The following is a 63,434-nucleotide window of genomic DNA, read 5'->3' on the forward strand; positions in this document are numbered from 1 at the left end:
GTGGCAAGTGGGGGCTACTCTTCGTTGTGGTGCATGGGCTTCTCATTGCTGTGGATTCTCTGTTGTGGAGCATGGGGTCTAGGCACGCGGGCTCAGTAGTTGTGGCTTGCAGGCTCTAGAGCGCAGGCTCAATGGTTGTGGCGCATGGGCTTCGTTGCTCCGTGGCATGTGAGATCTCCCCGGACCAGGGATCAAACCTGGGTCCCCTGCATTGGCAGGCAGATTCCTAACCACTGTGCCACTGGGGAAGTCTCAAAATTGGCGTCTTTGTTCAGTTGATTTATTCATAAATGTCCTTGTTTATGTGCCAACCAGTCTGCATTTCAGGGGTGCTATGTTTATGAAAGGACTCTTGCGTCATGTACCTTAAAGCAAGGTTCAAAATCCATTCCTCCCTGGGCCTATTAGCAGTAATCGCTTTCTATAACTATCACTAATAGAGGGATGTGATAACATGTGGGTAATAAAACATGGTGGGGAATCAGTTGACTCATAGAAAGTTAAAACTGGAAAGGAGCTCACGAAATGGTGGTGTGGCTCAGCCTCTATTCTGATTTTACATATAAGGAAACTGAAGACCAGAGAGAGGAAGTTTTCCCAAGAGAGGGAAAATTTGGTTTATGGAAGGGTTGGGATAAGGGTCCAAAGTCTAGGAAGCCAGCTCATTGGATTTCCAGGACACATGTTGTCATCAAAAGCGTATGGGGGACGGTGAGGCCAGCAAGCCCAGCCATGGCGACTGACGTAGTGAAGGCCGAGTCAGCAGGGATCCTGTGACAGGGCTTGGCTGGAGAGCACGGACAGGGCTGTGGGGCAGATCTGGACAAGTGTGTGGATGACATAAAAACAGTGTGGTGTGGTGAGTCGAAAATGGCCTTTGAAACTTGGGATTCAATCCCTGGGCTGCCACACGTCCCCTTGTTACGTTACTTCCCTAAGATCCAAGTTTTCAGTCTGTAGAAACTTGCTCACAGAACTGACTTCTCAGAATTGAGTTAAAGGAGACAGTGGATGTGATTTCAACTCAGCACCAGGAAAGAGCTCTGGAAGATGGTGATTGCTGCCATCCTCGTGGAGGTCAACTCTTGGGGTCCTTCTAGGACGTTAAAAGTGAGCACCCATCCCCCCGTCCATCTTCAGAATGCTTCTGGACAGCTCCTACCTTGCTGAGGGAGGACCTGTCCCCATTGGTCTGACTGCGCTCGTAAGCATGGGCTGGCCAGCTACAGTCGGCTGCCTGTTTTGTAGGGCCCACAAGCTAAGAGTGATTTTTACATTTTTTAAAAATTTATTTATCTATTTTTGGCTGCGTTGGGTCTTTGTTGCTGTGCACAGGCTTTCTCTAGTTGTGGTGAGCGGGACTTCTCATTGCGGTGGTTTCTCTTGTTGCAGAGCACGGGCTCTAGAGTGCTTGGGCTACAGTAGTTGTGGCTTGCGGCCTCTAGAGCGCAGGCTCAGTAGTTGTGGCGCACGGGCTTAGTTGCTCTGTGGCATGTGGGTTCTTCCCAGACCAGGGATCAAACCCGTGTCCCCTGCATTGGCAGGCGGATTCTTAACCACTGTGCCATCAGGGAAGTACTACATTTTTTTTTAAACTGGAAAAAATCAAAAGAATCGTATTTTGTGAAATGTGATAATTATGTGGAATCCAAATTTCAGTGTCACAAAAGAAGTCTTATTGGGACACAGCTACACTCATTTGTTTGCATGTTGTCTACAACAGCTTTCATGCTACCATTGCAGGGTCGATCAGTCATAACAGATTATGGGTGACATGACATGACACTCTGATCACTTCACACTGCTGCTCAGCACACTACACACCACAGTGGAACAGTTTTAACCCAACAGTGTTTCAAATGCCATGCGTAGTAATACCATGACATTTTGTGACATATAGTTGATGTACAACATTATGTTAGTTTCAGGAGTACCTCATAACGGTTTGACATTTACATACGTTATAAAAGGACCACCACGATAAGTCCACAGATAAGCAATAATTTGTCCTCATACAAAGTTATTACAATATTCTTAACCATATTCCTTATGCTGTATGTTACATCCTTGTGTATTTATTACATAACTGGAGTTTTACAACACTTCATCCCCTTTACCTGTTTCCTTCACAGCCACCCCGTTCCCTTCTGGCAACCACCCATTTATTCTCAGTATCTATGAGTCTCCTTTCATTTTGTTTTATTCATGTGATTGCTTTGCTTTTTAGACTCCACATATAAGTGAGATGATGTAGTATTCGTCTTTCTCTGTCTGGCTTATTTCACTTAGCATAATAGCCTCTAGATCCATCCATGTTGTCACAAATGACAACCTTTCTTTTTCATGGCTGAGTAATACTCCACTCTGTATATATACCACATCTTCTTTATTCATATATCAATAGGACACTTAGGTTGCTTCCATATCTTGGCTACTGTAAATAATGCTGCAATGAATATTTCTTGTTCCTGCCAAGCTCAGCTAGACATTGTAAACATCACAGCATTTCCATACCCACTCTCCCCTGGGAACTGTTTAGGACTGAAAATGGGAGGACCTTCTGCTGTCCACCCGCAAGCTGGCCCTAGTACTTGTCCTACCTGTGCATCTCACCTGGCAATGTGCAGCCTCCACCTCAGGAGGGGATTTGCCAGTAGATAAAAATCTAAAAAATATTTTGAGACCCTTGGACTTAAAGAACTCCAGCAGTGCACAGTCATTTTCCAATTGTGTGAGAAGTAATGAAAGGTAAGGGGCACAATATATAGATTATATAGGGAAGAGTCCTCCTGTCTTGGATATTGATCAGCCAGGACAACTTTAAACCCCCAGAACTGGATGGTATCGACAGGAAGCCACCTGACGCAGCAAACATGAACTTCAGATAAGAAAGATACAAGGGAGAGGCCAGGGAAAAGAAATGCAGGTGGATTTTTATTGACCTCATAAAAAACTGACATCATCACCAGAAGGCCTGGGCTCTAACAGTTGGTACGAGACACTCCCTAACAGATTCCTGGCTCTTTTTCCCAGATCACGATGTGAGGCCTGAGTCCGCTCAGCTCTCTGAGCCTCAGTGTCCTGATCAGGGAAGTGGGGATAATAAGTGTTGCCTCCCAGAGTTGTTGTGAGGATGAAAAGGGAGAATTCATATGGAAACACTCTGTAAACTACAAAGAAACATAACACAGATGGGTTCTCTTCAATAGGGCCATCCTGTCACCAAAAGAAAGACAGACAAGTACAGGATTAATGAGTCATTTCACTAGTAACTGGTCCTGAAGACCTCGGACTTGCCATCCAAGCTTTCTTGTCATTTCCCCTTCCCTCCTTCTCCAACCTGCTCCCCATATCATGAAGGGATTAATGGGTTAAAAATCGTAAGCTCTGTCCAGGTAGGAACCAAGTCTGTCCTGCTCAACATGATATGCTCAGTACCTGGCACCTAGCAGGCATTCACTAAAACAAAGAATAGGTGAGTGGGTGGATAAATCGTCCAACAGAAAAAGTAAATTGAAGTTAAAGTTCCGGGAGATCTACCCCCTTCAGTAGCTGCAGGCTGATGACTTGCTGACGGCAGATAAATATGTAGCTATGACATGTAACTGAACAGGGACCTCTAGCAAAGATCTCTTGTATCAAAGTTCAAGCAAACATTTGTGTACCAAACAATTTAAAGACATACTATAAAGCCATTCACGTGATGAATTATGGAACAACTATATAATGAAATACCACTCAACAAATAAAAGGAACAAAAACAACAGATTTCTGTATATTAATTTTGTATCCTGCAACTTACTGAATTTATTTAATAGTTCTAATAGTTTTTTGATGGCGTCCTTAGGATTTTCTATATATATTATTATGTCATCTGCAAATAGTGACAGTTTTACTTCTTCCTTTCAAATTTGGATTCCTTTTATTTCTTTTTCTTGCCTGATTGCTGTGGCTAGAATTTCCAATATTGTGTTGAATAAGATAGCAACAGTGGGCATCTTTGTCTTCTTCCTGATTTTAGCGGAAAGGCTTTCAGCTTTTCACCATTGAGTATGATGTTGTATCTAGGTTTGTTGTAGACAGGCTTTATTATGTTGAGGTATGTTCCTTCTATACCCACTTGGTTGAGAGTTTTTATCATAAATGAGTGTTGAATTTTGTCAAAAGCTTTTTCTGCATCTATTGAGATGATCATATGATTATTATTCTTCAGTTTGTTAATGTGGTGTATCACATTGATTGATTTGCAGATATTGAACCATCCTTCCATCCCTGGGAAAATCCCACTTAATCATGGTGTATGATTCTTTTAATGTATTGTTGAATTCAATTTGCTAATATTCTGTTGAGGATTTTTGCCTCTACGTTCATCAGTGATATTGGGCCTGTAATGTTCTTTTTTGTGTGGAATCTTTGTCTGGTTTTGGTGTCAGGGTGATGCTGGCCTCATAGAATGCATTCAGAAGCATTCCTTCCACTTCCGGTTTTTGCAGTAGTCTGAGAAAGATGGGTGTCAAGTCTTCTCTAAATGTTTGGTAGCTACTGAGTCAGGCCAGACCCCAGCCCTACCTCCATGTGTACCCACAGAGCCTGCAGCTGCTATTGCTGGACCTGCCCCACCCACTGGAGCACCAGTAATATGCTCATATATCCCTCAGGCACTGAGTTCACAAACCCACCAGCAGAACATAAATCTACAGATTACATAGCCACTGGGACACAGCTCAGATTTCAGCCCTGCTTCCGAAGTCACGAGGCCCCTAGGGATTGGCTTGGATTTTAGCTCCACCTCCATGTGTGGACAACCCGCCAGCGCTTGCGTGCTCCCAGAGCTCGTGGAGGTGGAGCTGCGCCTGCTGTGAGAATGAGTTTGCTATGACGGGCCCCAACCCTCCCTTCGAGTGTGTGTGTTACCAATGAGACTTTAATGGCGGACCTGGGCTCCTTCCTGTGCCCACCTCCAGTTGGGGTTTGGACCACACTCCAGCCCCTTCAGGCTGTCTCCACACAGCCAACCCCAGTCCTCTCCCTGGTTCTGTCCTCTGAAGCCCAAGTTTTGGCACCCAGACCCTGCACACACCAGTAAATGCACATCTTGGGCTGAAGGGTGCAGGAATGTGGCAGGACCCTCTGCTAGTCTCTCTCTGTTCTGCCTGCTACAAGCTGGCTGCTGTGCTCTCCTCTGAGCCTCTGAAGCTCCCTTTCAGTTCCGACTGATCTCCCAACTGTTAAAAGGGGTTCCCAGGGTAAAGGAAACTTTCCTCTTTCACAACTCCCTCCCAGGGGTGCAGGTCCCATCCTGATTCCTTTTTCCTTTTCTTTCACCCTACCCAGTTATGTGGTGATATTTTTTGCAATTTTCGTTCTATGAGAACTTCTGCCAGCATTCAGCAGTTATTCTGTGAGAATTGTTCCACATGTAGATGTATTTTTGATGTATTTGTGGGAGGAGGTGAGTGAGTTCCACATCCTTCTATTCCTCCATCTTGATCCAGCCCCCTCAAGTCTTTCCTGTTCTGTTCCTTTGGGTGGAATGTTATATATATATCTATGAAATCCGTCTGGTATAACGTATCATTTAAGGCCACTGTTTCCTTATTGATTTTCTGTCTGGATGATCTGTCCGTTGATGTAAATGGGGTATTAAAGTCCCCTACTATTATCGTGCTACTGTTAATCTTTCCCTTTGGGTTTGTTAATATTTGCTTTATGTATTGAGGTGCTCCCAATCTTTTTGGATTGGCCCCTTTGTCATTATGTATTGTCCTTCTTCGTCTCTTGTTACAGTCTTTGTTTTAAAGTCTATTTTGACTGATATAAATATTGCAACCCTGGCTTTCTTTGGGTTTCTGTTTACATAGAATACCTTTTCAATCCCCTCACTTTGTCTGTGTGTGTCTTTAGATCTGAAGTAAGTCTCTTGTAGGCATATATGGTTCTTTTTTTTTTTTTCCATCTTACCAGCCACTCTATGTCTTGATTGGAGCATTTAGTCTATTTACATTAAAGTAATCATTGATAGGTTCATACTTATTGCCATTTTGTTCATTGTTTTCTTTTTGTTTTTGTAGTTCTTTTTTGTTCCTTTCTTCTTCTTTTGGTCTTTTCCCTTGTGATTTGATGACTATCTTTAGTGTTATGTTTGGATTCCTTTCTCTTTTGTGTATGTGTATCTATTATACACTTCTGGTTTGCAGTTACCATGAGATTCATATATAACAACATATCTTTTTTTTTTAAGTTGATGATCTCCTAGGTTCAAATGCATTCTAACAACCCTGCATGTTTACTCCTTCCTCACAACGTTTGATATTTTGGTGTCATATTTTACATCTTTTTGTTTTGTAGATCCCTTTACTACTTATTGGGATATAAATGATTGTATTACTTTTGTCTTTTAACCTTACTACTAGCTTTATAAGTGGTTGATCTATTACCTTTACTGTATGTTTGCTTTTACCAATGAGAATTTTTCACTTTGTAATTTTCATATTTCTGGTTGTGGCCTTTTCTACTTAGAGAAGTCCCTTTAACATTCCCGCAAAACCAACTTAGTGGTGCTGAACTCCTTTAGGTTTTGCTTGTCTGTAAAACTGTTTATCTCTCCTCCAACTTTGAATGACAGCCCTGCCAGGTAGAATGTTCTTGGTTATAGGTTTTTTTCCTTTCATCACTTTAGATATATTGTGCCACTTCCTTCTGGCCTGCAAAGATTATGCTGAAAAGTCAGCTTATAGTCTTATGGGAGTTCCTTTATACATAACTAGTTGCTTTTCTCTTGCTGCTTTTAAGATTCTCTCTTTAATTTTTGCCATTTTAATTACAGTATGTTTTGGTGTGGACCTCTTTGGGTTCCTCTTCTTTGGAACTGTCTGTGCTTCTTGGACCTGAATTTTTTTTCCTTTCCCAGGTTAGGGAAGTTTTCAGTTACTGTTTCTTAAAGTAAGTTCTCTACCACTTTCTCTCTCTCTTCTCCTTATGGGACCTCTACAGTGCAAATGTTAGTATGCTTTATGTTGTCCCAGAGAGCTCTTAAGTGTTCCTCATTTTTTTTAAATTCTTTTTGTGTGTGTGTGATATCCACTACTTTGTCTTCCACTGATCTGTTCCTCTGTACCATCTAATCTACCATTGATTCCTTCCAGTGTGTTTTTTATTTCAGTTATTATATTCTTCAGCTCTGTTTGTTTCTTCTTTGTATCTTCTAACTCTTTGTTGAAATCTCATTGTGTTCATCCATTCTTCTCCCGAGTTCATTGAGCATCTTTATGATCTGTAGCTTGAACTCTTTATCAGGTAGATTGCATATCTCCTCTTCACTTAGTTCTTTTACTGAGGTTTTGTCTTGTTTCTTCATTTGTAACATATTCCTCTGTCTCCCCATTTTGCCTAACTCTCTGTGTTTATTTGTATGTATTAGGTAGGTCACTTCTCCAAGATTGAGAAGTGACCTTATGTAGGAGACATCCTGTGGGGCCCAGCAGCACACTTCCCTCTGGTCACCAGAGTTATATGCTCTAGGGGTGCCCCATATGTAAACTGCCTGAGCCCTTTTGTTGTAGAGGGGTGAACTGCCATGGGCACATGGAAGGCAAGCCTGGCCCTCAGCCTGGTTCTGCCAGGCCTTGCCTCATGCAGTGGCTGCTGGTGAGTGGGACTGATTCCTGGAGCAACTGGCTGCAGGATCCAGGGAGCCCCAGGGCTGGTCCTGGCCCACTGATGGGCAGGGCCAGGTTCTGGGGCTGTTGTCAGTCCACTGGTGGGTAGGTAAACCTGTGGTGCTGATATGCTAGGGAGAGGACTCCAATATTGCACTTGCTAGCACCGGTGTCCTCATGGTAGAAGGAGTTCCCCAAAATGGCTTCTGCCAGCATCTATGTCCCCAGGGCATTTCCCCTTTGCTTCCTGCCTCTTGGGGAGGTGCTCTAAGATCAACAGGTTTGTCTGACCCAGGCTCATTTTAATTTATTGCCTCTGTGCTTAGACTTGGAGCATCTGAGATTTTGTGCGAGCTCTCTAAGAGTGGAGTTTCTGTTTCCTACAGCCCTCCAGCTCTCCCGAACATAAGCCCTGCTGGCCTTCAAAGGCAGACATTCTGAGGACTCGTCTTCCCATGCCAGACCCCTAGGCTGGGTAACCCAGTGTGGGGCTCAGACCCCTTGCTGCTTGGGAAGAACCTCTGCAATTGTGATTATCCTCCTGTTTGTGGGCTGTCTCTCTAGGGTGTGAGTCTTGAGTATATTGCCTCCCTGCCCCTCCTACCCATCTCATTGTGGTTCCTTCTTTATATCTTTAGTTGTGGAAAATTATTTCTGCTTGTCGTCAGGTTGTTCTCATCGATAGTTGCTTTGTAACTATTTGTAATTTTGGTGTGTCCCTGGGAGGAGGTGAGCCCAGGGTTTTCCTACTCCACCATCTTGACCATACCTAATAGCAGACTTTGTATTAGCAATGGGAAATGAGTTTTGTGTTCCATCTCTAGTCCCTGAGGAAATGCCAATGCTTCAACATTTTCTTTTTTAAATCACCAGTGCATAACCATCATGTCAAAAAAGAAGAGAAAAGTGGACTTCAAGTGCCATGCTTTTAAATCCCAGTACGCATTATTTTGGAGTATGGAGTATGGATTATTTTGTCATCAAATTCGATGGCAAAGCATTGCTTATTATGCAACAACACGATTGGTGGGCTAAACTAATAGATTATGTTAAGTTACCAGACTAAGGATGTATCACAGGAGAGCAGCCATCAGGAAAAATAGAAAATTTTAAATGAATTATCTCATTGCAGCAAAATTTCCTCATAAAATTAAATAATGAAAATGAGGCTGCAGTGAAAGCAAGTTTTCAAGTGGCTCATTTGTTAGCCAAGCAAGGAAAACCAATTAGGGATGAGTTAATTAAATTGTTTTTGATTGCAGCAGCCAAAGAAATGTGTCCAGACAAAAGAAATTTATTTAAGACTGTTTCAGCAAGAATAGTTGCTCAAAGAGTTGAGAACATTGGGAACAGTGTCAATGGTCAATTAATAAACAAGGCAAATAATTTTGAGTGGTTTTCCTTGGCTCTTGATAGGTGATAGATGTTACCAATACTACTCAGTTGTGGTTTATTTAAGGAGCCAGTGACAAGTTTGAAGTGACTGAATAATTAGCCTCTATGAAGAGCTTCTGTGGAACAACTATAAGAAATAATATTTTCAAAATGAAATTATCTACTTTAAATGGGTAAATATATGATATGTGAATTAAATCTCAATAAAGCTATTTTGTAAAAAAAATATTTGCAAAGAAATTGTGAGAACACTATTTTCAGTATAAATTGAAGTAGAATCTGCTAAGATATGTTACAGCTGAAGGTGGTAGAAATATGTGTGGAGCAGAAAAAGCTATAGTTGGATTCACTTACAAAGCTCCTGAAAATGTTAGACATTTAAAGCCTATGGTTATTCATTATATTATTTATGAGTAAGAATTCTGTGGAGAATATTTGAATATACCCTGTGTTGTAGAGCCGGTACTGTTAACGATGAACGTCATTCACTGTCAGTGGACTTAACCATCACTGGTTCTGTGAATCTTTGTCTAATATAGAAGCTAACAGCCTGACTTATCCTACTATAAAGCAGTTTCATGGCTGAGCAGTAGTGAGCAGAGTGGAGCAGAGACTGAGATATTTGCCTGCAATGGCTTTTTTTTTTTTCTTTTCTTTTTGGCTACTAGAAAATTTATTATTAGCACGACATATTACCAAAGATTATTTTCCAAAGACTTAGCCAATAACACTACAAAAATAAAAAGCCCTCTGATTCCTGCGAATTTATCTGCGTTTGTTCAAGTCCAGTGATAATTTCACTGTCTGTCTGAAGAACTAACAGTACTAAATCCAAAGCTCGGCGCCATGCCTCAGTCTTTGGTGTAACAACGTCATAAACTCTTGGAATCTGTTCCAGTTTATCTGAAATGTCTGAATTTAAAATCCCACTATTTAGTTTACTATATTCATTCAAGACGTAAGATGAAGGAGAGCCAGAGTCTGTAGCATTTTGTAGATGATGTTGAATGAATGTGCCGGCTTCAAATTCTGATGAGTAACTGGCAGTGTTACACAGGAGAGTTGAAAGGTATCTGCGCCATCCATTTGCCAGGAGTTTAAGCACAGTCGGTCTGTACTGTGGCACAGATGAGGCCAGCCAAGAGGAAGTATTATGAAGCCATCCTGAACAGCCTTGGTTTCCTTTATTCACAGACTGCTCCGCAAGAATCTGAAGATGGCTAAGACACAAAAATTCAACTGCGCCACCCCCAAGGAAGACCTTTTGCTCTTTTAGAGCATGATACAGACGATAGGCACACGTCCAGAAGGTATCTTCTTTGGTTTGCACCTGGGCAGTGACTGGACTAGTCAGCACTACTGTAACCAAATTAATTCCTTCTGTTTTTAACATGATTGCCATTCTGTTGATCTCATCTGCAGCATCAAAGGGAATGCTTCTCCAGGTGGTCACACAGACCCCACTGCCCACGCAGTTCTCGTTCACTTGTGTAATGTAGGTCACCTGCGCTGCTCCTGAAGCCTCTGCAAAAGCCTGCATTACATTGCCATTCATTGATCCAATTACCAACCTCTTGCTGTCTGTGCATTTTTCAATTAAGCGTTCAGACACATTTCCTTGTGCCAGGACAAGGTTCACATTGAACTTGATTAATACCTGTAACACATGATCTGTCCACAGTTCTTCTGAGCCATCTTGTTGAAACTTCAAGCTTTCTGATACTGTTTTAATACTTGCAGACTTATTAAATCCCAGGTGGCGATAATTCTCTGTGAGATCACCTTCAACAAGAACAACCCGAATAGGCTGATTCTGCAATTCCTTGATCAGAGCAGCACTAGATATTGATACAACAGTGATATATCCTGGACAGACACAAGAAAAAGTTTCAGGGAAGCCTGGTAAGCAGCAAGTGAAGATTCTTGAAATGTCAAAAAGAAATGGCACTGTACAGCTGCCTTGTTGCATACCTGCGTTCTGATATTGTAGCCGTACTGCTTCGTCTACTAACTTCATGCTGCTGTGACCTCCGTGACTCAAACCCGCCTCCAACTCCACCAAATCATCACATCTGTAAGTCTTGGGAGTAGCTGCACTAAGTTGTTCTAGAACTCCGTCTGGTTTGCTTATCCATTGATTATTACCTGTCCTACTAAAATGTCTACTGTGGGTTAGTACTGACTTTCTGCAGCGGGTGTCTGCAAGCAGACTGTTTTTCAGAGTTTGAGGAGTTTGTGATGTGTTTTCATCTGCTTCAACCTTATCCTGAGACCTAAAGAGTTGAGGTGATTTAACAGGTCTCCCAGAAAGACTGTAAATGGCCAGTGACTGAGAGGCAACATCTTTGAGATCACGCTCTTTCTGTATCAAACCAGTACCTGAAGGGATGTGGAGAAAAGGGCATACGCCGACACTAAATGTTTCAGGTCCAGAAAATGTCTTTGTGTTAACCATACGGTCAAATACATTGTGGACAGGTACTTGAAGGGAAACTACCTCTTCAATGCATGAATTCAAGCCTTCTGACATTACAGACACTATTAATGAAATGGGGACACCCAAATGAAGACATTCTTCAGCAGCACTGCTCCATGCACCAACAAGAAACAAAAGAGTACTGGTTCCAGTTCTGTATGTGTTATTTTGTGCTTGAACTGCTTCTCTGAGAAGTTGTCCCACTGCACTGGTTAAATCCAAACTTTCAAGAAGCCTTACTGTTGAACTGATTAACACACTTTCATGACACTCTTCACCTATAATAAATTTGGGTGATTTTACTGGGCCTAGGAAAGTTCTTCCTGTTTCTGCAAACGATGAAAGCTGTTGAAGTCCCACGTGCCTTCTTTTGTTTATGACCCTGCAAGCCATCACCATGAATCATCATCTTGCAAAGCCACTAATCTTGATGAAATCCAACTCTGTCTACTCCATGTTTACCCTGGGGCAGCTCGCTCTTTTCTCCATCCCTACGGGAGGCTCCAGTTCCCCGAAGTTCTGCCTGACACTGTGACGCCAAAACGTCCGGGGGAAGAACCTTCCTTTCCGGTTCGCATTTTGCGCAAGTGCGCCACGGGCCCAGCTGGGCTAACGGATAGTCCTGGTTGCCTGCAATGGCTTTTGAAGGTAGCTTTTGCTAAAGACTTGGTAATGCTTCTTAATGAATTCAACTTACAATTACAAGGTAAAACAGCACTACATGCAAATTTTATACTATGGTTAAGTCATTTTAACAACAATTTAATAATGTTGTATAATTCACAAGTAATGTCAAGCTACTTTCTATACTTCCCCTGCAGTCAAAATTTAAAATGAGAAGAAAGATCTTCCTATCTAGCCTGTTTTTTTTTTTAAAGAAGATGTTGGGGGTAGGAGTTTATTCATTTATTTTTGCTGTGTTGGGTCTTCGTTTCTGTGCGAGGGCTTTCTCCAGCCGCGGCAAGCGGGGGCCACTCTTCATCGCGGTGCGCGGGCCTCTCACTATCGCGGCCTCTCTTGCTGCAGAGCACAGGCTCCAGGTGCGCAGACTCAGTAGTTGTGACTCACGGACCTAGTTGCTCCGCGGCATGTGGGATCTTCCCAGGCCAGGGCTCGAACCCAAGTCCCCTGCATTAGCAGGCAGATTCTCAACCACTGCGCCACCAGGGAAGCCCCTGTCTAGCCTTTTATTGAACAAGCTTGCTGACCCAGATCTAAGTCACAGTTCTACCTGTGCTTCAGATTCCTAGCCATAATATATGTATTATAATAGTAAATCTTCTTTATGATTCTGAGTTAATAAGTGTGAAGTGAAGAGTGTAGAATGGTGGCACATGGTAGGTGCTTTTAAAGTGTAAGTTGTTATTAATAACTATATTTCTATAGCTCTTCTGAACTATGCAGAGATGTGGTCATTACAAAAAGCTATCTGTAGGCAGAGGGAGGCCTCTGGTGAATAAAAGTTTCCTTTAAGACAGTCCTCTGTAAAATTGCTGGAGAGATTTCCATCTAATCCATCCCAGATTACATTTTAAACTTTTATTTTTTGGTGGCAGCTTTATTGAGATGTAATTCACATACCATACAGTTCACTGATTTAAATTCAATGCATCATCACAGCCAATTTTAGAATATTTCCATCATCCCAGAAAGAAACCCATACTTCTTAGCCATCATCCCCTCATCCTCCCACTTCCCCCTAGCCCTAGGCAACAACTGATCCACTTTCTGTATCTACAGATTTGCTTATTCTGGACATTTAATATAAATGGAATTATACGATATGTGGTCTTTGTGACTGGTTTGTTTCACTTAGCCTATTATTTTCAAGCTTTATCCACATTGTACTTTATTCCTTTTTATGGTGGAATAATGTTCCACTGTATGAAATATACCACATTCTGTTAATCCATGCATCCGTTGATAGACATTGGGTTCTTTCTATCTTTTGGCTATTGTGAATAATGAACTTTCATGTACAAATTTTTGTGTGGACAAGTTTTTTCACTTCTCTTAGGAACATATCTGGAAGTGGAATTGCTGGGTGAAATGGGAACTCTCACTTTTTGAGGAATTACCAGACTTTTGTCTAGAGTAGCTGTACCATTTTGCATCCCTACCAGAAGTGTATGAGGATTCCAATTCCCCACATCCTCACCCATACTTGGCAATTATCTGTCTTTTGCTTATAGCCATCTTAGTGATGATAAAGTGATATCCAGCTCACTTTCAATTCTCTGGGATGATGTATTGGGGAAAACTACTCTTCCCACCACTCCACACTGGGTCCGTGTGGGAACAACACCCTGGGGGCCCAGCCCTGCAAGAGCTTCAGGGTATTTGCACTAGAACGTAACTTTTTCTCAGAGGAGAAAAGATTCCCAGAGATTGTGCCCCGTTGGTAATTAGTTTTCAGTTCACAAACCCACACATTTATACTACCCTCTGAATGAGCATTATTGGGAGAGGAGGAAATATTTTTCAAGGGACTACAAATAGTTACAGGGCAGATTATTACAAGGCCTCTTGACTCAGCAGGAGCCAGGACAAGGTGGCTTCTAGAGAGAAGTTCTGTAGACACTACTGCCCAGCCCTACCTCCCACCACCCACTCCCCAACCTTGTGATTTCCAGAGACACCAAGGAGTCTTCTGGGGAGAGGGACCAGGGCCGGTGGGAGAGAATTTCCAGAAAGGAAGGGGGAGTCTCCCTGAGGAGACAGACCTCCCCTCACTGCAGGAGGTCAGAGGGAAGGGTGGTTTCTGGTCCTTCCCTTTATGGCGGCTGCCGCCCAGAGTGGAGCAGAGACTGAGATATTTGCCTGCAAAGGAATCCTGCCAATCGGGGGCTGTTTATTGTGTGCCTGTGTGCGCTGGCCTCTGCTGGGTGTTGTGCTTATCAGGTGCACTGTACAGAGAGGGTTTCAAGGTGAGATCTTCCCATTACGGGAAGTAGCTCCCAGCCCACCTTGCGTGTGCCCTGCATAGCACTTTCACAGTTATCGCAGAAATGCTCATTTCAAGTCATTGCTCTATCCGCAGAGCCTGGAACAACATCTGGCAGTTGTAGATGCGCTAAAGTGTTCGGTGAATGAAGGAAAACACCTAGACTTGACACTGGCTGGTGGAACCCAAGCATAGTACCTCACTGTATCTATTGTTTTGTAGTTTATTTATACTTAGTAAATACAGTATTGCTGAAAATTTCCTTTGTCATAGTGACTATGTAATATTCCTCTCATGAACTCAATAAATTTGTCTTGACCAAGCTCTAGCTTTTGGACATTTTCATAGTTTAAATTTTTTCCTATGAAGAATAATACATCCTTGTATAGATGTTTTTGAGCACAGGTCTGACTGTTCCCTTAGGATAAATTCCTAGAGTGGAATTGCTGGGTCGAGTGGTGGGTCCATTGTTAGAGGCCTGTGATGCATATCGCCAAATGTCCCTTCCCCCAAAGGCTGTGTATGAGGCGTGTTTCCCACACACCATTGTCTTCAGCAAGCATTGTCATTCTTTTCATCTTCTCAGTAAGATAGGCCCATAATCAGAGTATCTAACTGATTCCTGATGCTATGCAGCCTCTCAGGAGATTGCTTATGAATGCATGCCCAAGTTTTATTTCAAATTTGTCATAAAGAAAACAGTTCCTGAGATAGCCAGATCAAAGATTCCTTCTTGGGCTTCCCTGGTGGCGCAGTGGTTGAGAGTCCGCCTGCCAATGCAGGGGACACGGGTTCGTGCCCCGGTCTGGGAAGATCCCACATGCCGCGGAGCAGCTGGGCCCGTGAGCCATGGCCGCTGAGCCTGTGCGTCCGGAGCCTGTGCTCCGCAACGGGAGAGGCCACAAAAGTGAGAGGCCCGTGTACCGCAAAAAAAAAAAAAAAAAAAAAAAAAAAAAGATTCCTTCTTGGAAGAGACATTTTATAGGTGATGAAGAACAACAGCGACCAAAAAGAATTTCTGGTTACAGATCATTGGGAAAGTTGCAGGTCGAGTTGCAGCCTTGAACGTCAAGTTAAACGTCATTACACTCTCCCCAGACTGACAGTAAGCTGGCGGTGGGGGGTAACTTCCCCGGAACAGGTGCTTATCTGAGAATAAGTCAGTTATCAGAAAATAACTCGGAGTTCAGCTCCAACGCAGGCTTGGTTCAATTTTCTCTTTTACTACTTTCATGTGACATTTGTCATGTTGTTGATATTTCATATTTCCTTTTACTTATTTCTATTTACCTGTTTGCTTCCCCCACCCCCATGCTTTTAAAAGCCCTCCTCCGCAACACCCACCCAATGATGTGTCCTAACATCATGTTTTCCATACAGGATTCTTGACAAACCATATATCGTCTCTACTCTTTTCTTCCATAATTTGTTTTCTTGATATCGACATTTTTTCAAGACCTAAATGAATTTACTTTTAAAATAAACTTTACATCATCACCTCAAATAAAACATTAGTTTCATTTTCCATAAATAGAAAGTCACGATAAAATAAATACAATAAAGGTGAAGTGTGATTGGATTCTAGGTGGGTATCTGTGATTGCCAAAGGCTCTTTGAGCAGTTCTCTTCCTTGTAATGGGAAATAATGCAAGAAAGAGAACAGTTGAAGATATATTAGCAGTAAATGAGATTTTACAATCAGAATGACTGAAATAAGTTTGAAATTGCAATTAACTTCCCCTTCTAAGTGAACCAGTGTTCTCGAATGCTGTGTCCATAGACCACTTAAAATCGTCTGTGTGCTATGAGCGCAGTGGCTCTCACACCTGAGCGTGCATCAGCACTTCCTGGAGTCTTGTTAAAACACAGATCACCGATTCAGTAAGTCTGGGCTAGGACTTGAAATGTGCATTTCTTTCTCCCTCCCTCCCTCCTGCCCTCCCTCCCTCCCTCCTCACTTTCTTTCTTTCTTGCTGCGTTGGGTCTTCATTGCTGCGCGCCAGCTTTCTCTAGTTGCAGTGAGCGGGGGCTACTCTTCATTGCGGTGCGCGGGCTTCTCATTGCGGTGGCTTCTTTTGTTGCAGTGCACCGGCTCTAGGCGCGCGGGCTTCAGTAGCTGCAGCATGCAGGCTCAGTGGTTGTGGCTTGCCGGCTTTGTTGCTCTATAGCATGTGGGATCTTCCTGGACCAGGGCTCAAACCCGTGTCCCCTGCATTGGCAGGCGGATTCTTAACCACTGCGCCACCAGGGAATGTGCATTTCTAAAAAGTGCTCGGGCCATGCTGGTGCTGCTGGTCCAGGGCACATACTCCAAAAGGCACAGCCCTCATTGCCTCGCATCTCACTTTAGGAAGAACTGGCTAGGGAAGGCCGACAGGTGCAAACCAGAAACAACTGCAACTCCAAACAGGTGCAAACCTACTCCCGTTCGTTGTGACCATTTTCCTCTCAAAGAGCAACAAGCCCAGGCCCAAGGCTGGCATCCCTGAGAGCAGTGCTGTAATTTCTAGAAACACTCACTTCCTCTGGGAGGAAAGCTGAATTGCAGTGTGTGGCCAGGAGAGAGCTTTCTGGCCTTCATAAAACCTCCCCAAAATCGGCGAGCAGAGGAGGAAGTAGGTGAGAAGCCACACTACTTCCTTGGGAATGCCCCTCCATACTTCTCCCGGAGTTGAATTTTCTAAAGACCGATATTCAAATGGAATTAAGGAGTCCACAAAAGTTGACTCTCTCCATGATGAGAAAATTAATTTTTTTGAGAACTGACTAAACTCAGTGAAGTGAGTAGATAAGTGATTGTCAAGTTTTATAAGCCACACCTCCAAAAGCTCGCCCTTTCGAAGGCTAAGGTGTTTGAAACGCAGCTCCAGGGATGGAATGCCCACGTGTCGGCATTGGAACCTTCCTCTGAGCCCTTGACATCACCTGTGTGTGAGAAGAGAAAATCTCAGGAAGAGAGCTCGACCATGATACTGCCTCCCAACAAGTCAATCATGTTAATTGGTCCATGTTTCTCTCTAGGGCCTATCTTTATAGAGGTAAATTTTTCACATAATTAGATATATAATGAAAACCTTTAAAGAAAATTTTTTTATTAAAGTATATGAAGTGTAGTTGATTTACAATGTTGTGTTAATTTCTGGTATACAGCAAAGTGATTCAGTTATACATATATATTCTTTTCCATTACGTTTTATCACAGGATATTGACTATAGTTCCCTGTGCTATACAGTAGGACATTGCTGTTTATCTATTTTATATATAGTAGTTTGTATCTGCTAATCCCAAGCTCCTAATTTATCCCTTCTCCTCCCCCTTTCCCCTTTGGTAACCATAAGTTTGTTCTCTATGTCTGTGAGTCTGTTTCTGTTTTGTAAATCAGGTCATATGTATCACATTTTAGATTCCACATGTAAATGATATCATCTGGTATTTGTCTTTCTCTGTCTGACTTACTTCACTTAGGATTATAATCTCTAGGTCCATCCAAGTTGCTGCAAATGGCATTATTTCATTCATTTTTATGGCTGAGTTATATTCCGCTGTAGATATGTACCACTTCTTCTTTATCCATTTGTCTGTTGATGGACATTTAGGTTGCTTCCATGTCTTGGCTATTGTAAATAGTGCTGCTATGAACTATTGGGATGCATGTATATTTTCGAATTAGAGTTTTCTCCAGACATATGCCCAGGAGTGGGATTTGTTGGATCATATGGCAACTCTATTTCTGGTGTTTTAAGGAACCTCCATACTGTTCTCCATAGCGGCTGCACCAATTTACATTCCCACCAACAGTCAGTGTAGGAGAGAGAACCCTACGTTTTTCATACACTGTCACAGTAGAAGAAGCACTCTCCCTTATTGCTGTATCTAAGCTTCCCTTGTGCAATGCTGTCATGTGTTTCAAGGATAGTCACCACATTTATTCCTCTGTTCTTGAATATTAAAAGTTGTTTTAAACTTTTTATAATATACATAATAGTGCAGCAAATGTATTTGTACATATACTTTTCCCTTGAACTGAAAACATTTCCTTAGGATACAGTCCTAAGTGAATTTCTCAGTCAAAAGGTAAGAACATTTTTATGGCTCTTAATACATGTTGCTGAATTGCCTTTTGGAGGCGGTGGGGGGGGGGTGTAGCATTTGCAAGCATGTTAAATTATCTGCACCCTCACCAGAACTGAACATTATCAATGTGAACACTTTTAACAGATGTAAAATGTCATTTCATTTTTGTTCTAGTTAGTAGCATGTCTTTAAAACGAGTGAAAAGTTTAGTATTTTCCCCATACTCCTTTTTTTTTTGAATTTTATTTTTTTATACAGCAGGTTCTTATTAGTTATCCACTTTATCCCATATTTCTTTACTAACTTTATTTTCTCTCTGTGGATAATTTGATTATGACAATCAACTTCTGGAAAAGAAATTATCCAAATGCGTGGTGAGTCTGAAGACCCAGAACGATATCTTATTTACTTGCATTCCCTGCTCCCTGAACCTTCAACAAACTGGATGACATTCCTCCATTCTTTCCTTTAATCCATAAACATTTCCTGAGCACCTGCTATATGCCAGGTGTTCTGGGTGCTGGGGATGGAGGAGTGAACGTGGCAGGGAAGATCTCATGGGAGATGTGGCATGAGACGGCTCTCATGGGCAATAGACAACCAAAACAACAAAGAGACAAAGTCATTTCATACATATTGAGGCCATGGAGGAAATGAACTGGGCTTGGATAGTCAAGTGTCTCTTTTAGACGAGGCCACCAAGAAGAACCCTCCTGTCATTCTCCTGCTTAAATGTCCCCAAGGCTTCCTGGTTTTGCACTTAGAATAAGATACGCACTCCCTGCAGGATCGGGCCACAGTGTGCCTCTCTGACATTACCTCCTTCCAATCTCCTCCAAAATGACAGTGCTCCTCAAACACCAAAGTTGTACTCATTGTCCCCTCTGCCTTCAATGTTCTTCTCCGATGTTTGAATGGCAACCTCTTTCTTAATATCAGGTCTGAGTTCAGACATCAGCTCCCATGAGAAGATTCTGCTTACCATCCTATATAAAGGAGTACCTTCTACCCCACCAGTCACCATGCCGTTATGTTTTATTTTCTTCATAGCATGTATCACTCTCTGAAATTATTTTGTTTTCTGCCCACCCCTTGGCTCCTGTAAGGTCCAGGAGAATAGAGACCACCACCATCTTGTTCACTGCTTCTTAGAAGTGCCTCAAACATCTGATATCAATTGAACAGCCACCTGAACTTCATTCCTGTAAAGTATCCATTAAGTGAAAAGTTAATTTCAGTAGATATGAATGCCAGGATTGGAAATGGTTTTGTCAAGCTGTCACAAGTTAAACACTTGAGTTGGGAATATTGCTTTCCCACAAGCCATTTCTCTGGGAATGGTTTACTGAATTAGAGAGGAAAATAACTGATCAGTTTCATTTATTATCCAAGCATGATATTGATAATCAGTATTAGTCAATCTGAGAAGACTGTGTATCAAGGGACTAGAATTAGTGAGAAGCAGTTAAAGGCAGTTGACATTTCTTTCAACATTTGATTCTGTAGACAAAAAATTCTGTGGGTCTAGTTGTTTAATCTCGATATAGATTTTAGGTTTCTAATGATTCTCCAAAGCCTTCGGGCCTTATGATGATACCACCATGTTGCAGAATCAAAGCAGCTGAAGAGGGGCTCTTCCAAATCAGATTCCAATCCTAAATGGCTTTGACACAGCTCTCTTCTGCTTACCCTATGTCTGAATAGTCGGATATAATTTAAATTAATGGGCCCGTCCTGTCCCTCTCCATAGCCAATAGATCATTGATAAGGTCCCTGCTGAAGTGTAGTTCTCTGGTGACCAGGTAATTGTGGGTAAACTTAGCTCTTTTTAGATGATTCTGCGACTAAGTCACCTAAACAGACCGTTGTTTCTATGGGAAAATGGAGTCTGTGTTTTCGACTTACAGGTGTCTAGAATATAGCTGGTGTGGTGCTAATAAATATCACCCCTTTTCCTTGCCCACATTTTGAATCATGTGAGAATTGAGACAAAGAATATGGCAGATGGAGACAAAATATCACTTTCAACAGGAGCTTGTTTCGGAGAATGTGGTTTAGGGCTTTCTAATACTGAATCCTTACCTCCCAGCTACAACAGTCCTGAATACCCAGGTTCTCCCCCAGAAGGGTAAGGCAGGATTGGAGATGAGTATTCGCAGTTTATTCTTCTGAAATAAGTCAGCACACCTCACCTAGGGCAGAGTCAGTAAAGGCACTGAGAGGCCAGGAGCGTGGCGCTCACTGAGCTGCTCCACAGGGAAGGATTCCCATCAGCCACGAGGAAGAAGCATTTCCACAACTGAGAAGCTCTATGTACTTGTCTCTATAGTCCTGGAGTGTTGTAGTCTGGTGCGGCCTGGGTTCAAAGAGGCCTAAGAAAGGATGACTGTGGGTTCATACGTTCAGGACTACCTGACCTTCTTGTTGCTCACGTTTTGCCAGGTAAGGCCAGGGAAGAGTCAGGAAGGCAGGTGCCTAGAAGACCTCCGTCCCTTCCTGGTCATACTTCCTTGTGTCCTCAGCAGAGAAGTGGAGTAGAAAACCACAGTAGATATCGACACTGTTGTAATAGAGTGGCATTAACAGACACTGGCAGTAGTGCTCTGTGGCTACTACTCTCTTGATATCTTACCAGAAAAAGGTAGAGCAGTGGGCTCTTCCTGGTTTAGGAGACAGGATTTGAGACCCTGCAGCTAATTATGTGACCTCAGGCCACTTTCTCAATTTTCCTAAATTCCTGGTTAGCCTTTTATGAAGTGAATGTACTAGGTTGAAATGCCATGTAAAAATGGCAGAAAGGGAGAACATATTTGCAATACGTATATAAAGAACACTTGACAACTCAAAAATAAGGAGACAACTCCACTAAAAATGAACAAATGATTTGAAACAAATATTTTTAAAAAGAAGAGATATGGGGCTTCCCTGGTGGCGCAGTGGTTGAGAGTCCGCCTGCCGATGCAGGGGACACGGGTTCGTGCCCTGGTCCGGGAGGATCCCACATGCCGCGGAGCGGCTGGGCCCGTGAGCCATGGCCGCTGAGCCTGCGCATCCGGAGCCTGTGCTCCGCAACGGGAGAGGCCACAGCAGTGAGAAGCCCGCATACCACAAAAAAAAAAAAAAAAAAAAGATGCTCCATATCATTTGTCGTCAGGAGATGCAAATTAAAACCAAAGTGAGATACCACTACGTACCCTTTAGAATGGTTAATATTATAAAGACTGAGAGTAAGCAAGTGTTGGCAAGGATGGGTAGCAACTGGGACTCATATGTTGCTGATGGGAATGTAAAGTGCAACAGCTTTGGAAAACAATTTGAGAGTTTGTTAAAAGTTAAACATATACCTATCGTATGATACAACCATTCCACACCTAAGTATTCACCCAAGAGAAATGAAAGCGTATGACCACACAAAGACTTGTGCATGAATATTCATAGGACCTTTGTAATAGTCAAAAACTGGAAACAACCCAAATGTCCATCAACAGATGAATAGGTAAACCGGAGTATGTTCACCATATCTATACAATGGAATACTCTTCAGAAATAGGAAAAAACAAACTATTAATATATACAACAACATGAATGAATGTCAAAATAATTGTCCTGAGTCAAAGAAGCCAGACCAAAAACTAACCCCCTCCCAAATGCAGTACATCTGTATGACTCCATTTGTATAAAATTCTAGAAAATACAAATTAATCTGTAGTGACAGAAAGCAATCCGTGGTTACCTTAGACTGGAGGTGTGGGGAAGGATGAACACAAGAAAACTTTGGGGAATTATGAGAACATTTGATATCTTGATCATGGTGATGGTTTCATGGGTGTGTGTACGTGTCAAAGCTTTAAATGTGTGCGTTTACATAAATTGTACCTCAATAAAGTTGTCAAAGAAGGGAAAAATAAAGAAAGGAAACAGGGAAGGAGGAAGAACTGACACACAGTAATACGGATGAATTTCACAAAACATCGTGCTGAGGGAGAGAAGCTGGACATAAAATAACACATACTGTACGACTCCGTTTATATATAATTCTAGAAAAAGCAAACTAATCTCTAGTGACAGAAAGCAGGTTGGCAGTTGCCTGGGGTTGGGGGTGGAGGACAGAATAGACTGAAAAAGGGCAAGAGGAAATTTTGGGTGTGATCAATGTTCTGTATCTTGATTGTAATGGTGGTTTGACATGAATATACATCTATCAAAGCTCATTGAGTTTTACACTTTACAAATGGATTGATTTATTGAAGTAAATTATACCTACCTAAATAAAGTGAGTTTTAAAAGGCCTTTGTTTAACTCTTGCTGCCAGGGATCATTCAAGCTGAGAATAATGTACCACATATGGGCCCAAGAGTTGTCTTTGCTTGGGGAAAAATATTTAAATGAGCCTCTCAGCTGTGAAGAGTAAATCCCAAATCCTATTCCTGAATAAAGATTTTTGGGACAACAGGGAACTCGCCTGCTGTGTAATCTAAAAATTTTTGTTTTCACTAAGGTTAGAGTGAAAACTCTGGCTAATATTCACGAGGTGTTATTGGCTTCATTCCTCTGCCTGGGGCCAAATGCAGTGGGGTGGGGGTCCTGGATTTTAAAGAGGGAGGACTGGATTAAAAAGACCTTCATCCAAGTGATAAAGCTGGTTCCGGAAACATAGTGAGAGGTCAGGGGCTGAGGAATAAGAGGTGAGTAGAGGACCTGCGAGGGGGGACCTGGCCCATGAACCACCACGAGTCAAGAGATCAAGTCATCTGTTTTAAGGTATTCTCTTTCTGCACTGTATTTTCCCCTCCTTGATCTGTCACACACAAACTCTCAGTAAAGTTAGATTAAAGGTTACAATTTGATATTCACTGCCTCTGAGGACATTAATGGGGGGTCATGTCCAGGTACAGTGATATGTGGGGAACCAGGGAAGCTTGGAGACATGAATACAAAGTTGGTAGAAGTGACCGTCAGAGAGGCCCAGAGTGGTGGTCCACAGTGAAAGGTGATAAAAGCTCAGCAACAAACAGTCTGGAGAAACACATGAGGACTCCTCAGGGATTCTCAGAACTATAGCTGGAGGAAACTGTGGATTTCCTGCACTCCAGCGGAGTGAGAAGAGCACAGACTATATTACTGAGTGTTTAAAGGAACGGTGACCTCCTAAAAGGTGGTAGCTTGGGGATGTTTGGAATATAAAGAGATTAACTAACACCCCCCTCTGGTCCCCAGTCTCCCAAGGATGTTTGGACTGTCCTGAGTTATTTTGGACTATGAGACAAAAATAATCCATAACTCCTGGTTCGCCTCTTCTATCTGAAAAGCTCGGAAGGGACCTACGCTATATGACCAAACCCTAACTAGTAGTTGCCTTTGTCTGATTTGACGTCAGTTAATTACTGGACTTTGAACCTGAGAGAGAGTTAAAAAGAAAGATAGCTGGAGGGAAACCATTTTCTCCCTGGATTACCTAGCAAGAACAGATAAAATGAAAGCCTTCACTCACCTCAGTCTTCTTGCCGTCCTTTTTCTAATCTCAGGTAAGGAACATTTAAAATTTTTTAATTCTTTTAATCATGTTTGTTGTCTCTGGGATAGAATCAGCAGGCTTAAGCTTAATTCCCACGGCCCCATTAGGTGGACTATTTTGTGGATGAAGTTTCCTCTCCAACTGGGCTCAAAGACACAAGGCATTTCAGTCTGTGATGAAGGCAGATAGAACAGTAGTAAAAGAAGCTTCTGGACTAAGATTTGGGGTTCAGCAAGCCAGAGATTTGTCCCTGAGAATCCTGAGGCCAGACAAGAACAACTTGGTAGTTCCAAGATTCAGTGCCCTAGAATCCCCTTCTCTTTAACCTTCAGATGTCATTTGGGTCCTAATGCAGAGCAGGGACCTGGTTTAATCCCTGAATGTGGCATCAAGAGTTCTTTTTTGCTCCTTCCTCATGGGGGGTCAAGGCTTACCTGTGGGCAAATCCCTTAATCCCTCTGAGTATTGGTGGGCATTCCTGTCAAATGTGGGTGCTCATAACCATTCCATAGGCCTGTTGGACACAGGGTAAGCCCTTGATAAGTGAGAGTAGTAGGAGGAACAGGGTAGCAGCTGTCGAGATGGCCAGCTGATGAACTATTTTCTTGCTCCTGGGAGAGCATTTGCCTATGAATGACTGGTTAAGCCCAGCCCTCTTCAAGGTGAAGAGCCAGATTCTGTCATCCAGGGGCTTCCAGACCCAAGCGGGAATTAGGCAACATCTTCGGCAGTTTTCTATATCCAAAGGTTTACAAATAGCTTCCTCACTAAAACTTTTCCTTTTAATAATTTTTTTAACCGATTGTCATTGTCAGAGCTCTTAGAGACAATTAAGGGTTCTAGAAAAGTGATTATAGGATCACTAAGAGTACACTACCCCATGTGTCCAGGGGTTCCTAAGATTCGAAAAAAGGCAGCTTTGATGATCAGCATAGCCCTTAGGGCAAAAACCACCTGTATTCATCTTATTCTTTAAAAAGTTCATGTCTCTAGAATTACGAATGGGTAAACATCACTAGAAAACATTTTGAAGAAGTTTAATACATTAAATACCTTAATGAGGTATTTTTATTTCATCATTCTTTAAACACAACCCCTTCCCTACCATCCCTCAGCTAACAAGCCATGTAATGGAAAATTGGGACAATTGCTGTAAATTGTAAAAAGACAAAAGGAGGCATGTCCAGGTGGTAAACAGCTCCACCTGGTGGCATTTTCAATTGCCCTCCCTGAGAACTGCTCTGAGGAATATTAAACGCAGATTGACAGTTCTGCAACTACAGGCATAAATGATATTACATCTTGTAATAATATGACATGTTGATATTAATATATAATTAATATTTCATATTATAAATTATATTACTATATTATAATTAATAATAATACAATAAATAATATTAACTCTTCATATTTTTCTACCAGTTGAACATCATATTTTTCAGTAACTTTTTTTTTTTTTTTTTTTGCCGTGCCTCGCGGCTTGCGGGATCTCAATTCCCTGACTAGGGATGGAACCCGGGCCACAGCAGTGAAAGCCTGGAATCCTAACCACTAGGCCACCCAGGGAACTCCCCAGTAATATTTTTCCAGTTTTGTCTGTTTAATTTTTAACTGTATTTATTGTGGGTTTTTTTTAAGAAGTAGTCATGTGTTTTCATTTTTAATGTAATCCACTACATTTATTTTTCAGAAAAAAACGGATTGGGTACTAATTAGTATTAAATAATAGCAACTGTCATTATATATTCAATGTTATGTCTTCTGAAACTTAATATCTTTGTTCCTCCAGCCGAGAACCAAACTGCTTCAAACTCAGCTGCCTCTAATACAATAAGCAATTACTAAAGCTACAGTGACTTGAGGTTCAATGTTCACATTCAGCAAGTTTAAATCCACTCTTATGTGATTTTTGAAACCTTATTTATTAACTGAAAATATTGCTTGCTGATAAAACTTGCTCAAATGCTATCGCTGAATGTACAAGTCACTGATTATGCCAATACAACAAAGATAACCACATGTTTGAGGATTGCAATGAGCCAGACATTCACTGAAAAAAAAAAATACAACGAAACAAAACTCACACAATATTTGAGAATCTGGACACTTTGTATCAGTGTTTTGAAGTGTTTCATTAATATCTTAAGACAAGTGTATCAAACCTTGGCATGATTTAATTGAAAGTCGCCAGTTTTATTTTTACTAACATCAGAAAGTTGTGCCTGTGCCACAGGTGCTGCTGTAACTCGTACCAGCCCCACGAGCGCTCCTGCTTTCGCCAAAGGCCCAGGGGCGCCTACCAGCCCCGCGAGCACTCCTGCGTCCACCGCCGGCCCAGCGGCGCCCACCAGCCCCGCGGGCGCTCCTGCGTCCACCGCCGGCCCAGCGGCGCCCACCAGCCCCGCGGGCGCTCCTGCGTCCACCGCCGGCCCAGGGGCGCCCACCAGCCCCGCGGGCGCTCCTGCGTCCACCGCCGGCCCAGCGGCGCCCACCAGCCCCGCGGGCGCTCCTGCGTCCACCGCCGGCCCAGCGGCGCCCACCAGCCCCGCGGGCGCTCCTGCGTCCACCGCCGGCCCAGCGGCGCCCACCAGCCCCGCGGGCGCTCCTGCGTCCACCGCCGGCCCAGCGGCGCCCACCAGCCCCGCGGGCGCTCCTGCGTCCACCGCCGGCCCAGGGGCGCCCACCAGCCCCGCGGGCGCTCCTGCGTCCACCGCCGGCCCAGCGGCTCCCACCAGCCCCGCGGGCGCTCCTGCGTCCACCGCCGGCCCAGCGGCGCCCACCAGCCCCGCGGGCGCTCCTGCGTCCACCGCCGGCCCAGCGGCGCCCACCAGCCCCGCGGGCGCTCCTGCGTCCACCGCCGGCCCAGCGGCGCCCACCAGCCCCGCGGGCGCTCCTGCGTCCACCGCCGGCCCAGGGGCGCCCACCAGCCCCGCGGGCGCTCCTGCGTCCACCGCCGGCCCAGCGGCGCCCACCAGCCCCGCGGGCGCTCCTGCGTCCACCGCCGGCCCAGCGGCGCCCACCAGCCCCGCGGGCGCTCCTGCGTCCACCGCCGGCCCAGCGGCGCCCACCAGCCCCGCGGGCGCTCCTGCGTCCACCGCCGGCCCAGCGGCGCCCACCAGCCCCGCGGGCGCTCCTGCGTCCACCGCCGGCCCAGGGGCGCCCACCAGCCCCGCGGGCGCTCCTGCGTCCACCGCCGGCCCAGCGGCTCCCACCAGCCCCGCGGGCGCTCCTGCGTCCACCGCCGGCCCAGCGGCGCCCACCAGCCCCGCGGGCGCTCCTGCGTCCACCGCCGGCCCAGCGGCGCCCACCAGCCCCGCGGGCGCTCCTGCGTCCACCGCCGGCCCAGCGGCGCCCACCAGCCCCGCGGGCGCTCCTGCGTCCACCGCCGGCCCAGGGGCGCCCACCAGCCCCGCGGGCGCTCCTGCGTCCACCGCCGGCCCAGCGGCGCCCACCAGCCCCACGAGCGCTCCTGCTTCTGCCACAGACCCTACGACTCCTACCACCAAAACGAGTACACCTACTCCCTCCACAAATACCCCAGGTAAGATCAATTCCCTGCAAGCTTCTCACTGAGGAGTCACAGTATTTTGTAGGATGGTAGGTAAGTTTGTTCTACCAGAGTAGGGAAGTGCATATAAAGAGACCCAAGGTGTCCTTGGATATGAATCCCTGGAATTAAAAAGTCTGGGTTGCACAGGCTAATAGTAATGGCAGACATGCTAAAAGATTACCTGTTCCATTCTCCTTTCCTCAAGTTATTTGCCAGATGTGGAATATTTTTATGAACTTAGACTTTAAAAAGCTACTTTTCCAGCTTCCCTCTCCCTAGTAGATTTTTGCAAATAGTTTCAGCTTCTCTGAGGTCAGGTGCAAATAAGCACTGACTCTCCAGCCCCACTGGTCTAGATCTCTGGTCTACTGAAGGAAAGAGTCACTTCTATCCTGATTCCTCATCAAATGTTATGGAAAAATTATGACATTACAATGGTAGCTGATCACAATTTAGAATTTGAGCTAATTCATGGAATTTGAGCCTGAGAGATTAAAAGGCCAAACAACAGCAGTACTCAAACAGTCCTAGACATGACCAGAGCCGTGGTCCAAAGGACAGATATTTGGGGCTACTATCTAAGAGATGATGACTGACCTCAAGCCCAAGTTATTGAAACAGAAAGCACTTGCCTCATTTCCCAAAGTTTAGAGCAGGGGTCAGTAAACTTTATCAGTGAAGGCAAACTAATAAATGTTTCAGGTTTTGTGGGCCATGATAAGGTCTCTCTTACAACTACTCCACTCTGCCATTTTAGCATCAAAGCAGCCATGGACAATATACAAATGAATGTGCCTGATTGTGTATCAATAAAACTTTATTTACAAAAACAGAGGACTGGCCAGCATTGGCTCACAAGTCATAGTTTGCCAACCCCTGGTCTTAAAGAATCCTCAAACCTAGGCTTAAAGGGTCTAGATAAACCCTGTTATTCTCAGTTAAGGAAACTGAGGCCCAGTGAGGACAGCAACTTACCCAGGGTCAAAGAGCAAGTTGATGTTTCCCTATACTTACTTCTTTTGTCTTCCCCAGTGTTCTGCAATAGATCTAAGAAATGGATGATTAAGCAAATGGAACCAGAGCCTGTATCAAAACCTGGCTCCCAATCTTCTTTCATGTTTTCAGGGGCCGCTCTGAAGGCTAGGTCAACAGGGACACAGCTACACAATCAGTTCTCCTGCAGTCAGGAAAGGGAGCTTTTTTCTCTTTTTTTTTTTTTTTTTTTGCAGTACATGGGCCTCTCACTGCCGTGGCCTCTCCTGTTGCGGAGCACAGGCTCCGGACGCGCAGGCTCAGCGGCCATGGCTCACGGGCCCAGCCGCTCCACAGCACATGGGATCTTCCCGGACCGGGGCACGAACCCGTGTCCCCTGCATCGGCAGGCAGACTCTCAACCACTGCGCCACCAGGGAAGCCCGAAAGGGAGCTTTTTAAAGCTGTTTCTGCTTCCCCAGACACTCTCTCAGAGTAAGGCAGTCGTCTTGTGTTCTGGCCCTACACTAACTACGGGGCATGGGCCAAATCACTTCTCTCTTGGCTTCAGCATACGCACTGTTAATAAGATGTGATTGAACTAAATAGCCGCCAAAATCCTTTTCCCACTGTAACATCCTGTGATTTTATTCCTGGCACACAGACAAACGAACAGGTCTGTCCTCTATTGCCAGGGAGAAAGCACACCAGGAGTTACGTGAGCAGTATATCCAGAATGGAGCTGCGCTCAGTTTCTTCCCTAGGATTTGCCAAATCATCCTTGCAATGTGGCTGAGGCCTTTTAAAAAGCCATTTACTTTACTTAGAATAGTGGTTTACACCTTCTCAGAGAGGCGACCCTTACTGTTGTCTATGAGGTACTGCACTACGCCTCCTGTGTCCCAGGTAGCCTGTTTTTTTCACTCTTATAAAACTTCTTTTCAATAGACTTTGTTTTTAGAGCAGTCTTAGATTCACAGCAAAAGCAAAAGGAAGGTAAAGTTCGCATGTTTCCCTACCCCCACAGCTGCATAGCCTCCCTTATTATCAACTTTCCTCACCAGAGGGTACATTTGTGACAATTGATGAATCTATATTGACACATGATAATCCCCCCAAGTCCAGTTTACATGAGGGTTTACTGTTGGTGGTGTATATTCTGTAGGTTTGGATAAACGTATAATGACATGTCTCCATCATTATGGTATCATAAAGACTAACTTCACCTTGCTAACAATCTACTGTACTCTGCCCATTCATCCCTTCCTCCCTGCTAACCCCTGGCAACCCCTGATCTTTTTACTGTTGCCATAGTTTAGCCTTTTTCAGAACGTCATGTAGTTGGAATCACAGTATGTGGCGTTTTCAGATTAGCTTCTTTTATTTAGTAATATGCATTTAAGATTCCTCCATGTCAATTTTCAAGGCCTGAACACTGAATAATATTCCATTGTCTGGCTGTAGCAGTTTGTTTATCCACTCACCTACTGAAGGACATCTTGGTTGCTTCCAGGTTTTGGCAGTCATGAAGAAAATGGCTATAAGTATTCGTTGGCAGGGTTTTGAGTGGGTATAAGTTGATAAATAATAAGTGAATACTCAGCATTTACACTGAGTAAATACTAAAGCATGCACTTGTGGGGTCATATGGTTACGAGTATGTTTGGTTCTGTAAGAAGCTGCCTGCCTGTCTTCTAAAGTGGCCGCACCATTTTACACTCCCAACCAGTATCAGAGCTCCTCACCAGTACTGTTTTATTTATTTTTTATAAAAGTCAATAAGGCCCACAGTTATGGAAAAAGAAGCTTAAATGGGGCAAAAGTATATGCAGTAAAAACTAAATCTCCCTCCTATCCTAGACCCCTAGGACCCAGACCCCAGGTCATCCACTCAGAAAGCCAGAGAGTAGAATGACCGTTCATCACTTCCTCTTAGAATCATCACTGAGTTAGTCCACACTGTTCCCTTACTCTCCCTTGCCTTTCCTCATGGGTCTGTATACCATGTATGCTAACCAGAATACAATATCTAGTTTCTTTGGGGAGCTTTTGGCCTGGTCTTCCCTGTAAGTCAATTATTCATATCTTCAAAAAAAAATACGATGCTTTCTCTAAAATGGTTTTGGAGAGTTCTACCTAGTGTTAGAGAACCAGACATCAAGGTTCTGGAGGATCCTTGAGGTCCAAAGGATTTCTTTACTCCTTGGAGTTAGAAGACTGCTGTCTCTGTCTGAGCAGACTCTTACCCACCAACCTCTGACCTTTACTGTTGACAAGCGCTTGGCTCTAGAATTTTAGCAACAAACTTCCTAGAAACATAAGAAAATATGTATTTGTTTCAGCTGTTCTAAGGGTGTGCCCTGGAGTAACACAGCCAAGGAATAGAAAGAGCCCAGGAGATTTAAAAGTATGTTTCTTGGTGTTATTTGTTGTTATCCTATGGATTTTTAATCTCTTTCTACTGTATCTCAGGTTCCAGAAGCCCTTGCCAAGAGGATCCCTGTAAGGGTGATTCTTCATGTGTTAATCTGCATGATAGACGGTTTTGCCTGTGTTCAGAAGGGTATTACTATAACTCTCGTACATGCGAGAAAGGTGAGTTACAAAGGATGGATCATGGAGAACTGCACCTCAGACCTAAGTGGAGTAGAAAACTTAAAATAATGGCAAAAAGAGCTTCCAGAATACTAAAGTTAGAGGAAAATTTGGAGGCAACAAAGACCAGCCAAGTAGAAAAAACGCTTCCTGTCTTTATCTCGATGGAACCTAGTGGGAAAGGAAATAGACATTCAGATTTGTGAGCTAGTCCTAGAGGTACGGGAGTAGATGGGTCCCTTCACTTAAACTGTTCAAGGGAACGGTGCCATGGGGTCAAAATGAGAATGATAGATGTCGGAGTCCCTGGAAAAGTACACAGGCTGCATAAATACAAAGTGGTGCTATTACATGGGGACACTGATGCAGAATAAGGTGATTTCCTAAAACCACAGAGTCAGACGAACCAGGAACCTGGTCTCTGACCTTGGTTAGTTCTCTGTCATAGGATTTGCTTGTTCTATAACAGCAAACCCTATTTTTGGAGACTTGAGAGCCTCTCAGCTCTGGAAATGAACTTTAAGAGCAAATCGACCCTATACTTTTTTGGTTATATCAGCTGGGCGCTATGAAAGTCCAAGGCTGTTTCCTGAGTTCCATGTTTTTGTCTGTTTTATGAATGAGAAATATCCCTCCTTGCCAGAACAGACCAACTGTACAGGAAATGAATGCATTGTGTTGGCCACAGAAATTAGAGATATCCCCAAAGCCAAAAGACTGTTCCTGTTTTTAGCACTAATACTCTCATTTCTGGGGATCCACTCTAAGTAAATGACTCCATATGTAGAAAGGTTTGTGCATGAAGATGTTCTTTGCAACTGTTTTTTTCCCTCTTAAATAATTAAAAGCACTGAAAACAAAAAATGACTGCATCAATGAAGGAAAGATGTATTTCATAGAATATTATGTAGCATTCTTTACATTAAATATCACAGAGAGATTCTGCTTGAATTTCAGGAAAGATATTCCCTGGTACGATTATGGCCAATATATCACCTACATCTGACTTAGAAGATAGAAATTCTGTGGCCTATCAGGAATTATACTTTAACATTACTAGATTTGTAAGTATTTTCCAAACATCCTTCCTCTCTAAATATTCTTTATTCTAACACTGACTTGTAGAGTGTAGACTGGTATTCGGGTGGTACATGCTGGTACAGCTGTACCGGTGGATCAAGCAGTGAAATGCATGCTTATTGGTTTGTAAACAGTAGCTGTTCCAAACTCCTGGGGGCCACTGCTTCCTGGTTGCCAGGCTCCTCCTCTGGGCCCCTGGGTACTCACCGTCATCCTGCACCTGGAGGGGTAACATCTGGCACAGCAGAGGGCCTTGAGAAGCCACCTCCAGCCATGCCGTACTCATTCATACAGAAATATTCTTAAATATTTTTAAGTGGACAGAGAAATGTAATGCTGTTTTAAAATAAATTCCTTCCATAGAATTGAAGAGAAAAAAAATTAAAGATGATTTTTTTTTTCCTTTTTACAATCACATTTGCATACTCTTCTGGCTTTTTTAATGTCTGGAAGAGGAACTCCATCTGAATTATATGTTACTTCTTTTTGCCATTGTCAAAAATGTCGAAATGAGCAACAGCTTCATCTCATTTTGATTCTTGTGAGTGTGTCGACGTGAAAGAGATGGAGCTCTCTATTCTGGAACCACAGATGTCAGACCTGGAAGGTCTTAGAGAGCGTGTCCAGCCAGTGTTTCTCAAAATTTAGTTTTGAAGGGAAAAATGTTAGCTCGGAAATATGTCTTAGAACTCTAGGTGGAGAAACACTTTATTTTTAATTTTTTTTGACATCTTTATTGGAGTATAATTGCTTTACCGTGGTGTGTTAGTTTCTGCTTTATAACAAAGTGAATCAGCTATACATATACATTTATCCCCGTATCTCCTCCCTCTTGCGTCTCCCTCCCTCCCACCCTCCCTATCCCACTGCTCTAGTGCTATGCAGCTGCTTCCCACTAGCTATCTATTTTAATTTTGGTAGTATATATAAGTCCATGCCACTCTCTCAATTCGTCCCAGCTTACCCTTCCCCCTTCCCCCTTCCCATGTCCTCAAGTCCATTCTCTACGTCTGCGTCTTTATTCCTGTCCTGCCCCTAGGCTCGTCAGAACAATTTTTTCTTTTTAGATTCCATATATATGTGTTAGCAGACGGTATTTGTTTTTCTCTTTCTGACTTACTTCACTCTGTATGACAGTCTCTAGGTCCATCCACCTCACTACAGATAACTCAATTTCGTTTCTTTTCATGGCTGAGTAATATTCCATTGTATATATGTGCCACATCTTCTTTATTCATTCATCTGTTGATGCACACTTAGGTTGCTTCCATGTCCTGGCTATTGTAAATAGAGCTGCAATGAACATTGTGGTACATGATTCTTTTGGAATTATGGTTTTCTCAGGGTATATGGCCAGTAGTGGGATTGCTGGGTCGTATGGGTAGTTCTATTTTTAGTTTTTTAAGGAACCTGCATATTGTTCTCCATAGTGGCTGTACCAATTCACATTCCCACCAACAGTGCAAGAGGGTTCTCTTGGAGAAACACTTTAAAAAACTAACGTCTTAATGGGAGCCCAGGAAGCACAGTGGCCATGAAAATGGACCAGAAAGTACAGAATAACAGTCAAGGATCAGGAAGGCTAAGTAACTGACCGAAGGACACCCAGCTGATGAGTGAGGACGGGGGATTTGAACCCAGATCTGCCTGACCTCAGGGCTGCTTCTTCTTCCCTGCTGGCTCTGTTGTGCAATGAGGTCTGGGCAGGCCTGTTAGCATGGTTCCTGCCCTCCTGCCCAGTCCTGCAGCCCTTCAGACTGAGAGGTGTATATCTGCAAATCCTCAAAGGGTGACCTGATAGAAGAAAAAAAATGGAAGACCTTTTTCCTATGCCGATGCTAATTTTGCAATCTCATTTTTGGGATTAAGAAAATTAAAAGTGCAAAAAGTGGTCAGTAGGGGAGCTGGATAGAACCTTGGAGGTCATCCAGTGAACCTGTTCCTAAGTAGATTCCCAGGGCCCTGATGGTTTACAGAAATACCAGCTCTTCCTTATATGTAAAAGAATTAAAAGGAATATGGACATATTCTGGATACAAGGTTGCCCAGACTAACTAGAGCATCAAATGTATTTGAATTTGACTAGAATGAAAGAGAAATGATTTAACATCTTTTTAAATGACATTGGTTGCCATGATTTTTTTAAATGTGGGGTCCCCATGGGAGAAAAATAATAAAATTCTTGGATTATATAATAAAAAAATTTGCACCAACCCAGTTCAACATTCATGTAATAAATATGGAGATGGGGTCCAAAGAGAGGAAGACATGTCCAAGGTCATGTCTTTCACAGTTAAGTCATTCAGTCATCGGTCAACTGGTGGTTGTTGAGTGTTTCCTAGGGATTGCCCTGCGCTGAGTGCTATGGAATAGGCATGGGGATGGGCAGGTGGCAGGCGGTAGGGGGGTGTCATAAGAAAGAGAAAACGAACCCCATTCTTGGCATCAAAGAACTTATGTTCTAATTGAGACCCCCATCCTACCTCCACCTCACCCCTGCCAGAGGTCCCAGCTTAATCTCTGGCCACTTGTTAACAAGTATCTAGAATTGTCTCTGCTCTTGGAACGCAACTCAGGCCTAAGAAGATCTACCTGTGCTGGAGCCCCTTCCAGCTCACAAAGCCATGTATCATATATTCTATCTCACTTTCTACGCATGACAGCCCTATGTGGTGGGAATTACCGCTATCTCAAATTTTCCAATGAGAAAGTGAGGTTCAAAGCAGTTAAATTTTGCAAAAGCTAAGCGGAGAAGTTTGGCACCTCAGCCTGCTGCCTTCTGAGGCACACTGCTTCTGAGCATTGGTGTGGGCTGCTCCTTCTTCCACTTCCTGGCCCCGCACTACCTACTGAAATGCTTTACAGCCCATCTCCTCTATGAAGCCCTCTCTGGTTCTCTGCGACTAGATGAGAGTTTCTTTGAACCTCCACGGTAGATTCTACTCTCTCTGTCACTTACCTCTCTCAACTTCATGGTGTAACCTCTTATTTGATCAGAAGCTGGGTCTGCCCATCTTGGTAATCTCTATGTCTCAGGCATGATGCCTTGGTAAGGTAGGCATTTAAGTCTTCCTTAGGTAAACTGATGAGTGTACAAAGCATGCATATATGTAAGTCTAACAGTAACTTTGAAAAGACAAAACAAGCCAGTCACGTTATTTTTAAGAGTATTGATTTGGCTGGGTGCTTCAGGTTTCCATCTTTTTCCTGGGTGGCTCTGAATTATATCAGAATCTTCCTATGTTACAGCAAAAATTACTGAAATACCTTTCAGTAGAGCGCATGGAAAGAACAAATAATTTGTTGTGTTATAGTTACATAAATGAGTTTAGAAATGGATTTATGTTAAAACCTAGATGTAATATCACTTTCCCCCTCTCTTTGTAGTTGTTCTTAATTCTGTTCTTTTTCTCCACAGTTTGAAAAGGCATTTGATTTTGATTACGGGCAGACTGTAATTGGTAAATTAAGGTAAGTTTGCTGTGGACTGATGGGGTACTTTGGAAGCAGGTTGTGCTTGCCTAACTTCTGTGTTCTCTTGCATACCCCATGTGGCACTGAGGCCCTAGGATGGCTAGTCACAGGTCAAGAAGAGATGATTAGTCTGAGTACCACAGAGGGCCCTGCCTCTGACGTCACATTGACCCTGGCCTGGGTGGGCAGGGTGTAACCTGGGGATAGCAAGATGCTGCCTGTGATTGGCTACTCAGCAACTTGCCCACATAGCCCAGGGCATCACCTGGTTCTCTTTGTTTGGTTTGATGCTTTGGCTACAAATCACACCTGGTCAATCCCTGGAATGTGCATTCCAGGGGGTCAGGAGGAGAATGAATGGCTCACGGCCATCTCTTCCCTCATAGGGGGGAATGAGGCAGACAGGAAGACCCCAGTCATGCACCTGGCTACTGCAGGGCCTGTCGTGAGCTCTTTCTACAGTAAGAACGAGAATGCAGTGAGCATAGCAATGTGCAGTGAGCAGGGTTGCATGCTCTTTGGGAACCCAAAGGGGCGGAGGATTCTCAAGAAGTTAGTGATTCCATCTTGGCCTCCTCTGAAGCGTATGGATACATGAGTGCTACAGGCTGAGGAAAGAATGCTCTAAGGCAGGGGTCCTCAACCCCAGAGGGCGGCACAGCAGGAGGTGAGCAACAAGCGAGCAAATCTTCATCTGCCACTCCCCATGGCTCCCCACGGCTCCCCACGGCTCCCCATGGCTCCCCGTGGCTCGAATTACTGTCTGAACCATCCCCGCCCCTATTGGTGGAAAAATTGTCTTCCATGAAACCGGTCCCTGGCGCCAAAAACGCTGGGGACCACTGCTCTAAGGTGAACAGAACCATGCAGAAAAAGCAGCTTTAATGTATTTATATTTTATGGTTTTACTATTGCATCTATCTTTATAAACTTTGTCAAGTCCTTTGTGGAAAAACATACTATATATATTTAGATATGTGAATTCAGAGAAGACCTCCTAAAAGTGGTGAGTTTTGATCTTGGCGGTGAGCAAGGTGCACATGTGTTGGGTAGCCAGAAGGCTGGCAGGCAGCTTAATGGGAGGCATGGTGCAAGCAGCAGGCAGAGAGGCTGGGCCCCAACACACAGGCTGGAAGCTGGAGGTACAGCAGACTCCTGAAGGTCTATGCATTGTTGAAGGACATTAGGTTTGATTTAGGGGACAACAGGGAGTTCATGCATCAGGATGACTGGATAAAAACAGGAACAATGAGGTGTAAATCTATGCTTGGATCCCTGCCTTGGCACATTATTGCTGTGTGACTGGGTAGGCATTTTAACCTCTCTGAACTTTTGTTGCCTCATCTCTATAACTAGGATAATCTGATCAACCTCCCCAGAACCCTGGGAGGAGTAAATGAGATACCTTTGGAAAGATTCCCTGTGCAAAGTGCCTGGCACATAGTCAGTTTCAACAAGTTAGTTCCCCTTCTGTTTCCCTTCCAGAATATGGGACCCTGCAAGTATGATGGAGAGCTGGTCCCACAGAGTCACTTGGGGAAACTGTGGCACTCCTTCCGTTCTTAAGGAGTTACTGGAAGGGGAGTTTTGGAGGCAACCCCTTACCTGTGAGCTCAGTGTCCTGACAGGGGCGACTCCCCCAGCAAGGGGGCCATGGCAGGCAAATAGACCTCAGTCTCACCTCAGAAGGCATTTCTTAGGCTCCATACCAGTGCTCTCTCCTCTGAATCCCCAAGCTCTTTATTTACTGTCCAAATGTTGGAATTGGAAGGATCCTCAGAATTTCTCTAACATTCAAATCTCTCTTTGGACAGAGGAGGACACTCAGGCTGAGGGAAGCTGGGACTGGTCTTGGACCACAAAAGATGGTGGCTATCCTGGGTCTAGATCTCTGGGCTCTTAACTCAGAGGCTAGTGCTCTAGTCATTTATACTACACCTTTTTGTCACTTAAGAACACGACCGCTCCATCATTTCCTTGAACTGTTCTGTAAGTGTCATGTCTTGTCTCCTGAATTGGAGAGTATGCTAGCAGGTTCTTTAAATGAATGCATTATGGATGGCATTTCTTTCCTAGCCCCGCTGCAAAATTATACCATAGATCTCTGGTCATCTTTCAACAGATAAAGAAAGCTTGTATCAAGTACCCCTTTCTCACTGCCCTATACCTTCCACTGTCACCTCCAAATCCCATCATGAACCAATCATGATAGGAAATGTTAAATTAGAACTCTGAAGCCCATTTTGCTTTTGGACTCCCTTTTGAGGTGATCATTCCTAAAAACAGAATTTGGTTCATGTTTTGGATTTTCTGGATTGTTCTGCAGAACCCACATGGCTGTGAACATTATCTAAGTAGGCTGGCTATGTTTTCAAGCTTCTCTATTTCTTCAAAAGTCAGAAAGGAGTATAGGAAAACAATTGGACAGGAAAATATATATCCTGAGTCTTAAAAACACACAGCCACAAATCAGAGAGGGAAGAAGTTTTTGTTGTTGTTGTTGTTTTTTGGAGTTTTTTGGTCACAGACGTCCCTTTTAATAGTGAAAGACTGAAAATAACCTCAGTATCATAATAGGAGGTTGATTAAGTACATTATGATACATGCATGGGATGGAATATTATGCAGCCATTTCAAATGATGTACACATTTTAAATGATGACAGGAAAATATTCACAACATACTGAAAAATGAAAATGTACGCTAAAAAGAAGCATGCATAAAGGATTTTACCTTGCAAAAATAAAATATATGCATGAAAAAAGACTGGTAATATTTAGAATCAGAAAAACAATTATTTAAAAATAAGAGTAATATATGCTTACTGTAAAAAATTTGGAAAAAACAGAAAATATGAATAGAAGACAAAAAAATGACCGACGGTCTCTCAACTCAGGGATATTTATGCATTTTGGTATATTTCCTTCTACTCTTTTTTTTTAAAATAAATTTTTATTTATTTTTTTTGGCTGCATTGGGTCTTCATTGCTGCACATGGGCTTTCTCTAGTTGTGGCGAGCAAGGGCTACTCTTTGTTGCGGTGCGTGAGCTTCTCACTGCAGTGGCTTCTCTTGCTGCAGAGCATGGGCTCTAGTCGTGTGGGCTTCAGTAGTTGTGGCTCACGGGCTCTAGAGCGCAGGCTCAGTAGTTGTGGCACACGGGCTTAGTTGCTCCACAGCATGTGGGATCTTCCCGGACCAGGGCTCGAACCCGTGTCCCCTGCATTGGCAGGCAGATTCTTAACCACTGTGCTACCAGGGAAGTCCCTTTCCTTCTATCTCCATTTCTGTGAAACTGCTTCATCTGGGAGGGCCCGAGGGATCACTCCAGGATCACTGAAGCTGGTCCCCAACAGTGTAGCCATGGAGAAAAGGAAGAGCATGGCAGCAAACACAGGGACGGCAGGAGACAGCTGGACAGCCAGGTAGCGGCATTCAAAGGCGAAGAAGAGTGTACACATCCCCAGGATGAGGAAGAGGGTCAAATAGAAGATGCCCTTTTGCCGGGCCATCATCACGCGGCCATCACAACAGAAGATGTTCCTGCCTAGGAGTTTCTCCCATTTCCGTGTCACCTTCTTTCTCACCACCATCATAGACATGATTGGAATTCCTGGTCCGAAATGGGTTTTGTGATTACAAGAGGGAAGAAACAAAAGCTGAGCCCAGCTTTGAAATCACGTTGCTTGCTATTGCTGCCCCTGGGTCAAACAACATCAGAAGTCCAGTTTCTAGCCCTGGAAAACAATCTTCTCCTGATAAACCGGCCCAGCGAGAGAAGAGAGACCAGGAAGGGGAGTCGGGCCTGAACCCCGGAAACTGAACTCAGCGGGGAACCGAGGCCAGGAAGTGCACTGTCCCGGGGGACCACGTTGGCCGCCCGAGGTGGCAGTGCCTTCTCCCCAGCCCGGAGGCTGCCTCCTCCTGACAAGGGGGCCCAGTGGTCGGGGACCTAAACCAGCTGTGGCAACCACCCACCGCTGGGCGAATGGCAGGAAGTTTTTTAAAGTCCTTTTTTTTCTCTCTCAGTGGTTGTATCACTTGATTCTTTTTTGGATAATGAAAGAATTAGAACTTGGTACAGCTGATCTCAGGGCCCCAAGTTGCAGCGCTGATTAGAGAGATTCTTATGATGTCTTGCTCGTAGCAAGCACTTAGTATCTGGTGATGGGATTTGGTATTATATTCTGATGCTTCTCATCGCCCCATCCTTCCTTGGGATCAGTTCTCCTCTGGGTCAGGTGTGCCCAGATCCAATCTCACACACACACACACACACACACACACACACACACACACACACACACACACACACACACACACACACACACACACACACACACTTTGAAGCTGACTTCTGGCTTCCTGGGCCCTTTCTTGGAATGATGCAGACTCTGTATGGTTGATTACTGTTCTCTCTGTGCACAGGGAGGAACACACACCCCTCTGTCTCTCTCAAAGCACAAATTGAGATTTTTACAGCTCATCAAGAGACCTACTCTTGACTTTCTGCAGAAAGTGACAGCTTACTGTTTCAGATATCACTTATTCTACTTCTGGTTCACTCCAGGCTCCTTAATCCTAAAAATGATTGTCCACAATTTTTCTAAGTATCTTCCAACAAGACCTTGCTATAGCCCTAGATTTCCTCCGAATGCATGCCGAATACAGATCTCTAGGCCTATAAATGGCCATCTTATGGCAACCCCATGCCTCCCTATGTGAACCTCAACGGTGGGTATAAAACAATGGGTGGGGGGCTTCCCTGGTGGCGCAGTGGTTGAGAGTCCGCCTGCCGATGCAGGGGACGCGGGTTCGTGCCCCAGTCCGGGAGGATCCCACGTGCGGCGGAGCGGCTGGGCCCGTGAGCCATGGCCGCTGGGCCTGCGCGTCCGGAGCCTGTGCTCCGCAATGGGAGAGGCCACAACAGTGAGAGGCCCGTGTACCGCAAAAAAACCCAAAAAACAAAACAATGGGTAGGGACTAGTGCTGAGAGATCTGAGAGTCTGGGAGGTCTGAAGACCATTTTTTTTTTTTCTTTTTGGAATTTTATTTATTTTTTATACAGCAGGTTCTTATTAGTTATCTATTTTATACATAGTAGTGTATATATATCAATCAAAATCTCCCAATTCATCCCACCACCACCACCCCCTCCAGTTTCCCCCCTTGGTGTCCATACGTTTGTTCTCTACATCTGTGTCTCTATTTCTGCCCTGCAAACTGGTTCATCTGTACCATTTTTTCTAGGTTCCACATATGTGCGTTAATATAGGATACTTGTTTTTCTCTTTCTGACTTACTTCACTCTGTATGACAGTCTCTAGATCCATCCACTTCTCTACAAATGACCCACTTTCATTCCTTTTTATGACTGAGTAATATTCCATTGTACATATGTACCACAACTTCTTTATCCATTTGTCTGTCGATGGGCATTTAGGTTGCTTCCATGACCTGGCTATTGTAAATAGTGCTGCAATGAACATTGAGGTGCATGTGTCTTTTTGAATTATGGTTTTCTCAGGGTATATGCCCAGTAGTGGGATTGCTGGGTCATATGGTAATTTTATTTTTAGTTTTTTAAGAAACCTCTATACTGTTCTCCATAGTGGCTATATCAATTTACATTCCCACCAACAGTGCAAGAGGGTTCCCTTTTCTTCACACCCTCTCCAGCATTTGTTGTTTGTAGCTTTTCTGATGATGCCCATTCTAACTTGTGTGAGGTGATACCTCATTGTAGTTTTGATTTGCATTTCTCTAATAATTAGTGATGTTGAGCATCTTTTCATGTGCTTCTTGGCGATCTGTATGTCTTCTTTGGAGAAATGTCTATTTAGGTCTTCTGCCCATTTTTTGATTGGGTTGTTTGTGTTTTTAATATTACGCCGCATGAGCTGTTTATATATTTTGGAGATTAATCCTTTGTCTGTTGATTCATTTGCTAATATTTTCTCCTATTCTGAGGATTGTCTTTTCATCTTGTTTGTAGTTTCCTTTGCTTGCAAAAACTTTTAAGTTTCATTAGGTCCCATTTGTTTATTTTTTTGTTTGTTTGTTTTTTGTTTTTGCGGTACGCGGGCCTCTCACTGTTGCGGCCTCTCCCGTTGCGGAGCATAAGCTCCGGATGCGCAGGCTCAGTAGCCATGGCTCACGGGCCCAGCTGCTCCGCGGCATGTGGGATCTACCTGGACCGGGGCATGAACCCGTGTCCCCTGCATCGGTAGGCGGACTCTCAACCACTGCGCCACCAGGGAAGCCCCTGTTTATTTTTTATTTTATTTCCATTACCTTAGGAGATAGATCAAACAAAGTCTTGCCGTGATGTATGTCAAAGAGCGTTCTTCCTATGTTTTCCTCTAAGAGTTTTATAGTGTCTGGGCTTACATTTAGGTCTCGAATCCATTTTGAGTTTATTTTTGTGTATGGTGTCATGGAGTGTTCTAATTTCATTCTTTTACATGTAGCTCTACAGTTTTCCCAGCACCACTTATTGAAGAGACTGTCTTTTCTCCATTGTATATTCTTGCCTCCTTTGTCATAGATTAATTGACCATAGGTGCATGGGTTTATCTCTGGGCTTTCTATCTTGTTCCATTGATCTATGTTTCTGTTTTTGTGCCAGTACCATGTTGTCTTGATTACTGTAGCTTTGTAGTATAGTCTGAAGTCAGGAAGTCTGATTCCTCCAGCTCTGTTTTTTTCCTTCAAGACTGATTTGGCTGTTTGGGGTATTTTGTGTCTCCCTACAAAATTTAAGATTTTTTGTCCTAGTTCTGTAAAAAATGCCATTGGTAATTTGATAGGGATTGCATTGAACTTGTAGATTGCTTTGGGTAGTATAGTCATTTTCACAATATTGATTCTTCCAATCCAAGAACTTGGTATATCTCTCCTTCTGTTGGTATCATCTTTAATTTCTTTCATCAGTGTTTACAGTTTTCTGTCTACAGGTCTTTTGTCTCTCTAGGTAGGTTTATTCCTAGGCATTTTATTATTTTTGTTGCAATGGTAAATGGGAGTGTTTCCTTAATTTCTCTTTCAGATTTTTCATCATTAGTGTATAGGAATGCCAGAGATTTCTGTGCATTAATTTTGTATCCTGCGACTATACCAAATTCATTGATTAGCTCTAGTAGTTTTCTGGTGGCATCTTTAGGATTCTCTATGTATAGTATCATGTCATCTGCAAACAGTGAGAGTTTTACTTCTTCTTTTCCAATTTGTATTCCTTTTATTTCTTTTTCTTCTCTGATTGCTGTGGCTAGGACTTCCAAAGCTATGCTGAATAATAACGGTGAGAGGGGACATCATTGTCTTTTTCCTGATCTTAGAGGAAATGTTTTCAGTTTTTCACCATTGAGAATGTTGTTTGCTGTGGGTTTGTCGTATATGGCCTTTATTATGTTGAGGTAGGTTCCCTCTCTGCCCACTTTCTGGAGAGTGTTTATCATAAATGGGTGTTGAATTTTGTGAAAAGCTTTTTCTGCATCTATTGAGATGATCATATGGTTTTTATTCTTCAATTTGTTAATATGGTGTATCACATTGATTGATTTGCATATATTGAAGAATCTTGCATCCCTGGGATAAATCCCACTTGATCATGGTGTATGATCCTTTTAATGTGTTGTTGGATTCTGTTTGCTAGTATTTTGTTGAGGATTTTTGCATCTATATTCATCAGTGATATTGGTCTGTCATTTTCTTTTTTTGTAGGATCTTTGTCTGGTTTTGGTATCAGGGTGATGGTGGCCTCATAGAATGAGTTTGGGAGTGGTCCTTCCTCTGCAATTTTTTGGAAGAGTTTGAGAAGGATGGGTGTTAGCTCTTCTCTAAAAGTTTGAGAGAATTCACCTGTGAAGCCATCTGGTCCTGGACTTTTGTTTGTTGGAAGATTTTTTTTTTTTTTTTTTTTTGCAGTACGTGGGCCTCTCATGGCTGTGGCCCCTCCCATTGTGGAGCACAGGCTCCGGACACGCAGGCTCAGTGGCCATGGCTCATGGGCCCAGCCGCTCCGCAGCATGTGGGATCCTCATGGACCGCGGCACAAACACGCGTCCCTTGCATCGGCAGGCGGACTCTCAACCACTGCGCCACCAGGGAAGCCCTGTTGGAAGATTTATTTTTTTATTTTTTTATTTTTATTTATTTATTTATTTTTTAAAGGGCTTCAAATGCTTGGCTTTTTATTTATTTACTTATTTATTTTTGACTGTGTTGGGTCTTCATTTCTGTGCGAGGACTTTCTCTAGTTGTGGCAAGTGGGGGCCACTCTTCATCGCGGTGCTGTTGGAAGATTTTTAATCACAGTTTCAATTTCATTACTTGTGATTGGTCTGTTCATATTTTCTGTTTCTGCCTGGTTCAGTCCTGGGAGGTTATACTTCTCTAAGAATTTGTCCATTTCTTCCAGGTTGTCCATTTTACTGGCATAGAGTTGCTTGTAGTAGTCTCTTAGGATGCTTTGTATTTCTGCGGTGTCTGTTCTAACTTCTCCTTTTTCCTTTCTAATTTTACTGATTTGAGTCCTTTCCCTCTTTTTCTTTTTCTTTTTTTTTTTTTCTTTTTTGCCGTACATGGGACTCTCACTGTTGTGGCCTCTCCCATTGTGGAGCACATGCTCCGGACGCGCAGGTCAGCGGCCATGGCTCATGGGCCCAGCTGCTCCGTGGCATGTGGGATCTTCCCGGACCGGGGCACGAACCCATGTCCCCTGCATCGGCAGGTGGACTCTCAACCACTGTGCCACCAGGGAAGCTCCCTCTTTTTCTTGATGAGTCTGGCTAAAGGTTTATCAATTTTGTTTATCTTCTCAAAGAACCAGCTTTTAGTTTTATTGATCTTTGCTATTGTTTTCTTTGTTTCTATTTCATTTATTTCTGCTCTAATCTTTATGATTTCTTTCCTTCTACTAACTTTGGGTGTTGTTTGTTCTTCTTTCTCTAGTTCCTTTAGGTGTAAGGTGTAAGGTTACACCTTTGGTTGTTTATTTGAGATGCTTCTTGAGGTAGGCTTGTATTGCTATAAACTTCCCTCTTAGAACTGCTTTTGCTGCATCCCATAGGTTTTGGATTGTCGTGTTTTCATTGTAGTTTGTCTTTAGGTATTTTTAAATTTCCTCTTTGATTTCTTCAGTGATCTCTCAGTTATTTAGTAACATATTGTTTAGCCTCCATGTGTTTGTGTTTTTTACATTTTTTCCCCCTGTAATTGATTTCTAATCTCATAGCATTTGTGGTCAGAAAAGATGCTTCATATGATTTCAGTTTTCTTAAGTTTACCAAAGCTTGATTTGTGACCCAAGATGTGATCAGTCCTGGAGAATGTTACGTGTGCACTTGAGAAGAAAGTGTAGTCTGCTCTTTTTGGATGGAATGTCCTATAAATATCAATTAAATCTATCTGGTCTATAGTATCATTTAAAGCTTATGTTTCCTTATTAATTTTCTCTCTGGATGATCTGTCCATTGGTGTAAGTAAGGTGTTAAAGTCCCCCACTATGACTGTGTTGCTGTCAATTCCCTCTTTTAGAGCTGTTAGCAGTTGCCTTATGTATTGAGGTGCTCCTATGTTGGGTGCATATATATTTATAATTGTTATATCTTCTTGGACTGATCCCTTGATCATTATGTATTGTCCTTCCTTGTCTCTTGTAACGTTCTTTATTTTAAAGTCTATTTTATCTGATATGAACATTGCTACTCCAGCTTTCTTTTGATTTCCATTTGCATGGAATATCTTTTTCCATCTCCTCACTTTCAGTCTGTACGTGTCCGTAGGTCTGAAGTGGGTCTCTTGTAGACAGCATATATATGGGTCTTGTTTTTGTATCCATCCAGCAGGCCTGTGTCTTTTGGTTGAAGCATTTAATCCATTCATGTTTAAGGTAATTATGTATGTTCCTATTACCATTTTATTAATGGTTTTGGGTTTGTTTTTGTAGGTCCTTTTCTTCTCTTGTGTTTCCCAGTTAGAGAAGTTCCTTTAGCATTTGTTGTAGAGCTGGTTTGGTGGTGCTGAGTTCTCTTAGGTTTTGCTTGTCTGTAAAGCTTTTGATTTCTCCATTGAATCTGAATGAGATCCTTGCCAGGTAGAGTAATCTTGGTTGTAGGTTCTTCCCTTTCATCACTTTAAATATATCATGCCACTCCCTTCTGGCTTGTAGAGTTTCTGCTGAGAAATCAGCTGTTAACCTTATATGGGAGTTCCCTTGTATGTTATTTGTCATTTTTCCCTTGCTGCTTTCAATAATTTTTCTTTGTCTTTAATTTTTGTCAGTTTGATTACTATGTGTCTCAGCATGTTTCTCCTTGTGTTTATCCTGTATGGGAGTCTCTTCACTTCCTGGACCTGGCTATTTCCTTTCCCATGTTAGGGAAGTTTTTGACTATAATCTCTTCAAATATTTTCTCTGGTCCTTTCTCTCTCTCTTCTCCTTCTTGAACCCCTATAATGCAAATGTTGTTGTGTTTAATGTCCCAGAGGTCTCTTAGGCTGTCTTCATTTCTTTTCATTCTTTTTTCTTTATTCTGTTCTGTGGCAGTGAATTCTACCATTCTGTCTTCCAGGTCACTTACCTGTTCTTCTGCCTCAGTTTTTCTGCTATTGATTCCTTCTAGTGTATTTTTCAGTTCAGTTATTATATTGTTCATCTCTGTTTGTTTGTTCTTTAATTCTTCTAAGTTTTTGTTCTTAATTCTTCTAGGTCTTTGTTAAACATTTCTTGCATCTTCTTGATCTTTGCCTCCATTCTTTTTCCTAGGTACTGGATCATCTTCACTATCATTATTCTGAATTCTTTTTCTGGAAGGTTGCCTATCTCCACTTCATTTAGTTGTTTTTCTGGGGTTTTGTCTTGTTCTTTCATCTGGTACAATGTCCTCTGCCTTTTCATTTTGTCTGTCTTTCTGTGAATGTGGTTTTCCTTCCAAAGGCTGCAGAATTATATTTCTTCTTGCTTCTGCTGTGAAGACCAATTTGTTGACGCTTCAGTTCAATTCATCAAGTGATGGATTCATTTCATTTTTAGCACATCTCCTTCAGCAAGATCTGCAATGCATACTGTTGCCATAGCGGTAGTAAACATTTTTATGGAAACTACAAAACAAACTGAAGAAACCGTATCGCGTGCCATTGAAAGAGCAATTGAACACAGTGCAACTGAGTTTACAGGATACATCAGTAAGTATGAAATAATTTTATACGACGATTACCTGAAGAACTATCTACTTTTCACAAATTTTTCTATTATATGTTTGAAGGGGGCCAGAAGCACTGGATAATTGAATCCACGGACATCTCCCAGTTTCCTTTGAATCTGTCCTTTCTTCCTCCCTCCGTTTCCCCTGTCATTTGGCTTCTGCTCCTTTATAACCATCCCCCAAGTCATCAGACTGACTAGTTTGTTCCTCTTCTTGGAAGGCAGTCTTGGACAAATAGCCTCTGGACCAGGAAAGATGAAGAAAGGAGAAACAAGAGGGCTGTATACCAAGTTTTAGCTTTCCGAATGCTATAGAAAGTTTTATCTATACTGTTTCCCCTTTAGGCCGACACAACCCCCCCACAGGACAGCTGTTAACAATTCATTTTTACTGTGTTACAAACACCCCAAATCTTAGTGGCCTGAACAACAACCCTTTATTTATTATAACGCTATAATTCTGTGGGTCAGAATTTGGGCTGGGCTTACCTGGGCAGTTCTGCTCATCTAGGCGGGGCTCGGCTGATCTCTGCTTGGCTCACTTAAGCATCGGCCATTAGCTGCCGGGTAGATCAGCTGAGGGCTGACTGATCTAAGATGGCTCAGCTGGACAGTTTGTCTCTGCTCCACATGATCTCCCTTCCTCCAGCAGGTTAGTCCAAAAGGGTTTCAAGAGCAGCAAGAGGGCACATTTCAGTACACAGGTGCTTCTCACTCTCTGCTAATGTTATATTTACAACTGTCCTGACGGCCAAAGCAATTCACATGACAAAGCACAGTGTGGCAGGCCCTACGAAGGGGCATGGACACAGGAAGGCAGGAATAAACTGGCACTATTACTTCAATCACCACAGCAGTCATCAGGAGTTCCTCATCTCAGAGGTGTCCAAGGCCAGCCCTGGGGGCAGCTCTGTGCGACTGGTTCTCAGTCCTGGTTGCCAAACCCAAAGGCCTCTGTTGAGACACAACTTATCTGACTTTTCTGTAACATTTGGTACTAGTATCCTCCCATTCCTGAAGTCCTCTTCTCTCTGAACCTCCACTCACCATTCTCCTGATCCCATTCTGCCTTCCTCATCTTTCATTTTGATCCTTCTGCGACTCCTTCTTTAGTCTCTTAAATTTTTGCTTTTTGCATATTGTAACCTCCATGTCCTAGTTTGCAAAACTTATTTCTCTTTTTGAAAATATAATCAAATTCTGTTCATTTATAGTTTTCTAGCACCTTCTCTCTTTTTCGAGATTTCACAGATGATCACTGTTCTCTCAGGACCTGGAATGTAAATGCTCTGGAATAAAACACTTAAAATTCTTTTAGAAAAGATGGGGGTTCCCCTGCACTGTACCCGCTCCATGGGTCCCTTTAGCAATGTCCATTCAACTCTTTTCCATCCAAGTATTATTTCCTGGCAAGACTGGAGAAAAATTGTTCTGAAGCCATTCTGTTTTTCTCCTGTCATTCATCAACATTACACCAACCAGGCCTGGCCTTTCCATGAGCGCCTGTAACATGGAAAACGTATACACCCTTTCATTCATTTGCCCATTTTTTATTTTTAACCCTTTGCTCTTTGTTGTTGGATTTTTGTTGCTGTTGTTGTTTTGGGTTTTGTTTGTGGCAAGCCTGAGCTCATTTGGGACTCTAGACTGTCTCTGTCACACTTTTAATATTCCATCTTTGGTTATGGGATCTTCTTTTTATATTTCATGTCTCTCATCTGAGAGCATCCTTTGCAAACCAAAGGCTTTAGTCCTGTGGGCCTGGATAGGGCCTTGGCTAAGAGCTGGTGAGGAGGCCCACATGCCGCTTCACAGGGCGCACGTCAAGTGCAGAGCCAGTTTCTTATATTACCTGGCCCTCTCCCTTTTTTTTTTTTTTACAGCTTGTTGGGATCATTTGCAGCTGCACAGTTAGAATTACATTTTCAGAGCTTCTTACTTTCCTGAACTGTTTTCATCTTCCAGAGTCTCATGCCATGGAACTACACCTTATCCTTTTTGAACATTGCAATATTTACTCTCAAAGTCATACTTCTCTTTCTGGCTGTCACTTGGTCCTTGTCTCCCAAGGGACTCATCACTTCTACCTGCGAATAAATTTCTCCTCAGGGTCAGAATTTGGTCCAGAGTAGCAATTCATGCCGTCAGAACCTCTACCTCCAGAAGATGAAACTGTCAGCAAGGCAAGACAAAAACCTTATCATATGCTCTGCTTTGGGCTGAATGAGACTTCTAGCAAGTGTGAGGAAGTTGAGGATCCCCATCAGCATGGGGACTGACCACTCCAAGTGGTTGTCAGATGAAAATAACCAGTGCAGTCTTCAAAATAAAGTTGGGGACCCTTGCAATTCTCTCATTCGGCTCTACTTAGTAACTGCCTTGGTTCTGAGCCCTGGAAGACTTGAAACCATCTGGTCTCAGGGCTAAGAATTGCTCTTTTTTTGGACAACTCTTCTCAGCATCTCTCCACTCTGAGACCAGGCATGTGCTCTTAGGTACATTAACAGATTACCAAATGATGCCAGCTAGAGATGGCCACAGGAGCATGAGCCGCCCAGCACATGGAAGGGAGATCTCAGAACTTTTAGAGAAAAACACTTTTTCCTGCTCTCTTGCTTCTGCTGCAAAGACAGATTCTCTTTTCTGTGTCAAAAGTTGTAGAATCTCTTTCTCTGGTTTTTATTTAGAGGCATTTTCAAATGGCAGGTAATGAAGGAAGGTTAGTTACAGGTTTGGGATGTTTAGAAGAGAGTAACCACATATCTGTTCTACCTGCTCCTATTCTCTCCCCCTAATCTATTCTCAGATTCATCTTTTTGTCCCTAATGTCTTCCAATCTGCTTCTAGACTAACATTCTTAAAAGATGGCTTTCTTATGCCATGCTTCTGTTCAGAATCTATCAATGGATTCTCAGGCTTGTAGGATAAAAGTCAGTGTCCGTAACCTGACATTCAAACCCTGCTATACCCATGAGTGAACAAAAGAACGATTACTTGCTGAGTATCTTATAGTGGACAATTGCATTTACATTAGTTCATTCAGTTCTCACAACAATCATGTGAAACAAGAATCATTAGCCCATTTCATAGATGGAGGGAACTTGGACCCACCACGAATTAAACATTTGAACAAAAAGCCCACGGCCAATCAACGGTAGAGCCGAGTTCTCACTTTTGTTCCTCCTCACCACACTGCCTCTCCCCTGCCCACGTACTACTCCATCACTCCTGGACAAGAATACTTTACTTCTTTTCATGCCTTGTTTACTCCACTTAGACCTTGCCTCTCCTTTGACTGTTCAAATCTTCCCTATCTTTCAAGACTTAGCCGGATTTCCACCTCCTCCACGGTGTTACCTTTAGCTACCTGAGCCCCTGAATTCCCACTGTACTTAAAGTCTGTATTACGAGTTGCTGGATGCGATTCTCTAAGGGTATAAACAGGTAACTCTCCAAAGATGGGGTCCAAAACTTATGCAGCTACTGTGTCCCTTGTGGAACCTAGCAAAGAGGTAGGTGCAAAAGAGACTTGGAACATCATTGCATTGCACTGGATTGAATTAATTTTAATTGAATAATATAAGGAAATAGTTATAGAAGAGATCCCCTGGGGAGTTGAATTTCAGAATCTCAGATTTTCATTGGTTGAATCCCAAAATGTGTTAAAAGGCAACAATAACGACAATGGAATGGGGTGCTTTCACAGGTTACCTTATCCATATTGTCTTGCTAAATATGTCTTTGAATTATTTGTGCCTCTTAGGGCAAGAGCGGTGTGATTATTATGGTTGTGAGAAAGAGAATGGGCAAGATGACTGCACCAGTGGTTTACTATGTCAGTGCAAACCGGGGCTGCTGAGACCGAACCCACAGATCCCCCTGTGTGTTGGTAAGTGTTCCACCTGCTTCTAAATGTTCTTCGTGCCTCCTCCACTCTCTCCTTTTGCATTTGCAAAGTACACACTTTCCTGCTCGAGTTTCCATGTGCATTTCAGAGTCTGAGGGATGTGAATTTTGGCTTTAGTCCTGTGGGCCTGGATAGGGCCTTGGCTAAGAGCTGGTGAGGAGGCCCACATGCCGCTTCACAGGGCGCACGTCAAGTGCAGAGCCACTGAGCACCGCGTTTTACCCAGAAAAAGCAACGTGAAAAAATTGTATTCTGTGATGTGTCACTTTGGTGTTGAAGGGGTTGTTTCTGAAAATTACCCAGAAATCACTCTCTTTTGAAGCTTTGGGTCCAAAGTGTCCTGATGACTGCAACACACAGAAGAAGAAGCAATGCCTAGTGGAGGACAGCAGGAACGCTACCTGCGTGTGCCTGCCAGACTATAAGGAAGATGATCATGGGATCTGTCAACCGTAAGAGAAATCCCTCCTTCTTCATCTTGTCATAGCTGAAACTAGGCAAAAAGGATAGAGCTTGTCACATATGTATGAGTTTAGGGTCTGGAAGTTGGTTCGCTGGCATAAGTTGGTAGGTACACAGCATCACCATCACCACCACCATCATCATCATCAGTTTTTGAACATTCTCCGTGTGCTGGGAACCACAGCAGGTAATGCTTCTCATACAACAACAGTCAGGAATGTATTTATTCCCCATTTTCAGGTGAGGAAACTGAAGCTCGGAGAATATAAATGACACGTCCCCACTCACAGGGCAGCAAATAAATGGCCGAGCCAGGTGGTCTCGCAGCCCGAGGGGGCCCCACTAAGCTCCATGCCTCTGGGACTCGGCTTCACCCAAACTGCTGAATCCTCCTGGCGCTCAGAAGATGGAGCGTTCAGTTGGTAGCAAATGGAACCACACGGGATTGTGTAACCCGTCAACCTTCCAGAGTGCCATGAAAGACACTCACCTGGAAGAATGAGAGCGTAAGGAAGAAAAGAGAGAGAGGAGACGGAACGGGGAGGAGAGAATGAAAGAAAGGTGCAAGGAAGACGTGGAGGTTGGGTGGGAACTCTGACCTGCTCCCACAAGGCTCCTTACCATGGTCTCCTACTCCTTGTATTTTAGGTGTGCGTTTGGCTACAGCGGAGTTGATTGTGAAGACCGTGAGTAGAAGAGTCTTGCTTTGTTAATAAGCTTCTAAGAAACAGACATTGACCGCATTCAAAATTCTGTTCAGTCCCCCAAAGTCTCTGGCTTGTTTCATAAAGAGAGAGAAAAATCTACCTGGAGTTTGTCTTCTGGGTCAGGCCACTCCATGCTCACCCTTAGGTTGTGGGCAGAGCCTCTCTGTTATGGGAAATAATAGAACTCAGCCCAAGAGGTGGGCTGGTGTCTCTGCACTTGTCCCAGGCCAGAGAAGTTTGTCCCAACATTATATTCATTTCCTACATTAGATTAAATATGCATTGTCTGCTACTAAAAAGGATAAAGACCAGTATATTCCAAAACTGTTTATGTTCACAGTAGAGCAGAACTAGAAACCAGATATTCAAATACTCAAATCATCTTTTTGTCTCAGAGCTATTTACTAATTTGGGATGTGTTGTCATAAATTCAGTTGCCTGGTTCCCTCCCAGGCCCTACCCCCACCAGATTGGGACAATACTAACTGTATATTTTAAGTGATTTCATATTTTACATTTTATATAATGAACTAAAAGATCAATGATCCAAGATGAAGGGAATATTCCTGTTAGCCTCCCAGCCAGCCACAAAGTTAGTGATAAGAAATGCTTTTAATTTCTACTGTATTTTGTTGTGAGGCTGGGTTTGCTAAGTCATTTCTTTCTTCTGGGCTTTCAGTGTCTACACCTATAAAATGACAAGTGCGGATCAGATGACCTTTGAGGTTTTTTCCAGACTTAATGGTCCCTGGCATCCTGGTTAGAGGTGGCATATATGGCAGTCACGTAGCAGAAAGGATCAAAGGGATCTAGAGCAGCAATGTCCAATAGAAACGTAACACGAGCTTCAGATTTAATTTCAGATTTTAAAAGCTCTGAGTAAATTTTAAGAAGTAAAGAGGAATAGGTGAAGTTGATTTTAGTAACATTTTATTTCACTCAATATATAGAAAATAATATTTCAATGGGCAATCAGTACAAGGATGATTAATGAGATATTTTACATTTTTTTCATACTATGTGTTTGAAATCTGCTGTGTATGTTAAAATTACACTTACCTGCCACCCCACAGCTGTATTTCAAGAGCACCAAACAAGCAGACCCAGAGGAGAATGGGTGGTAATGAACCTCCAGTCTCTTCCCTCATCAATTCCATCAAGCTCCTCTGTTAGTGACAAATTTAACTCCAACCCAGTTCCCCTAGTTTATCAGCAAAGTCCGTTCTGGCAGGCAGGCAAACCAGCAGAGGTAAGGAGGTAGTGTGGACCTCCGATGAGATCTCACCCCCCGACAAAGCCCAGGAAGGTCCTGCCACCATGGCCTCCTCTGTGCTTATGGACTTCTTTTATCTGGCAAGGTTGCCTCTTTTGATTGGGTTCTGAAGACACAGTTGGGGGTGGGCAGAGAGAGGGCTAAAGGAGGTGAGCCCCCCACCCATCCTGGTCCTGGAAGAGGGTCAGAAAGCAGAGCCCAATTGTCCTCTTGGCCAGGAACCACTGGGAACACACGTACCTGTGCAGTAGACAGTGGGAGTCTGCTTGGGGGAAGCCGTTCCTACTCTTCTCCTTTCCCTTTCAGCATTTCAGCTGATCCTCACGATCGTGGGCACCATTGCTGGCATCCTCATTCTCGGCTTGGTGATCGCATTCATCTTCTCAGCGAGGTATGGGATGAAGTGTCCCTTTCCTGGGACACAGTGCCACCGGCATTACACTCTGGTTTCCAAACACGCCCAGCCTTTCCCGGGCAAGAGAAGAAAAGTAAGGCGAGGCCTCTCTAATACCATTGCCCTTTTTGTCTTACCTGAATTTTCTTCTGATTCTATAAGCTACCCATGATCACTGAAGAAAATAGAAAATGTGGAAAGGAGCAGACTAAAAAGTCACCCACACAACCCACCACCCTGAAGCAACCAACATTTTGGCCTACATCCTTCCAGGTTTTTTGCTACTTTTTAAAATGATGTTATATATGTAATTTAGTATCTTTTGTGCTTTAAAATTTTTTTTGTGGAGGTTTGTTTTTGCTTAATACTATAAAGTGACATAGCAACCGTTTTCTGATGTCATTAAAAACTCTTTTGGGAGTTCAGGGGGTTTTTTTTGTTTTTGTTTTTTTGTTTTTTTTGTGGTATGTGGGCCTCTCACTGTTGTGGCCTCTCCCGTTGCGGAGCACAGGCTCCGGACGCGCAGGCTCAGCGGCCATGGCTCACGGGCCCAGCCGCTCCGCGGCATGTGGGATCTTCCCGGACCAGGGCACGAACCTGTGTCCCCTGCATCGGCAGGCGGAACCCCAACCCCTGCGCCACCAGGGAAGCCCCAGGGGTTTTCTTTTGAGCACAAGCCACCCATGTGCTTGGCCCTGCAATAAACCTTTATCTGCTCAAAAACAAAACAAAACAAAACACTCTTTTGTTAGCAGTATTTAACTCCATTGATGTTGTCAAATATGATTTTCATTAAGTCACTCCCTTGCCCAGGACCTCGCTGCAAATAGCCTAACGTCCACCTTAACTGAGTCCCCTGGGTTTTAAGTAGAAACATTACCTCTGCATGGCCTTTTCTCAGCTTGTGCCTTAAATGCCCTTCTTAAAAACTTAAGTAGGGTCCATTCATTTATTCTACAAACATTTAGATAAAGTTCCCTCCATTAATAGAGACGGAATACTATCATCTATTCCATTCTAAATGTGCCAAGTGAGGAGCTACTCTGATTTTTTAAAAAAAGCTACTTTTTGAAAATTACCTTTAGCTAATATCTTATATTTTGGCAAAATAGGTTTTTTTGCACTGTAATGTGAGAGGATAGAGTTTACATTACTAAAATATTTTGTTTCTTTTTTTTTCTTCTTTTACTCCATTATGATATTAACTCTTCCCCAGAGACTTGATTATAAGGATGCCAAGCTGGGAACTGAGAACACGACTTTCCCTTTTCCAGGGGTGGGGGTGTGGGGGACAGGACATTCAACTTTGGAGCAAGGCTGCTTCCTCCACAGTGGACCGGCTCACTGCCCCAGTCTCCAGGGTCCTCAGGGACTGTGATAGAGCTTGTGCCCCTTGAGAGCCTCGGTTCTCGGTTCCCCTTCCTGCTGCAGAGCCCCGTTTGCTCTTTGCTCAGCCACAGATGGATGACTCTTGGGAGCTCTCCAAGAATTATACTTTCTTGCCCATTCCAAAGGGAAGGAAGCCTTTTGTCAGTTACCTTAGATGGGAGTGCTGTCACAGGGCAGGAACTCCGTGGCGGGCTGGGCTGACCATCAGGGTCACCAGGTGAGTGGGTCTTCCTTTCTGATGTTCCAGTGTCTGAGAGTCACCCCAGGACTGCCCTGTGGCCATGATGGATGCCTCTGGCCCCACTACCCATATTCTAACAGGGCAGGACTGTTGCTGCAGGCCAGAAGGAGAGAAGGGTCATGATCAGAGTTAATTGGGGGACAGGTGCCTCCCTCACCTGCAGGTCCATCCACTTGGCTTTGAATGCCTACACTTGAGGTCCTTGAGGGCCCACAGAACAACGTGGGAAACTCCTATTTCTCCTTAGGACCTTTATGCCTTGAACTCATTTTGTTCACGGAGGTGCTTCTGTAGACATTGACTTTGCCTGAATGAAAAATTGTACCACAAATCATCGTTTTCTTTGACTTTTATTACCATTTCCATAAATAATTCAAAAGCACACTGAAAAATACTAACATTATTAGCAAAATGTAAATGGGACTGGAGGAATTAGATGGTAACGTTGGATCAGGGTTAACGTTCTGGTTTTGATGGTTACATGGAGCTTATGAGGAGACTTAGGGAATCTACACTGAATGAAGTAATGAAGTATTACCAGTAATGGACATCAGGTCTGCAGCTTATTCTTAAATGGTTCAGAAATGTTGACAGTCGGGGAATCTGGGTGATAGATGTATGGGAGCTCTGTGTAATTTTTCTTGTTTTTGGTAACTTACATGTAAATTTGAAATTATTTCAAAAATTCAAAACATTTTGAAGAAAAAATATTAACTTTTGCTTCAAGGAACTTGCTGCCATTGTCAGACCCTAATTCTTGTTACTGATTACAGTTCAAAGAACAAAAGGAGGAATGTGGAAGAACAGAACTTGATTGAGGACAATTTTCAAAATCTGCAACTGCGGAATACCGGCTTTAGCAATCTAGGAGCAGACGGGAGGATCTTCCCTAAGATCAACATGAACCTGCCCAGAGAGAGTGAGCCACAGAATCCCTACGTAGTCCCGGGCGGTATACCCCACGCACACTATTAGGTGAGTCTTTGCATGCTTTCTGTTTGCCTTTGCAGAGTGAAATGCCCCAGGGCCCACTTGGGACCTGGCTGTTGTATCATCAGCAGCCCTGGCTGCCCAGTAGACTTTTTTTTTAATCGAAAGCTATTGAAAGTAACCACCACTTGGTCCCTAACACTGACCATCTATGTGACTAGACACACCACTTAATTTATCTGTTCATCTATTTCCTCAGCTCTAAAAAAGGAATCTTAATTCACATGCCCTTGAGGTCTCCTTAAATGATATGTTTCTTGGGATACAACTCCAGTGGTTGTGATGACAATTCCCAGACTGCTGAAGGGCCTAGGACCTAGGGCAGGCCTGGGGAGGACTGTTGGATGTAAACATGGTTCTGTTTACGTGGATCCTTTCCAGCCAGCCCACATGAAGGCAGATCTCTCCTTTCCTCCCCGCCCCACCCCAGACCACAAGGCCACCCGATCAATTTCTAAAGCGACAAGGCAAGTGAGGCCGATAATATTTTCTTTCCCTTGGGAGGACTTTCAAGGCAAGTAGCTTGTCCTTGTTAGATTTGTTTTGGAGAATCGTAGCTGGCATTGCTCAGTGTGACCAAATGAAATACTGAAAGGAGAAAGCCTGTCAGAGAGGACTCCCTTGGGGAGGAGTGACAAGACAGAAGGGAGAGGAAAAGTGGCCAGAGAAGAGAGAGGGGGAAGAAGAGAGGAAAGGAGAGAAATGACTTGTTTAAAAGAGGAAGAGTGGGGAGAAAGGGAAAGAAGGAGGGGTGAGGTATCCCCAGGACAGAAGAAAAATAAAGAGGCTGAAAGAGAGGGGGGACCCGGGAGGGTGGTAGAGGGGCCGGGGAAGGGGAGCACAGTATCCCCACTCCCCGTGTGTGAGCGTTGCTTCTGCAGGCGGCCCAGGTGAGCGGGTCATCCTTTGAGGATCTTAACGCACTTTGAATATTCTGGGAAAATCTGACTTATTTTTAGTTTGAAATCCCACGGTTGATTTTACGTATCAGCTTTCCTTCAGTCATGGAATCTAAGTGTTCCATGCGTGCACGAAGGGATGACTTGCACAAAATGCGCCGTGTGGGGTCGGACACAGGGTCTAGCCAGCAAGAGCCGAGATGGACTTCTCTTTGGTCCTACCTGAGGTGAACCTTAACCATGGAACTCATTTCAAACCTCCCTTTCCCCACAGTGGAGCCCTTACTTCAAGTATAACCTCTGAAGAAAGCCCTTTAGTGGCTGAGCAGGCATGGGATTTAGAATCAGACAGACCTGGGTTCACAGCCTGGCCCTTCCTGCTACGAGCTGTGTGATCTCAGACAAGTTATTTGACTTCTCTGGGTTTGTTTTCTCATCTGTGAAATGGTTAAAATGAAGCCTACCTCAGAGAGTAAATATCAAATAAGCCCAAATGCATAAAGAACACAGCACGATGGGTTCTAATTTGAATAATAGTATTCAAATTGTATTAATTACAATAATGTTAATCATTTATGAATCTAAATTTTCTCATATGTTTCTGTTGGAATACTTCTTTTCTAAGAGTTTTTTCCCCCTCTCTTTCTCTCTCTCTCGTTTTGTCTAGAACGGTAAAAATTTGGAACCATCCATGGCCCCTCAACCCAACGTATGAGCTTTTATTTTGAGTGTTTCAAAGACTGATGGAGAAGGGAGCAGCCATGAAGGTCTGGCCTTTGGTATTTCTCTTCCATCCAGCCTCTCTGAATGGAAGTTGTGACTGTTTGCAATGAATACAGCTTGTTTGCTAACTAAGTACCTATGAAATTAAATGCACATAGATGCTATTAGTAAGCATCTATACTTAAGATAGTTGATTTGCTCCGATCAGTACAATAGTTAGGTTTTTTTTTTTCCTGGCTGTGCAACAGTAATCATTCTATCTATCTAGAGGGAAGCTCCCCAGGATTTTTCACTCCTGAAAGAGTCTAGAAGAGTGTTGCTTTGAGTTGATACCCTGTAGATAAGTGACGTATTCTGGGAGACTCTTACACATCAGCTGTGGAGGTCCCAGGAGATGGGAGGACATACCATCCTTGAAGATGCTGAGGTTCATTCTCTGGCAAGTTAAAACAGGGAAGCTCCTTCTTTTCCTCAAATGTAGGGATTTCATTACCCTTGAACTGCCAGGAACTTGTGACCTGTGTTCAAATCAAGAGGACAGATAAAAAGAGACAGGTCTCTTAGCTTTTTGGGAGCAGTTACTGGCAATCCAGGGCCTTCTTAATGTCAACTAGAAGGCCTGAACTAGAAATGTCCTCTGCAGGGGTACGTTCTAGAGGGTTTGAAATGCCGGTGGGTAGGGGAGTCAGTGGGGAAAAATGTGACCAGGAGAAGGAGGAACAGAGGTAGAAGGAAGCTGGGCTGGAGGCTGAGTAAGGGAGAAGGTACCCAGGGCCCACCTTCATCCTCAGATTCCCCTCCTCAATGAGCAAATGGGCATTTCCTCTAATTCGTGCCCTACCCAAGATTTAGAACCTAGGAGAGGATGTGAAGACAGAGCCCCTAGAGCAAGAGCTTGAAGTCACTTTGAAATTGTAGACATTCTGACTGGCTCATGGTGAGAGAGGGAGCTTGTGCTCTGGATCCAAACGTTCAGCCTCGTGATACAGACTCCAGAGGTATTCCACCGAAGCCTCAGCCTTCCCTGGGGACAGAGCCTTAGCCGTGGTCACGAACACACACACACAGCTAAGAATGGGGACAGCCACCTCCAGCACAGGCTTTCTTTCATGTTAGTAGTATCCTTGTTTATGTCTAATGTCTGGTCTCTTTGCAAGTTATTTTTATTTGTTGTTATTATTTGTTCTTGACTGTTAATTATAAGCAGTAACAAATAAAGTGTCTTTAATAGATGGTCCTCCCTTGTGTTTGGGACTTTGGGTGATGCACATAGCAGTTAAGTTTCACTTTCAATAGCAAACATGACACATGGTAAACCGAATTGATTAACATCTGCTCATTAGGGGCTGCTGGATTACCCAAGGTAATTTTTTTTTGTCATGGAATAGACATTTTTGGCTGCTTCCCCAGGCATATCCCACAACTCTTCCATTTTGAAGCAACCAAGCATTTTGGGTGGGATTGATCCGACCCCTAGCTCCAAATGTAGGCCTCGGTTGGCCCAAGCCAATCAGTGGAATCCCGTGCCGGCTTGCCAGTGATTGACTTAGCAAGCACATGGCACAAGTGGATATGATTAGAATAAATCTCAGATGTTGGTAGGAGGCTTGGAGGAGGAGAAGCTCGTCGTTCTGGAGAGCGGGGTTGAGGAGGTGAGGCCTCGAACTGCTTCAGTTTTGCTGAGCTGACACATAGAGGAGGGCAAAGCTGAGAGAACCATGGAAGAATGGAGCTGGTGCTCTGATCAGACCATCCCTGAAGGCTCTGGACTTTACCGTTAGGATAGTTTGAGTAGTTGCTTCTGCTTTTGCAGGTGGAAACATCCTCACTGATACAGCTTGTGATTACTCTTGTGTTCTCAAGGCTAGCTGGTGAACATAATAAAAGAAACTCGTATGACCTATTAATGCCCACAGTAAAAATATTAGTCAGCAATCAATAGGTTAACAGAATTAATGAAGACATAACTTAAAATTGGCTGACCACTGTAACTTGACATCACAGTCTCTAGTTCTGACCTGCATGTTACCTCCTTTACATTTGAAGATGATTCTGGATTTAGTGCTAAAAGTAGGCTATTTGAACCTCTTTTCTTTCTTTTTTTTTTTTAAAAATTTTATTTATTTATTTATTTGGTTGCACCGGGTCTTAGTTGCAGCAGGTGGGCTCCTTAGTTGCGGCTCACTGGCTCCTTAGTTGTGGCATGCAAAGTTTTAGTTGCAGCATGCCTGTGGGATCTGGTTCCCTGACCAGGGATCGAACCCGGGCCCCCTGCACTGGGAGCGCAGTGTCTTATCCACTGCGCCCCCAGGGAAGTCCCTGAACCTCTTTTCTAAAGAGTCCCACCTCTCTCGTGGCCCTCTGCACTACACCATGTCAGTTTCCATCACTTCTCAAAGGTCCTGGGCCATACAGAACTCTGGGCTTCATGGACCAGAGTACATCCATTCTTGGGTGAATTTCATTGCTATTGTTTGAATAAAAATAATGCTCCAAATATGTATATGTGTAATATCTATGAAAATGGCTTTTGTCTCCAAATTTGCTTTTGATCTTACATAATAGAACATGTAATTCATTTGCTTCCGCTCACTGGGACCTTTGCAAAGGTCTTCTAACTGACTGTCCTGCAACCTCGCAGGGCTGTCAGAATGAACTTTCTAAGATGTGAATCTGATCATGATATTCCCTTGCTTAAGGCTTTCAGGGGTTCTCCACTGAGAGAATCAAGCTCAGAGATTCAAGCCAGACTCTTTGTGGCTCAAGTGCTCCAGAGTTGCCTCTCCTCCGCCGTCCCCACTCCCACTACCCCCGCAGTGCTCTAACACTTGCATACCTGCTGTTCCCTAAACATGCCACCTCCTCCTACCGCCATTTTTTTGGAATTTATTTTATTTTTTTTATACAGCAGGTTCTTATTAGTTATCTATTTTATACTACCTCCATTTTTTTGCCTGTGCTGTGCCCTGCACTTGAATTGCCCCTTTCCTTCAACTGCCTAATAAACACCTCCAACTGTCTAGATCAGCTAAAACACCATCTCTTCTGACTTTCAAATCCTCCCCTTCTCCACACAGCCCTCTCAAGCAGAAGTATCGCCTCTCTCGTGTCAGCTGGGTCCTGGAACTCATTTCCCTGGTAAAGAGGTCCTGCATGGTAAGTCTGTGTTTCCTTCTCACCCAGCACAATGCCTGGCATAGAATATTAAATAGTTATGAAACAGTATAAAGCAGGACTCTTCCAGCTCAATCTTGAAGGGTATGTTCATTATCTTGATGGTGGTGAAGGTTACCACGGTTATAGCAAAACTTAAATTACAAACTTTACATATGTACAGTTTATTGTATATATACCTCGATTGAGCTGTTTTTTTTTTTTTAAAGTGGAGTATGGACACTCCTGCGGGAGCCTCTCTGACCTTGAGGGAGGCATCCTCTAATCACTGCCCTCAGACAGCACAGGAGCACATACATGTCATTCTGCTGATCTCTGCTTCAGCCTGAAGGCTCTCTGAGGTCAACGTTGGGTAAAACCAGCTGGGGATGGACCATTGCCCCGACAGCAGAAGGTCTCGGCTGTACACTGGAGTCACTTGAGAAGATTTAAAAATCACTGATGCCTGGGTCCCATCCCAGAGCGCTTCATTGGTCTAGAGCATCCGGCTGGGTTAAGCTCCTCAAGTGATTGGAATGCGCAGGGGAGTTTGAGAATCACTACTCTCAACCAGCGGCTTGGCTCCTTGAGGTCAAGCCCCAGATCACATCATTTCCCATTCCTTCCCCAGAGATTCTAGAAACCAGGAATCTATTATGCATAAGAAGCTTCAGTGGCCTCTGAGCTTCCTTATGGAGGAGGAGGTCAATCGTCCAGGTGGCATCAACACCAAAACAGCTTGAAACTTAAATCTTTGGGGCAATTTTACCCCTGAACTACCCACCACCCTCTTCCTTCTTCCTAGCCGCTGGGCAAATTCTGCAGCCAGTAGGTGGTGCTGTCTCCTATGGCTTGCAAAAACCCAACTTCCAGTGGGACATTTGTTTTAAAAGCCTTGTTGGAAATCATTCACTTTTAATGCAACAATTCTAAATAATTCCCCCTTGACTTTTTCGTGGTCTCTTCATTCCTTGCTCTTGTGCCAGGGAAACATGAATGTTATCAGTTCACTCTTGTTGCCCATTTGCATAATTTTTACTGGATCATTAGAATCATACATTGTTTCTTTCCAGTGGCCCTAGAATAACTTAAGAATTGAAGTAATGTTAATGTCATCTTAATGATGCATAAAATTTGGTACAATTATTCAGATAATCAATGTTTTATTTAATGGCTTTCCAAAATAAAAAAGAAGGTAAATCAATTTGCATTGAAAAATTCATCATTTTAAGTTAAAAAAAATGCCACCAGTGGGAGATTTCTAAGATCATCAGCGTTTATGAGGTGATCAAGGTCTGGCTGGAGTTTTTAGAGAATGAGGTTGGGAAGAGCCCTGGGGCACAGTATGGGGAGCTTTTCTTCAACCTCCAGGTTGTGACATGTGTGCACTTTTATTCAAAGACAAAGCTTGGAGCAAACTACAAAGGCTTCATTATTCCTGCAGGCTCAGTAACATTTTCTGAGCCCACAATCAGAACATGTGGTCTAATAAAAGAATCCTCTCCTGCTTCCAGATGACAGCCAGTTTGAAAAAACAACAATAGTAATAGTTAATATATTATGGAGTATTTAATATAGGCCAGGCACAATTCTTCCTTTCATTCTCACAATAATTGTGAAGTAATACTATTATTACCCTTGTTCAATAGTTGGGGAAATAGAGGCAAGAAACTTGCCCAAAGTTTTATGGGTAGTAATTAGCACAGCCCTCTGTCATTTAATGCCAAAATATTAACATATGTAGGATATTTCAATGGTTCGTGGAGACGATGAGACATATATTTGAAACTGAGAGTGTCCTATATTTACTGGGCCTGGTGCCAGATATTCCTGGAGTGTATAGGTTAATGGGCCTTTATTACCCAAAATGAAAAATTCTGTCCTTACGTCATTGTTCAGATTTCAGAACATATTCTCTCCATTAAAGTAATTCATCTAAAATCATCTGCAAAATGCCTGCTGTGCATTACCGATGGCCCCAGCTGTGGCTGTGGCTTCCCTCTCTGTTTGGGTGCAGGGCCTCCAGTTTCTCTCTAATGAAAAGTCTCTCCATTCTCTCTCTGCCCGGCTGTGGTATCCTGCCCATATGTGGTGACAGAGGAATCCTTGAGGCTTCTTTCCTTATGCTGGAAACAATAACCTCCTGACAGGGTCCAAGGTCCCGCTGGGTTGATACTGAACACCTCCAACCCCCACCCCTGCTTAGTACCACCTTTATCAGCCAGTCCTTCTCTGCTCCTGAGCTTCTGGAGAAAAACCCTCTGTCTTATTTCTCTGGTATGTAGAAGGTCCTCAACAAAACAAGAAAGAATGAAGGCCCTATTTCAGTGAAGTAACATCCTCGAGCAAGGAAT

General features: G+C 43.5%; 2 protein-coding genes across 2 annotated transcripts; one reads left to right on the plus strand and one right to left on the minus strand.

Moving 5' to 3' along the window:
* Nucleotides 1–9,779: 9,779 nt before the first annotated feature.
* Nucleotides 9,780–12,093, minus strand: LOC132520570 (Bardet-Biedl syndrome 12 protein-like). The gene has a single exon (XM_060149305.1). The coding sequence runs from the start codon at nucleotides 11,926–11,928 to the stop codon at nucleotides 9,784–9,786; it is 2,145 nt and encodes a 714-aa protein (XP_060005288.1). The 5' UTR covers nucleotides 11,929–12,093; the 3' UTR covers nucleotides 9,780–9,783.
* A 12,971-nt stretch (nucleotides 12,094–25,064) lies between these two features.
* On the plus strand, nucleotides 25,065–59,114 carry MUC13 (mucin 13, cell surface associated). Its single transcript, XM_060149039.1, has 12 exons — nucleotides 25,065–25,068; nucleotides 26,351–27,607; nucleotides 31,061–31,183; nucleotides 32,141–32,247; nucleotides 35,682–35,734; nucleotides 46,772–46,923; nucleotides 50,706–50,831; nucleotides 51,172–51,301; nucleotides 51,960–51,997; nucleotides 53,598–53,682; nucleotides 56,089–56,290; nucleotides 57,872–59,114. The coding sequence occupies exons 1-11, from the start codon at nucleotides 25,065–25,067 to the stop codon at nucleotides 56,288–56,290; spliced, it is 2,277 nt and encodes a 758-aa protein (XP_060005022.1). The 3' UTR covers nucleotides 57,872–59,114.
* Nucleotides 59,115–63,434: the final 4,320 nt, after the last annotated feature.

This window comes from Lagenorhynchus albirostris, chromosome 5 (genome assembly GCF_949774975.1).
Source record: "Lagenorhynchus albirostris chromosome 5, mLagAlb1.1, whole genome shotgun sequence".
NCBI lineage: Eukaryota > Metazoa > Chordata > Mammalia > Artiodactyla > Delphinidae > Lagenorhynchus > Lagenorhynchus albirostris.

Coding starts and splice junctions, on each gene's coding strand:
- LOC132520570 (XM_060149305.1), bottom strand. CDS start 11,928: ATGGTGATGGCTTGCAGGGTCATAAACAAAAGAAGGCACGTGGGACTT.
- MUC13 (XM_060149039.1), top strand. Junction 51,302..51,959: donor GATCATGGGATCTGTCAACC/GTAAGAGAAATC, acceptor CTTGTATTTTAG/GTGTGCGTTTGGCTACAGCG. Junction 53,683..56,088: donor GCATTCATCTTCTCAGCGAG/GTATGGGATGAA, acceptor TACTGATTACAG/TTCAAAGAACAAAAGGAGGA.